General features: G+C 35.6%; 1 protein-coding gene across 2 annotated transcripts; it reads left to right on the top strand.

Moving 5' to 3' along the window:
• Window positions 1–14,804: 14,804 nt before the first annotated feature.
• Window positions 14,805–66,289, top strand: FGF9 (fibroblast growth factor 9). Of its 2 annotated transcripts, none has more exons than XM_053705051.1 (3): window positions 14,805–15,934; window positions 54,512–54,615; window positions 61,741–61,825. In XM_053705051.1, the coding sequence occupies exons 1-3, from the start codon at window positions 15,658–15,660 to the stop codon at window positions 61,783–61,785; spliced, it is 426 nt and encodes a 141-aa protein (XP_053561026.1). In that variant the 5' UTR covers window positions 14,805–15,657; the 3' UTR covers window positions 61,786–61,825. The 2 variants fall into 2 exon arrangements, with proteins under 2 accessions (XP_053561026.1, XP_053561024.1); XM_053705049.1 differs by lacking the exon at window positions 61,741–61,825 and adding an exon at window positions 64,049–66,289 and having other exon boundaries at window positions 14,872–15,934.
• Window positions 66,290–72,089: the final 5,800 nt, after the last annotated feature.

Genomic DNA, 72,089 nt, shown 5'->3' with positions numbered 1-72,089 from the left:
CTGTGTGGAATTGGAAGGAGATGCAAATAAAGCAGGCAGCTTTTACTTGATGTGGATGCTCTCGAATTATTCTTCTAAACAAATAATCAGCATAGACTTGCCCAACTCATTTTGTGTACATTATTGAGTTTGTACTTCTGCCAATCCCTTCACTGGCTTCCTTTTGCCTCTAGGCTCAAACACAAAATTCTCACTCTGACATACAAAGCCCTCAACTGCACTGCTCCCCCCTATATCTCAGACCTTGTCTCCAGATACTCTCCCTCCCATCCCCTTCGCTCTGCTCATGACCTCCTACTCTCCTCCTCTCTGGTTACCTCATCACACTCCCGTTTACAGGACTTCTCCAGACTGGCTCCCACATTGTGGAACTCTCTGCCTCGTTCCACAAGACTCTCCCATAGTTTTGAAAGCTTCAAGCGCTTCCTAAAGACTCTACTGTTCAGGGATGCATACAACCTATGCTAACCTTACTTTATACCAGTTCCACTCATCCATTGCTATCCCCTGGGCCTGAACCCCCTTAGCATGTAAGCCTAAGAGTCCAGCTCTTTGTAGATCACCTTCTTAAGAGCTGACTACAACAGTTCAACTCTTGGCAGGGCCCTCTACCAATATGATCCCTATAATTGTTTTGTTGTACTCCCCCTTTGTTTATAGCGTTGCGGAATCTGTTGGCGCTCTACAAATAACAGATAATAATAATAATAATAGACATACCAGGTTTATTCCAATGCAAATGTTCAGACAATTCTTACAGAATAAGCCAAATGAATTAGTAAAGAAACAAATCCTTTGTGTCAGATATTTAAAAATTGTGTGTGTATTTGTATTGCATAGTATTGGTCACAAATAAAATACTTTACAGAGGAGTAAGACTAGAATAAGTGCATACAAAAATAACTGAAGAAACAAAACCTGTGTCAGATATTTAATTATTGTGCATGTATTTGTATTACTTAATATTGGTCACAAATAAAACACTTTACAAAACATTAGAAACAGACCAGAGGTGTATTTTGGCCTAGGCAAACAAGGCACTTGCCTAGGGCAGCAAATTGTAGGGGGGCAGCACTTTTTTGTGGCTATATTTATTAGAAGCTTATTTTTAAAAAATATTATACAGGTATATAATGAGAGCTTTTGCCCAAGGAGCTTACATTCTAGGCTACCCATGAAGCTTACTTTTTAGAGGTAACTCCGAACCCTTTATTTATATACATCTAGATTACAAGTTTTGAGCGCTATAGAGAAATTAATGAACGTAACAAAAGTTACGTTATTTCATTTCCTATAGCGCTGCTATTACAAGTTTTCAAACATACGCCTTTTGCGTGCGATATGGTTGCGTTGAGCTACATACCGCACACAATCAGAGCGCTGCTGAGACGTGCTAATGCACAATTTCCCCATAGACATCAATGGGGAGAGCCGGCCAAAAAAAAACCTAACACCTGTGATCGCGGAAACAAAATTTCCGTAACGCAGCCCCATTGATGTCTATGGGGAAATAAAAAGACAGTTTAAACCTAACACCCTAACATAAACCCTATGTCTAAACACCCCTAATCTGCTGCCCCCAACATCGCCGACGCCTGCCTACAGTTATTAACCCCTAATCTGCCGCTCCCGATAACGCTGTCACTTTACTACATTTATTAACCCCTAAACCGCCAGCCCCTCATATTGCAACAATTTTTATTTCACAGGTAAGTTTGTATTTATTTTAACTAGGTAGACTAGTTAGTAAAGAGTTATTAACTATTTACTAACTACCTAGTTAAAATAAATACAAACTTACCTGTGAAATAAAACCTAACATTACAAAAAATAAAAAACCTATCATTACAAAAAACAAAAACGAAATTATCCAAAAAAATAAAGATTAATCCTATTCTAATACCCTTAAAAAAAACACCCCAAAATAAAAAAAACCTACTCTAGAACAAACTACGAAGGGCCCTTAAAAGGGCATTTTGGGGGACCCTTAAAAGGGCCTTTTGTAGGGCATTGACCTGAAATAAACAGCTCTTTTACTTAAAAAAGAAACACCCCCTATAAATATACATTGCACAAAATAACAAACAAATTATCAAATTTATATAGCCCTATCAAAATAAAAAAGTCCACCCAAAATAAAAAACCCTAACCTACAATAAACTACCAAAGGCCCTTAAAAGGGCCTTTTCTAGGGCATTGCCCTAAAGATATCAGCTCTTTTACCTGTAAAAAAATACAAACACCCCCCAACAGTAAAACCCACCACCCAACAAACCCCCCAAATAAAAAAACTATCTAAAATAACCTAAACTAATCATTGCCCTGAAAAGGGCATTTGTATGGGCATTGCCCTTAAAAGGGCATTTAGCTCTTTTACTACCCAGACCCTAAACTAAAAAAACACACCCAAAAAACCCTTAAAAAAACCTAACAATAACCCCCGACAATCCACTTACAGTTGTTGAAGTCCCGCTTGAAGGATCCATCCAGCTGGCAAAGTTCTCATCCATGCGGCAAGAAGTCTTCATCCAGGCGGCCTCTTCTATCTTCATCCAGCCGGCGAAGTCCTCATCCATGCGGCAAGAAGTCTTCATCCAGGCGGCCTCTTCGATCTTCATCCAGCCAGCATGGAGCGGGTCCATCCTGAAGACATCCGGCGCGGAGCATCCTCTTCATACAGTCTCCGCCGTACACTGAATCTTCAATGCAAGGGACGCGATTCAAGATGGCATCCCTTGCATTCCTATTGGCTGAAAATTTAAAATCAGCCAATAGGAATTAGGGCTGCTAAAATCCTATTGGCTATTCAAATCAGCCAATAAGATTTAAACAGCTTTTATTCTATTGGCTAGTTTGAATTAAAAAGCCCTTTTAAGGGCAATGCCCATTCAAATGCCCTTTTCAGGGCAATGGTTAGCCTAGGTTATTTTAGATAGTTTTTTTTTATTTGGGGGGGTTGGTTGGGTGGTGGGTTTTACCGTTGGGGGGGTGTTTGTTTGTTTTTTTACAGGTAAAAGAGCTGATAGCTTTGGGGCAATGCCCGACAAAAGGCCCTTTTAAGGGCCATTGGTAGTTTATTGTAGGCTAGGTTTTTTTTTATTTTGGGTTGGCTTTTTTTATTTTGATAGGGCTATTAGATTAGGTGTAATTCTTTTTTATTTTTGATAATTTGTTTCTTAGTTTTCTTATTTTTCGTAATTTAGTGTTTTTTTGTAATTTAGTTAGTTTTTATTTATTTAGGATTTATTTATTGGTAGTTTAGTTTTATTTAATTGGTAGTTATTTTAATTTTAGTTTAATAATTATAATAGTTTAATTGTTAGTTTAAATTTTTTTTTTTTATTTGACAGGTAAGTTTTAATTTAATTTAAAGTGAATGTAAATTTTGATGCTAAAGTGCCCGGTTTTTAAAAATTTGATTAAAAACAGGGGCACTTTAAGTAATCAAAATTTACATTTCACTCCTGTTGTGAAAAAAACTTACCTTTTAATCTTGACAGCAGCCCCAGCTTCCCGTCGCAAAGCCTCTTCCTGGGTCTAAAATGAGGAATCCGGCTTCCTCCAATCACGGCGTTGAATTGGACACTGATTCCCCCGGGGGGGAAACCGTGATTAGAGGATGACCGATCCATCATTTCTGACATCAGAAATGGCTTGCGGCGACCAGAGGAAGCTGGAGCTGCTGTCAAGTTTAAAAGGTAAATATTTTTTCACAACAGGAGTGAAATGTAAATTTTGATGAATTAAAGTGCCACTGTTTTTAATCGAATTTTTAAAAACCGGGCACTTTAGCATCAAAATTTACATTCACTTTAAGCTAGGGAAATTGTAATTTTAATATAAAGTTAGGTGGTCGTTAGGTTTAGGGGTTACTAGTTTAAATTAGTTTATTTTGTTGTGGGGGGGGGGGGGTTCGGTTTAGGGGTTAATATTTTATTTTAGTATATTTTGTTGTGGGGGGCTTGCGGTTTAGGGGTTAATAGGTTTATTATAGCGGCAGTGTGGGCGGACGGCAGATTAGGGGTTAATAATATTTATATAGTGTATTTAATGCGGGAGGGCGGCGGTTTAGGGGTTAATAACTTTAGTATAGTGGTGGCGATGTCGGGGAGTGGCGGAATAGGGGTTAATAATTTTTTTTAGTGTTGGCGATGTTGGGAGCAGCAGATTAGGGGTTTATTATAGTGTTTTTGATGTGGGAGGGCCTCGGTTTAGGGGTTAATAGGTAGTTTATGGCTGGGTGTTTAGTGCACTTTGTAGCAGTTTAGTTATAAGTTTTATGTTACAGATTTGTAGAGTAAAACTCATAACTACAAACTCGTAATACCGGCGCTATGGGAATCCCATGAAAAAACGTCATTTTTACGTGTGCGGGACTGACGTTGCATTACAGGCTAAAAACACTTGTAATAGCTGCGGTGCTGTTTTAATGCTGAAAATGCCATGTTTTCAGCGTTACAAGCCGCAACGCAAAACTTGTAATCTAGCTGATAGTTAGCTATTGTCTTTAGTTCTGTTGACTTTCAGCACCTTGGGAAAGCATTGTATCAAGAAATCTGTGTTGGGGTTTATATATATATATATATATATATATATATATATATATATATATATATATATTGCAGCAATAGATAGATGTGTGTGAATATGTGTGTGTGTGTTTGTGTGTTTGTGTGTCTGTGTGTATGTGTATAACTCTGTATATGTTTGTGTGTATGTGTACATGTGTTTGCGTGCGTGTGTGTATATGTATGAAATGCAATGAAAATAAAATTCACATTACTACCTGCCGAAAAAATATTATGGTTAAAAAAGGCCTAAAACCTTGGGGGTGGGCGGGTGTAAAGGGCAGCAGAATTTTGAATGCCTAGGGCAGCACAAAACCTAAATAAGCCACTGAAACAGATATAAAATTATGACACAAAAATAGTCTTTCTGAGGAAAACCAGCTAGGTGTTGAATGCTTCAATATTATCAGAAGGAAAATTAGAAAAGACTCTATTATAACTCACAAACAGTGGTCTTTCCATATTGGAGAATTATGGTATCTGAGGCATTGTCCTGGAAATGTAAAGTCAAATTTTAACATGAAACTAACATGAAGCTCTATGGCATTTTGTGGTGCTATACAAATTAAATGATAGTACTAATGATGAATTTTGCTTAGTTCTCTTGGTATCTTTTGTTAAAGACTAATCCTTAGGAGCGAGCAAATATCTTAAAGGGAATGTAAAGTTTAATGAATGAGTGCCCGGTTTTTAAAAATACTTTTAAAAACAGGGGCACGTTCATTCATTAAATTTTACATTGCTGTGTTTTTTTTAAATACTTACCTTTTCTTTTGCAAACCCGGACCGGGTATCCCCTGCCCGCTTCTCATCACGAGATGGACGCTCTGGGGTGCACGCCATGATTGGAAGAAACTGGTTTTGTCATTGCTGATGTAAGTACAGCGGAGCTGCGGGCAGAGGATCGCCGATCCGGGTTTGCAAAAGAAAAAGGTAAGTGTTTAAAAAAAAAAAAAACGCTGCAATGTAAAGTTTAATGAATGAAAGTGCCCCTGTTTTTAATAGTATTTTTTAAAACCGGGCACTTATTCATTAAACTTTACTTTAATTAATTTAATTTACTTTAAGTCATCTGGCAGCAGTTTTTGCAACAATGTTTTTTATCATTGTTAAACATAGTTCCTAATACTGCTACCATACACTGCTAAAGACACGTGGACATGTCTAAGATCCTATAATCCTACCTAGGTATGCTTTTCAACAAATGATACCAATAGAACAAAGCAAACATGATAGAAGTAAGACGGAAAATAGCATGCTCTATCTGAATCATGGACATTTCATTTTTGCTTTACTTCTGCCCCCTATGCTGGGTTACATACAGCTCAGTTTATTTAAACACAAAACAAATTCAACAGCACACACGCAGCTAAATGCAGGATTTCATCAAATCTCATTCTTCTCACCAGAATGAGATCTACACAATACACATCCTGAATGCATACATAAACAGGCACAAACAGCTTACTAAACTTAACCATAGAAAAGGTTCTAGCTAAGACAGGTAAATGTTACCATGGACAGAATGTATGTAGTAAGACAGCTACACAATGCTGCCATCTACTGGTCAGGAAGACTATACACATGATCTTAATGCATAACAAAAATGTAGGATACTTCCTGACATGCCAAAGTCAGCTTAAAAGGACAATTAAATAGCAGCATGGCTTATTGATATTAGAATTTAAGTGTTGCCTGACCTTGAAACTTACAGTATAGCACCCTGACATACCCAATTCTGAAATATACCCAGCAGTGTAATTTGTATAATTAATAATGTTAATGTCACATAATGTGTAATTGCAGAAGTACATATAAAGTGAAATATTTTCTTTTAATCTTACTTAAAAAATATTTTTTATGCTTTTCTATTAATTTTACACTACAAAATATTTTAAGTTGGCTTCAGAAAAATATGTTTCAAAACACAGAGCATTCGATGGCTACATATTATCAACTGGATTAACATTTTTTATTAAATGCTATATTGGTCGTAGCACTTGAAAAAATACAGTTTTAAATTTATTTTGCCATTTGTTTTCTGAATAGATATATAATTTATATGAAGTATAATTTCATCAAAATGCTTCTAACTTTCATTTAATTTTAATAATCTAACGTTATAAAATATATAATTCCATACATAGAAACTTAATATACTTTAAATGATTTACAGGCTTTTGATCTCCCATTCACATACCCTCCAACATTCTAATAACATAAGCCAGCTGGGGTGGAGTCCAAATGTGTCAGAGGTGTGGTCAAGGAACCTAAGGCTGGACATTTTGGGGCAAGGCAGTAACAGTTTAGGGGTGTGCTATGTACCCATATAATATGACTCACTGTTGTACCCCTAATTTAAAGGAGCCATCTGCCATGAATTTTAAAGGTACTGCTATTTTTACAGGTAATAATTAGTAGTAGAATGTGATGTACACCACTTGTACCTCCAGAAAATGTTATTGTCTAGAACCACTGCTGGGGCAAGGTCAAGTGATCCTGTGGTAGATGGTTTGGGGTAGGGTTTGACCATTTCTGGGCATGGTTTTATTGACACAAAATGGGCCATAAACAGAGAAAGCAGGGAGAGCTCACATCCCAGTCTGAAAGATGGACATAGACTCTTTTCATTTTTAGTGTTTCTAAATTTTGTTTCTGACTTTTGTTGAGATCTTCGTTGAAATTTTACTATTTTACATTTTTCAGATTCCTTTCTGATACTTATACCTGTGGCAAATTTCCTATTGTTAGACGGTGGGGATGATGAACTGCATCATATTGCCTCTTTAACATACCACACAAAATTTCACCCCTGAAAGTTAAGTAGAGTTTTAAATAAAGAACTATAAATAATCTAGATCAAATTACAATTTTTTTTAAGAAATACATTAAATATTTGTGCAATGTGCATTTAAAGAAATCTATTTCATTTGATGTAAATACCTTAAAGGGATAAGAAACCCAAAACATTTATTTTGCGATTCAGACAGAGCTTACAATTTAAAAATAGTTTCCAATGTTCTTCTTATAATATTTACTTTGTTATTATCATTTATTTGTTGAAGAGATACCTAGGTAGGTTTACAGGTAGCAGTGCACTAATGGGAGATATTTTGTGATTGGTGGCTGCACACATATGCATCTTGTAATTTGCTCAACAAATGTGCTCAGCTAGATCCCAGCAGGACATTGCTGCTCTGGAGCTAACTTTATTTTTCCCTTCAATCTTTTTACAGGTTTGTAATATATAGTTATACTATATGTAACCAATAGTGCAATAATAAAATGCTCTAACATATTAGAACATTTTTTTGTACGTTTATGTCCTTTTAACAGATAAAAATCTTTTGCAAAAAAACAATGGCGCAAAGTAAAGTAAAATGCATTTTACATTTTAGAGATCGTCTGTATTACAGTGCAGTAAACTGGATTTTATGTTGCCCTTTACTATTATGCATAAGCATCAAGTAGACCCAAGACCCTCCGTACATAGCACTAGGTGATGATTTTGTATCCAAGGACATTCACTGCACTAGTTAAATTAGGACACTGGAGAACACCCCCACTGCTGAGCATTGATATAGCACACTTGACATTTCTTTCCTCATCCCACACAAATATTCAGGAATTTTCTACTGAACTGGGTCATCACACACTGACCACCCCTAAATTCTAATGTTAACAAAAATATTACCAAAAACAGAGGAGGGACAAAAATGACTGCTTTATTGTAGTACACTTAGCATTATACTTCCCATGGAAGTGAGGCACTGCAGATCTTCCTATTTTATAAATATAATTTATTCATTAGCTGGGTCACGTAGGGTTGCCAGGACATTCCAGTATTTTAGCAGACTGTCCAGTAAAATCTTCACAAAAATACTGGACACTTAAATGTCCAGTTTTTTTAAAGTCTGTGGGTTTTTGTTAAATGTAAAAAGCCTCAATGCTTTATAAATATGGAGCAGAAAGTTATATGTGAGAGTCAAGAAGGTCAAATTACTACTGTGTATGTGTGGTGCAGCAGCTGTAGAGTTTAAATGATTGATTTGTATATTACTGGCAACCATAGGGTAAAATGACTGTCTAATTGTGAAAAATAATACATGGTTGGATCAAGCGGGGGGCTTTTGTGGATGAGCATTGTGTGACCGCAGCTACCATTGTCCTCAGTCCGATAGAAATTGTCCAGTATTTTTGTGGTGAACTCTAGGCAATGTCAAAACAGGGTTTCTAATTAGACAATGTAGACATCATCCCAGGGTTCTATAGCTGCCTGGCTGATCATGTTATACAAAATAATCTCTAATTTTGCTCCTACAACCTGCTGCATTCAGCTGTCCAGTAAGTCAATAAAAGCATATACAGTACTTGGGGATTTATGACCCTTTCTACAACACATATGTTTCTAATGGGTGTTCATGCTTATGTAAGTCACAAGAGGGTAATAATACACCACAGTCCTTAGTAACTAGTGCCTATGTGTATTTTATAAATTGTACATCTAGGTCTGGGAACTGCTAGAAATATGGGAAATAATTTCACTAAACACTACACACAGCCAACAAGAAAATGAACAGAACTCACTGGGTGAACATGTAGTCTCCATAATACACTACACATGCTCTTAGAGGATAAATTATAACTAATCTGGAAATGCCGGGAAAAGCCTGGAGCCCCCAGGTACAATTATACTGTATAGTTGGGATTGTACTGCTAACCATTTGTACACTTTCACAGAAATGGACATATTAGTAAAATAACAAAGTGCTATACGGCTTTAGAGCATTTTATTGCACTAATGTTTGCCCAACTTTTGGGATTAAAGACATAGCTAAAGCCTTGGGAGCCTCAATACATTGCCGCTGGTGAGTAGGACACACACAGTAAGCAAGTCAGGCATGAAATGTTGCCAATATAATGGCCCATGCCCTCCTCAGGACTGCTTGGCAGCTGCAAAAGGTTAACTGTCTGTTTAACTCTTTTGGGGGGAGGGTTAAACACAGGTTACAGGTGAACATTATTGCAAGTAGCATGTTTTTTTTTTTTGTTTTGTTACTTTGCTAAACTGGTATATTGTCCCATAACACTTAAAGGAACATTAAAGCTATTATTTTTATATGCATTCAACAAACACCTAATCACTACATCATATAAGATCTGCGTTATTATTATACTTTATTTATGAAGCGCCATCATATTCCGCAGCGCTGTCCATGCATACAGTTCATTTACATAAAACAATAATATAAAACTTCTAAGAGACAAGACAAAATTTACAAACATATACAGGAGGAATTGAGGGCCCTATTCCCGTGGGAACTTACAATCTAGTAGGGTAGGAGATTGAGAAACAGGAGGTGAGGACTGCAAGATTGAGAAAGATGTTAATGCAGAGTTAGATGAGGGAAATATTGTTAGGTAAGAGAGATATTATTGAGTTGGGTGGTAGGCTTCTCTGAACAGAAAAGTCTTCAGAGAGCATTTAAAGGAAGAAAGATTAGGGCAAAGCCTGACAGCACGAGGGAGAGTGTTCCAGAGGGTAGGTGCTGCACGACAGAAGTCCTGCAGTCTAGCTTGAGAAGAGGTGATAGTCACAGATGCAAGGAGCAGGTCATTGTTAAATCTTAGTGGGCGGGCTGGAGTATACTTGTTGATTAGAGAGGAGAGGTAGAGGGGAGCGGTGTTGGTGAGCGCTTTTTATGCAAGGGTGAGAATTTTGAATTTAATTCTGCTGTGAATGGGGAGCCAATGAAGGGACTCGCAGAGAGGTGCAGCAGATACAGAACGACGGGAAAGGTGGATCAGCCTGGATCTGCATACTAAATAATTTAAAAGCCCAGGAGTGTATCCCATTATAATATTTTTTATCTTATCTCTACTGCTGGGGCCAGTTAGCTACCAGTACTGATTAAGCAGAATATAGAATGTTGTACAATCAGGGTTCTAGATTCTAATGACTGCACTCGAACCTCACAGTGGCAGAAAAAATACAACATTTTCAGAGTTAAATTACAGGAAAGTAGACAAAATAAATAATAGAATAAAAGTACATTGCATATGTTTTTTTTTTTTTCTTAAAATGCACAATTAAACATTTTGGGCCAGATTTCAAGTGGAGCGTTATTTAATGTTCCCTCTTAAGAATTAACTGCGCTAGAAGTAAGCTTTTTGTGCGCATCGGGTTGCGCTCGTATTACTATTTGAAAGAAAACGGTTTTCACTCGTGCACTAACCAGACGAGCGTAAAAAGCCAAACTTACAATATCAAACACGCGATAATGTATTCCGCCATAGAAGTCAAAGGACAAAAAAAAGTGGGGGGAAAAGTAATACCCTACTCGCACGCAAACCTGATCGCATATTCTCAAGTGCGCTAGCCCGACATGAAAATATGAATATTTCATGTTCTTCACATTGAAAAATATATTCTATTTATTCATAAATACATATTTCTATATATATCTGATGTTTTGTGGTACAATATATATCTATACCTATATATATATATATATATATATATTTATATATGATTATATATAGGTATAGATATACTGTACACAGATATATATACTGTATATATATATATATATATATATATATCTATTTAAAAATACATAGAACACATTATGCCATGTGCAGAACATTGGAATGGGAAATATTTACAGTACATACACAGTTAAACACTTTATTAAATATGAATATTGCATAAATATGTTTTTGCATGTTTTCATCTACTTAACTGCAAATGGCTCCAATGCACATATACACATACACACACAAATATATATATATACACACACACACATAAATACATACATAAATACATCTGTACACACATATTAACAAATATATACATTATATACATTCATATACATATTAAGACATGTATATGTATGTATCTTTATGTTGAAGCCCTTTGCCTTTGTTGATCTAACACCTGAGACCTTAAATCTTTGAACCCTTTTTTGTGCAATATTTTGTTGAATACATTTTATGATATGGTGCTATTATGAGTGTAAGTGTACTTTGTAATGTATTCTTGATGTGTTTTGTCGCACCTTTTTGTTTCGTGAGGCAGTTAACCAGATCTCTGAGGACGCGCTAACCAGTTGCGCGTTAACTTGAATTACGCTGAAGGGATCGCGTTTACTTTCAACATGTAACATGAACGAAAAACCCTCCATGTGCCAACACCCGTGATAAACCCCTTTTCGTTTGAGCGTAACTGTTAGCGCTCCACTTGTTATCTAGCCCTTTATCAGAAATTATATTTTGATCTTAACCTTTAAATTCTTATATCAATTCCTAAGGTATAGGTGGTACAAAAAAAGAGTAAACAATTATAGTATACCTGGTATTTAACCCCATCTGATTACTTCACCCTCTCTGCCTGTATTATTTTATATATAGATGACCAAACAAGTTGTATTTGCTCATTAACTGTTATTAAGAATGGTATTTAAGGGAAAACTCTGGATATTTGATTTTGAAAGTATGTTACTAAATCATAGCTAAACAAATGGGTTATCTACCCCTTGAATAACATTAGAGGACTATATTATACTGTATTTAACTAACTGTCTTCTGGCCAGTGGCGCCCCCTAGACAAATATGCTTACAATGACCCTGAATAATAAAAAAATATATTTCTCTTCAGCCTTGAACCTTTATGCTGATTAATGATTTGCTTTGAACTTTCTTACGTCAGTAAATGAGACATACATCATCCTAAAACTATTAACCAATAACACTTATTTATGTGACTGCAAATAAAAGTTTATTGGGATAACATTATAATGTGATATTATTATTTTTTTCCTACTATATAAATATAAAGAGAATTTAATTGTATTTTGATCTGCTTTTTCTAGCATGTTTTTCATCATACAGGAACTAAAATACCTGACATGTAATTTGTAATTATATTTAATCAGTAACTGTCAAATGTGGTATTGGGACAGACTAGCAGGTAAAAGAATTTGACCTGGGTTTGGGATTGTTACATAGAATTGGTGCTGAAGTAGATGTATAAAAAAAAGAAACCATTTATAAAAAAAGTAGCACTGTTAGTTATGTGAAGAATATATATATTGCTATTGTTATGTTCTTAAAGAGTATAGCTTTAATATAAGACTTTCATATATTTAATATGTTTCAGCTTTTTGCTTATGTGCAGTACATACAGTATGGCTCATACTTAGTTTAACCCCTTGTGTGCAATACATTGTATGAGCCAGGCATTTTGAAATACTAAACAAATGTGAGTAACGCTGTTCTGTTTAGAAGGACAATTAACATCCAGTGTGTGTTACAGAATTTTGTGGTGCTATACAAATACATGATCTATAAAATTATTAAAACAAAACAGCATCTTGTTTATTGCAATTGCCTTTCAATAGCCAAACTTCACTAACTGTGTACCTTATTTGGAGAAGCCAATCAGGTTTTGTGTTGTTCATATTGTTAGTATAAAGTGAATGTTTTGCAGTCTGTTATCAGTTAAATCAAATGAGGAAAATATATGAAGCAGGGTTAGCCTTGTGAAATCAGAAGGGTTCAGTTCCACCTATGAGAATGATAGAATCTACAATGTTCAGAGTTTAATATTACATGTAAAGCATTCAAAATAGTGAAAGTATACTGCAATGTTGTTTTAATAGGCATGTTTATTAAATTCCCAATGCGTCTACTGTCTCTTTAAGTATATATATATATATATATATATATATATATATATATATATATATATATATATATATATAAAATATATATATATATATACACATACATACATACATGCAGGGCTTGAAATTTCCAGTGGTCCAGTGTCCCAGACTATTTAGAAACTGCAGTGGATGACTTAGAAATATAGCTTTTTCCTATCTTTAACATTGAGTGGACTACTAACTTTTTCCCTCTGGGCTAGTTGCTTTTAGTAGCTAGTGAAGATATTTTCCCACCCCTGTGTGTGTGTGTATATATATATATATATATATACATATATATATATATATATATATATATATATATATATATATATATATATATATATATATATATATATATATGTGTGTGTGTGTGTGTGTGTGTGTATATATATATATGTGTGTGTGTGTGTGTGTGTGTATATATATATATGTGTGTGTGTGTGTGTGTGTATATATATATATGTGTGTGTGTGTGTGTGTGTGTATATATATATATGTGTGTGTGTGTGTGTGTGTATATATATATGTGTGTGTGTGTGTGTGTATATATATATGTGTGTGTGTGTGTATGTGTTTATATATGTGTGTGTGTGTGTGTATATATATGTGTGTGTGTGTGTGTGTGTGTGTGTGTGTATATATATATATGTGTGTGTGTGTGTGTGTGTGTATATATATATATATGTGTGTGTGTGTGTGTGTGTGTGTGTATATATATATGTGTGTGTGTGTGTGTGTATATATATATGTGTGTGTGTGTGTGTGTGTTTGTGTACACAAACACACACACATATAGTGTGTATCAGCTATTTTTTGGAATGCTTTGAATAAATGCTGTCTTGCTTTAGATGTGGAGCAACTTTTTAGGTTTTAGAAGTTTGGAAAAATACTTTTTAAAGTTCTCATTAAATAGTAAAACTTCCATATTACAAATTGGAGCTCATTCAATGGGAATTAACCAAATATACCCTTTCTTGGGGGTACATTATATTACAGTTGTATGATAAACACAGGTTTATAAAAGTCCTCACAGACTATAAATGATGAATTTTGCTTAAAAAAATATAGTAAGATTTTAAATTTCAATAGAGTATATACGTTTATTACAACATATATTTTTTTAATGGTGTATTTATATAAAATAAATTCATACCGTAAAAGTTAATATTAAACCAATAGAAAAATATTGCATAACTTTGCAACTGCAAACCTTAGTTACTTTTATTTAAAAAGCAATGCATGGCAGTGTACACAGTGAGCATTGTAAAATCGTAAACTAGAGTTCTGTTCCTTCATTTCCTCGTGTGCTATGCTGACCCCTAATAATGTTTAATCTGCCTAGGTGTGTCAGAGGCGCCTGTCACTTTATTACAGCCGCAGTGTGTGTCACTGTGTGGGGCAGCAGCAGCATCCTGGGAGTCCAGCACTGAGGCAGCACACGCTCTGCTATCCGCATGCAGTGCCGCAGAGCAGAGACATGAGAAAAAGGCAGCAGTAGCAGTGTGTGGCATGCTGCGTGTAGCCAGCGGGCTGTAGGACCCAGGAGGACGCGGCTTGGCAGGCAGCGAGGCTACCTTAAACCCAGCCCAATGCCTGCTGCTGCGCCACTCTGCGAGCTGGATGGAGAGCCTCAGTCAGGAGCCGCAGCCTCAGAGCTGGAGTGCTACATTTCCAAGGCAGCAGCCCTGCTCACCACAAACACCTGTTCCCAGCCTGCCAAGCAGCACACAAGCACTTGCACCTTCCTGACCGCCTGGACTCACCACCTCTGCATTCACCTCTTGCCAATGCTGGAATAAGAGATCTGCACCTGAAAAGTTTCATTTTGTATTTATTATTCTCTTTGCTCAGTGATCTTATTGCATCCCCTCTTGCAGGATTCATGCTGATGTATGCAGTCTGTTATAGAGTAAAAACAGCGCATGCCTTTCTGGAGACAGAATCCATAAATTCTGACGTAGCTTGTGCATCTTAAAAAAAATCCACTCAACGCCTGGGTATTTAAGTTGCTATGAGCATTGTGATCTTAAACCAAATGGAGAAACTATGGATTTTTTCCCTGACTGCTATTGGATGGTCTAAAGACCTCATAGACTGCTGAGGGACGGGGATATGTGTGTATTGATAAATATGCCAGTGTGTGAGCATAAAGTGGTGCTTTCTTAGACTAACAGAGGTTTGACCTTGAACCTGCAGCACTAGAGCCACAATATTACTTTTATTGATGCACTGAATGGATTGAAGAAAAGAACATTTCCTCCTCCCTCCTGTGTAAGTGATCTAGGGTAAGAAGGATATACCTGACCTGCTATATCCCAGGATTTAGAACCATCATTGCATATTTATTGACCAACTGCACAAGGCAGAGAACCTTCTTGATGGCTCCCTTGGGTGAAGTTGGGAACTATTTTGGTATGCAGGATGCAGTGTCTTTTGGGAATGTACCCGTTTTACCAGTGGATAACCCTGTCTTGTTAAGTGACCACCTGAGTCAGTCTGAAACAGGGGGGCTGCCTAGGGGATCTGCAGTCACTGACTTGGAACATTTAAAAGGCATCCTCAGAAGGAGGCAGCTTTACTGCAGGACTGGGTTTCATTTAGAAATCTTCCCTAATGGTACTATCCATGGAACCAGGCAAGATCATAACAGATTTGGTAGGTATTGTCATATTCATTCTAAAATAAATACTATTCTATCAATTTAATTCAGTAGTTGTGTGTTATAAATACTACAAACAGACAAGGATGGGGAAAACAGTTATGACAGCATCCCTAGTAAACTTGGATGTTAGTAAAATAATTGGAATTAGGGTGGTCCCAAGTTTTGTAATGGCACTAAGGGGGCAAGTTTTGTATCTTTTTAATACAATCAGTGCTTATGTTGCATTAAAGAAAACAAAAACCTTAGTTTAGTTTTTATGGCATGGTTCTTTCATTAACATAACCAGTATTAAATTTAGAGATAATATTCTGTACAGTAATAGGCCAGTGCGTTCACTTTTACCGCCAGTTGAACTTGGTGGATATTGATCTGTTTTAGGAAGATAAATTAACACTTCTATTTTAGAAAGGTGTGGTTTAGTGTGAGAATATGGAGACAAAAATGTGTGCCATTTGTTTTTCAAAATCCGACTCCAAATTCCTGTGTGATTACATTTAGAATAAAGGTCCCATCTGTTTTATGGATGGATAATAAAAACATAGACACATAACTATATTTAAATAGCATGCCATGTATATCATTTCTATAGGGTGCTATTTGTGACTCAGCATTAAGAGCTGGAGACTGGAGGGCGCATGGCATTCCTTCTGCCTTTAACCCTTTGAAAGCTGTTGCCCAGAAAAAGAAAAAAAAAACTATTTCTGCATTGCTTCTTATGTATGTCACCCCTGGGAGATATTACAGAGGAAATTATGTTCTCTTGTGCAATTATGATCATTTATGGTGCAAGATTTTATATATGAGTTAACATTTTTAACATTACATAATATTTAATTGGTCCTAAAAAAATGTATTATTATTATTTGTTACTATTTGTATAGTGGCAACAGATTCCAATAATTTTTTGTTTAAATTGCAGTTTAATGCAATTGAACAGAAATTCTGAGAACAACACGTGCATGTGTGAATTATTTACATGCCAGTACAGTAGAAGTTTCTTAACAAAAAATAAAATAAATCAAAAGAATAAACTTTAACATCTTTTTTTTTTTAAAGAAATACTTAATTATCAGTAAAAACAAACAAACATCAACTTTACAACCAACCTTTTCTCATCAATTTGACTATGGGATTAAATCATATAGCAATGAAACACTGGCGCTTAAAGTATTTAAATAACATTCCATAAATTCAGATGCAAATTAAAATAAAAGTTATTAGCTAAGAGGGTGCCACTCACAGCTGAAGTGAACACAGTGGTATATTAGTACAAAAAATTATGTAAATATTAGTGTACGGAAGTTCAGCGAGATATGATTGTATAAGAAAGCATGTTACTCTTTAAAGACAGCACATAGATCTGATTGTGAGGCAGGGTGCTAAGTGCCTTATAAATGCACTGTACAAGCAAGGATTTGCAATAGGCAGCTGTTGTTATGCTGTTATTATTTACAATATATTATATATATATATGTATGTGTGTGTGACATTAGAGCATACAGTCTAATAGAGCTCCGTAGAAATGCCCTAATAAAGTGTATACTAGCAAAACTATTATTAGTAATAAAGTGCATCAAAAGGGTACCATAAAGTGCATTAATACGGTAAGGGTATAGTGTGTGCATCTCTCCCAAAGGGTGTCACTTGCCTTAACAAGCAGCACTGAGGTGTGGTGTAGATTTACTTTACCTTGGGGAGCAAAGGCTCCATTGAAACCTGCTGAGCTGTGAGCTCTAGCTGCATGCTAAACTCTGCTGTGGGTAATGTTACCTTGGAGCATATGTGACATTTCTGTGTGTCTAGCTCCGGTTGAGGGACAAGTTACAATGTAGTTTAAAGGAGCATTTCTGTTTGTTTAGCTCCGGAGTAAGGAACACTTTAGCTCGGAAGCAAAGGTGTCTGTTGATCTCTAATTCAGAGAGAGTTTACATCAGGGGCACATATGGCATTGCTGTCTACACATTGCATCTGGGGCATAGGTGACACCGCTGCCTGCTAAGCTCTGATACTGAAGTGAACATATAGCATCCTTGCCTGCAGGGAAGGGCATGTGGCACCACTGACTGCTAAGCTCCATTGTTGGGGAGAGTATGTGGCACTGTTGCCTATTGAGATCTGGTGTAGGGGAGGGTATATGGCACTGCTGTCTATTGAGCCCTGGTGTAGGATAGGTTATATGGCACTGCTGCCTGCTAAGCTCCAGTGTAGGGTAGGGTTCATGGCACTGCTGCCTGCTAAGCTCCAGTGTAGGGTAGGGTTTGTGGCACTGCTGCCTGCTAAGCTCCAGTGTAGGGTAGGGTTTGGGGCACTGCTGCCTGCTGAGCTTCATTGTGGGTGAGTGCACATGGCACTGCTGTCTGCTGAGCTCCAGTGTAGGTGAGGGTTTGTGGCACTTCTGCTTGTTGAACTCAACTGATCTCGGATGTAGGGGAAGGTATGTGGCACTGCTGCCTGCTGAGCTATGGTGTAGGGGAGGGTATGTGGCACAGCTGACTGCTGATCTCCAGTCTAGGTGAGAGAATGTGGCACTGCTGCCTTCTGATCTCCGGTGTAGGGGAGGGTATATGGCACTGCTGCCTGCTGATCTCCGGTGTAGGGTAGGGTATGTGGCACAGCTGTCTGCTGATCTCCGGTGTAGGGTATGTGGCACTGCTGTCTTCTGAGCTATGGGGAGGGAAAGGCATGTGATACTGCTGCCTGCTGAGCTCTGGGGTAGGAGAGGATATGTGGCACTGCTGCCTGCTAAACTATGGGGTAGGAGAGGATATGTGGCACTGCTGAGCTATGGGGTAGGGTATGTGGCACTGCTGTCTTCTGAGCTGTGGTGTAGGGGAAGGCATGTGGCACTGCTGCCTGCTAAACTATGGGGTAGGATAGGATATGTGGCACTGCTGAGCTATGGGGTAGGGTATGTGGCACTGCTGTCTGCTAAGCTATGGGGTAGGTTATGCAGCACTACTGCCTGCTGAGCTCGGGTGCAGATGCACATTATCTGCTCCAGCCGGTGCTTATCTCCGATCCTGCTCAGTGCACACATCCATCAGGTGTCTGACTCCTACTACGGTGGCCGCACAATACTCTGCTTGTCAGCCTCTCTCTGCAGGGACTGCAGCATCAATGGGCGCCACCATGGGGTGGTCCCTGACCTAGCCGGCTTGCACTAACACATGGGACAGGGAGGAGTGGGTACATTCTAAACAAATTGCAGAAATCAATCGCTATGGACTGTGAGGTATTGCTTCGATTTTACTAATCATTTAAAAATAACACCCGTTTTACAATTATTGCTTTTTGTACAAGTAATAACATTTAACAGTACTGCACTTTCTCTCATTGCACCTGCAGTATTCAGTGAGCTGCATTGCCTGCCCTTTGTAGGGATTACATAATAACACACAGTCTGCAGTATGAAAAGTTTGCTTTTTGGCAGTTAAGCAAATAAATGTGTTTGCCTGATGAAGGGTAATAGAGAAATTTCAAGCAGCATTGCAATTATAGATGATAATGTTATTATTTTGAATACTCATGAAATATGTCCTTGAATTTATTGTCCACATAATAACAAATAGTTAATATTGCTTTTTAACAGTTAATGTCTGTCCCACTGTATATTAACCCTATTGCTGTTAGAGAGTTCTGCAGGGCTTTTTTTCTGGCAAAGGGTTAACGGCTTTTGTGATCTGTTTATTTTGCCAAATCTTTCGGTTAATTTATTTTAAGTAATTTTCGCTGTGAAAAACCCTAATAACAAATATTATCTAGATGAGCCACTCATTTTTGTACAAACTTGTATAGACTGGATACATTTTCATAAGACAAAGCAAAGGTTTATTTTACTGCTGAATTTATGATTTGCAACAGCTATTATTTAATCATCCGTCTAAAGCAAAACATTTTTTTCAATTCATTTTAAATTTACGTTTTCTCCAATATCTTTTTAATTGTACTTATTGTATAATATTTGTTCATTCATTTTTGTTATTGCAGAAGAGTACTGAAGTTTTTCATAAGGCTGTCATAATCTGATAAAAGATAAATGATGCCATGTAATATGCTCCTGTCCTTTAGTTTAGGACATGAAGACAGAGAAGTCATTGTAAATTCTGTATATATCGGAGGCGTGCCCTTACATCAGCACAAGTACTGCATGCACAGCATTAAAAACCAAGAGCATGCAGAAAGACAGAGGCAAGAGGTGACCTCCCTGTCCTTAGTATGGCACAAAAAATATCTGCAGCATTTTATATATTAAAAAAAGATTGATTTATTTGTATCAGCTCTGCAATGCATAGTATAGTGATAACAGATATGAGTATTTCCTGTCTGCCCAGCTGCCATACTTCCAACTACTGCAGCATGTTGCAGTATAACTTGCAGTGATTCAGTAGATCTTGCCAAAGCTGCCATTTTGATTTTGTGTTGCCCAACTCTCTTGCTCAGTAACCCACCTCAAAGCCAAGAAAATGCTGTGCCCTTAGCAGCATAAAACATAGAGAGGGAGAAGCAATTGTGTTGACCCCTTGACTTCAGGAGAGGGCTGTAACATATTATAAGGTCATGCAATGCAGCTTCCATGGCAGCCATGGGGTTAAAAGTTGTAATTTATTTGTAAATAGTTTTCTCCCTATTTTACAATACCTGTCCGGCAATGAGCTGCTTTATACAACCACAAGCAGACATAGCAGCATAAGCGTTTCTATATATACATTTATATAGCTTTTGCCTTATGTACCTTGATATTTATAGTATACTTTATAACAGATTTGAAGTAACCAACTCCATCATTTATAAACCAACATTTGCAGTGGAAACAGTGAACAAGTATCAAACACACTTGCATATTACTGTGCAGAACTTTTTTTATTTTTTTATTCAAACCATTTATTTTTCAACAGTTTTCACTAACACTTTTTATTGTGAGCCCATGGACAATCAAACAGAAAGTGTATGAGATTGCATTACAAAAACAAACAAACACCTGGTAAAAGAATACGTAAAAATGAACCTGTACCTAAAAATATTAACCCCCTTTTATTGGCACTTAAACTAGCTAGAAATGTGCTAAATATGAATTATGTTGTGTTTGTCATTGTTTATTATTAGGAGTGTTGCCAGAAATTAAAATTATATCTCTATCTATCTATCTATCTATCTATCTATCTACCTATCTATCATGTATTAACAAATTACTTAATCTACCTTTTTTGTTCCAGAATATATATATATATATATATATATATATATATATATATATATATATATATATATATATATATATTTTATATATATAATTAATCTAACTTTTTTTATTTGTTTTCTGCAATTTGTAGATCATAATTAACGGGGTTTGGTTGAAATTGCTTTCCTGTAGTTGGGTCCCTTCCCGCATATATCCTCATAGTGCTTGCATAGATACAGAGATACAGAATTTGTACATTTCTTTTTTGAAAACCATAGGAAACAAATGTCCCAGTCAATGAAGGTGCAAGGAGATTCTCTATTGTTAAATAGCCTAATCCCCAGTTATGTTTCCTGTGAAGCAGTCTTTCATATTCAAGCAATGACATGCAACTGCATTTTGTAAGTTTCATGTTTAGACCATTGTAGCCCATTGTCGGCATTTCAAGTGCCAGACAAAGTTTAATAGAAACTTAAAATTAATAGAAACTTAAAATGTGTCTTGGATAGAAACCCAGAAGGGAATATCATGTTTTTACATTTAATTCCACCATTATTATGATTATTATTAATAATAATAATAATAAGACGACATACATGTGTAATGTACAAACACAATGCACATGGTTTATACAGGGTATAATACATACATATCACATAGGTATTTTATTATGTAGTATATCTACAGGGCAATAGAGTAAATACATTTGCAAGCATACTCTGGTATAATGACTGAAAATGAAGACAAAAGTGCAGATTTTGTCTTTAAATTAGGTATCAGAATGATGCAAACACAGATTATGTATGCTGTCAGGTTCTATATTACGTTTCATTGCTCATGTTATGTCTACAGAGCAACATATCTGGACAGCTCCATCGTACAAAAGGAGGTTTACCCACTAACTAACTACATTTCTTGCTGATATGCAACAGCAGGATAAAAGTAATGTTTATGTTTGTCTGTAGATAGACAATTTAAAAGCCCAAAACTATACAAAGCAAAAAAGTGTCTACTTGGCATGGAGCAGCAGTAAATTACATTGTCTGCGTTTAATACTAAACTGAAACAAGACAGTGTGTGCAGTTTTTGAATTCATGTTGATTATGAGTTCAGCTAGTAATGGTGTGCAGTTCAATACGATTCCTTGTGTTGTGTGGTCACTATGGCTGGCTGTCTCCAGTAATGTATTTAAGGATTGTGTAGCATTGGTGACTCACAGGATGTTGTGGTGCCACTATTTGCTTATTATTATTTCCCATAAAGAACATGCTGATGCTGCATTTATGTAGATATGCTGTATCAAAACTTTAACCTGTTAGTTTCCAGAGATGGGTGCCATTCTTTCTACCTAATGCGTTGCTGTCCTCTTTAGAAACCAAAGTATTAAAGGGGCATACAAAACAATAGCATGCTGGGTCTCAACAGCTCTGGTATGCTGTTGAAACGTACTTTGCAACCTAAAGTGTGCTAACTTCAAGCTTACATGGGTGCTGATTGGTGTATATACAGGGTGACTAGGGTGCCTGTCAATCAAGCTAGCACACAAGAGACTACTTATCAGTCAACAGCTAATTACTATCTGATAAACATTTGGGAGAGATTTAGAGGTCAATGTTATAAAATGCGTTGCAGTGTGTGCTCCAATAGTTTTTTGGGGCTGTAAACCCTTTCTAGACTGTTAAGGGGAACTTTCACAATAATTGTTTCATGGTTCAATATATTATAGTAATTCTATTTTAAGAAAGGTGATGCGTCTAGATAATAAGTGAATGAGAAAGAAGACCAGGGTGGACTTAAAGTTAAGTGTAAGGAGAGAAAGGAAGGTAATTTTAACAAGGAGAGCAAGGGAAATCCTGGGATCAGAGTGGAAGAGGCTGGATAGTTTCTTGGGTGTAAAATGAGTCACCTTTGGTTATAATTCTTTAGAACAGTAGCTGTTTTTTTATGTTTCTTTAATGATGAGAATGTGAAATTTGTATTACTCATCATTTTATTTTGTGTTGGTACTTTAAAAGTGGTTGCAGTTTTTTTTTTCTCTTGATAATTAACTTCTGCACAAACACACACACACACACACACACACACACACACACACACACACACACACACACACACACACACATATATATCCCTATGGAGATATAGAAAAATACAGTTTATATTTATAACTTATGAGCGTCCTCTGGCACAAGTCAGAGCAGAAGTTGTAAGATTTTTTTCAATATAAATGCATATTTTTAAGCCCTATGTAGTTTATTTTATTCTGGGTATGTGTAGTATAATCTGAAGTTTTCCAGATTCAAATGAAAACACATAGGTAAAAATCAATTTTCCTTACATTATGCTTTAGTCAAATAGTCCTAGAAAAAAAGGCATTTCCATTTAAAAGCATTGTGCGAATAATGGTAATTAAATTTGATGACTTAAATAAATATATTTAAAAAAAAAATCTGCCTCTGGTGCAGCTTTTTAAAAATGTAATTGTTTTAGTATTGTTATTTCTAAAAGGGACGATACATTAAAAATTAAATGTTAAATATTCCTTTATTACTGTTATACAATTTACTTCATTCTCTTGGTTTCCCTTGCTGAAGACTTCTCCTAGGCAGGCTCAGAAGCAGCAATGCACTTCTGGGACCTAGCCGAACACATTTGGGTGTGTCAGTGACAAGAGGCCTATATGTGCAACCACCAATCATCAGCTAGCTAGCAGTAGTGCATTGCTACTGCTATGTAAATATGCTTGTTAACAAAGGATACAAATAGAACAAAGCAAATGTGACAACAGAAGCCAATTGAAAAGTTGTTTAACAGTGCATGCTCTGTTTAAATCATAGAAGTTGAATTTTGATTTATCTGTCCCTTTAATCAGTGGTTTAAATCATAGAAGTTGAATTTTGATGTATCTGTCCCTTTAATCAGTGGTACCACAATCCTAATTAAATGTATGCTGTGTATTTACAACTTTAACAAAAGTTTTCAACACTGTTTATAGCAATGTTATTCTCTATTGCAAGCACTGCTCCTGTGGCCCTACCAATGTTTAACCTTCAACTAAGGATAACAAAAGAATGAAGCAAGTTTGTTGTAATAAGTCAATTGGAAAGTCATTTATAATTGGATGCTCTGTCTGAATCATGATAGTTTATTTTTTACTTTACTGTCCCTTAAACAAAAAGTTGAGCGTATATGATCATTGTGATAATAATTTATTTGCAATACGTACAGTACGTTAGAGTTGGAATATAAACACTTTTAATATTTTCTTTATTTATTAGTTGACCTCTCATGAACTATGATTTTATGTTAAAACTAGCAGAAAATTTGGTTATTTCTATTTTAACTTAAAATGCAACCTTTATTGCAATGTGTGGGTTTTTTGAGTGGGTTAGATTCACTCCATACTGTATGCGATCTTCAGTCGCATACAAAACATTCTTAGGTTGTCCCTCAGGCCTCAGAGGTTATTGAATAAGATAAGAAATGTGCCTAATTTTAATGAACTAAAAGGGACAATAAACTCAAAATTGAACCATAAGGGGCCATATACAAGTGGCTCGCTAACAGTTATGCGCAAGGGATAAGGGGTTTATCGTGGGTGGGTGTGCGCGCATCAGGTTTTTCGCTTATATTAAAAGTGGAAAGTAAGCACGATCGCTTTAGCGTAATTGAAGTTAACGCACGTCAGGTTACTGCATTCTCAGAACTCAGGTTAACTCATCAAAATACATGACAAATTATAGTTACACTCATAATAACATCATCTAATAAAAATATTCACAAAAATATTGCACAAAAAAGTTATAAGGGCTGAAAGATGTGAGATCTCAGGTGTTAGGAAAAAAAAAGCAGGGCTTTAACATGCAAACATATACATGGCTAAAAATGGATATGTAATGTATGTATATAAATGTGTATGTCTATACATATATACACATATAAACTCATAAATACATATGTACACATATATAGACATATGTATATGCATTGGATCCCTTTGCAGTTAAGTAGATGAAAACAAGTAAATAGCTATTCCTACATATATACAGTATCTATACCTATATATAATCATGTGTGTAATTATGTATAGATATATATTGTACCAGTGAAAACATCAGATTTATGTATAAACATGTATTTATGAATAAATAGACTATATTCTGATATGTGAACATTTGAAGTTCAGCTTCTTACGCTCGTGTTAGCCTGCGAGCGATAACTTTTTACTTTCAACTCATAATACGAGCGCAATCCGACGTGCTCAAAACCCTTACTTACAGGGCAGTTAACACAGAAGCCTTAAATAGCTCTCTGCCTGTAATCTGGCCCAAGGTAAAAAAAATGTTTTGCCATGTACTAACACTTTTTTTACTGCCCCAAATAGAGGCTACAGTGGAGCCTGTAACTACATAGTGGTTGCTTAATCAGTACAGGAAGTCATTTATACAAAGTGACAGTTTTAAATATTTTGAAAACATTTATTTTGTATGTGTTTTTCAATTTAGTGCTTAATTCTTAGCTATAGGGGCCCATTTATCAAGCTCCGGATGGAGCTTGAGGGCCCGTGTTTCTGGCGAGCCTGCAGACTTGCCAGAAACAGCAGTTATGAAGCAGCGGTCTAAAGACAACTGCTCCATAACCTGTCCGCCTGCTCTGAGCAGGCGGACAGACATTGCCGCAATTCAACCTGATCGAGTACGATCGGATTGATTGACACCCCCCTGCTTTGGCCACGAATCTGCAGGGGGCAGCGTTGCACCAGCAGCTCACAAGAGGTCTGGCAGATCTGATCCGCGCTGTCGGATCAGGTCCGTTAGACCTTTGATAAATATACCCCATAGTATGCATATGTAAAAATACTTTCATTTTCACTTTATTATATGGTATACATGGGGATTATAAATTGTTTAAGAAACCTTTGCAATTTCATTTCATTATTTATTTTGTTTCCTTTTCCTGTAATTTTTTTCTGAAAAGTAAATGCTTTCCAATTCCTTGTAAAAGAGTTAACATAGCTATATTGCACACAATTATAAGTTGCTCACTCTATTGACCCATTTATAACTGTTCCTAATTGGTCTCAGCAGAGAAGGAAACCTATATTACAACAGTGCCTTTTATGGACATCAAAATGATGCGCTTTTTTTAAAAACAAATAATATAACTTTAAAAAAATGTTAAAAAAGGGAATTTAAAGGGACATTCTGCTCAAAATTTAAATGCACATAAATGAAAAATGACATCTTTGAATAGAAACATATTTGCAAAATATATATATATGTTTTGGCAAAAATGCTTCTAGTAAAAGTTATCACTATTTTAGCATTAACATTAGCTATTCTCAGTGCACCAGCATTTGAAATTCTACAGCTGCTCAGAGTGCCAGTGGGGCTTGTATCATGTCAGCAATTAACAAATTGAGTCATTACCAGATAATACAAGCACCTTAGGCTCTCTGAGTATGTGCTGTGTTTAAAATGCGGGTGCACCGTGCATACTTAAATACACCTTTGAAAGAGCTATAGCTTTTATTAGAACAATTTTTGCTAATAAATGCATCCATGAGGATTCTAATTTTGGCTGGAATGTCCCTTTAAGTATGTGTGTGAGAGAGAGGTAGGGGTGGAGGATGTGCTTTTATCTTGTCTGTTTCTGTACAACAGGTATTTTGCCCAGATTATAGGATTTATTCTGTTGATCACACATTTGTCCTGTATATGTTCTAGTGTATCACCTGGCCTGTAAAGCCTGTCTTCTGATAGGTCTACAGAGCTCTTTAAAGATTTACGGTAACAAGTGCAAACCTGTTGTGAAACTCCTCCTTTTGGCTCAGCAGTCCAAACTTTTGTTGATTTCAAGCTGTCTAAGTATTCCGTGCCACTAAATGAAAACAAAAAACAGTGTTTTTGCAAGAAAAAAAAAAAAAAAAAAGAAATAACAAAAATGTCAGACTATAATGGAATAATACACTGGATTACCTTTATGTAATCTTCACCTACAGGGTATAAATTCCTTTCTCATTATGGCCATAGGGTTGGGATTATGTGACAGTCTGATTTTGCCCTTAGGAGCAGTTATATGTAAAACACAGATCAGGTACTGTATTGCTTTGTCCATCACCTAATTAAAATGATGATAACATTTTTCTTTTATCCTTTGCTGTATTCAAAGCTTAGACCTAGTGTTTATTATTTTGCAGTATAGGAATTTATGATATCAATTATTAAATGTAAATTGATGTTTTCTATTTTCAGGTTAACATAACCCTTTAGCTGGAGGGAAACTGGCTGATAAATCATAGTCTGTCCTACAACAAAGGGGTTAAGATACATTTTTGTGCCAATTACTCAGATGTCTGAATAAGATCAAATAGTGCAGTGTCTAATTTTTACAGCAGTGATCAAAACCTAACTTCGGAGATAACAATCACTTCTAAGGTGGGTGCCAGAAGGTTTTCTTTTGCTTGGAAGATTACTAAAGCTATACGGCAGGTGCAAGCAGAAAGGTCTATGGGTCTATAAGTTTAGAGCAGTCCATCTTGTCGTTTGATCTATAATGGTTTCCACGTGAATTAAAAAATGTAGTTGTAACACTGGGACTCAGTCATAAACCGTAGCCAAATACTACACGAGAAAGAAAAAAATGATCTTTTCAGCTGCAAGACATTTTACATTGTTGTGGGTTTTTTTTTTTAAGGGGCATAAAATTACAAAAATAAAATTATTTAAAGGGACAGTAAAGTCATAATTAGACATTCATGATTTAGACAGAGCATACAATTTTAAACAGCTTTCCAATTAACTTCTATTATTTAATTTGCTTTCCTCTCTTGTTATCCTTTGCTGAAAGGTTTATCTAGGTAAGCTCAGGAGCAGCAAAGAACCTAGGTACTAGCTGCTAATTGGTGGCTGTGTATATATATATTGATATTGGCTCACCCATGTGTTCAGTTAGAAACCAGTAGTGCATTGCTGCTCCTTCAACAAATGATACAAAGCGAACAAAACAAATTTGATAATAGAAGTAAACTGGAAAGTTGTTAAAAATGGTATGTTCTACCTAAATAACGAAAGAGAACATTTTTGGGTTTCATGTACCTTTAATGTGTTATATGCAAGCATGGTGGAGCCATGAATGTTTCATGCCCCTTTGAGTTTTTTTTTGGCTTTGACAATTCCTAAGTGGACATTGAGAAGACCATCCATGTAATCAAAGCTACAGGTAAAAGTATTTGAATCTTTCCTATTGAATTAATATTTTTCTTCAGTTATAAAAATGGTAAATCCTGTGTGTATGTATTATACAGCTCTGGCAAAAAATTAAGAGACCCCTGCAAAATGATCAGTTTTACTATTTATTTTTATGTGTTTATAGAATAAAACAAAAATGTTCATTTTACTCAAACTACTGACAACATTCCTTACAAATTCCAAATAAAAGTATTGTCATTTATAGCATTTATTATTTTATATACTGTATATCACTATTGTGGTCATCACTATCCTTTTGCAATAGGACGTGCTAGTAGTATCTTAGAAGTAATTGGAATAAAAATATATATATTGACCACTCCAAAAGAGTTGAAAAAAGCAACTCAATGCCCAGGATGACCACCAACTCATTCAAATGTCACTCAACAACCATAGGATGACATCAAATGACCTACAAAAAGAATGGCAAATGGCAGCTGCGGTGAAGTGCACTGCAAGGATGGTTCGAAACAAGCTCCTAGGGGCAGGGCCAAAGTCGTGCAAAGCTAGAAAAAAACCCTTCATCAATGAGAAGCAAAGAGGCTGAGGTTTGCAAAAGACAATAATGATTGGACCGTAGAGAACTGGAGTAAGGTTATCTTCTCTGGCGAGTCCATTTTTCCGCTTTGCCCAACACATGATCGTCTAATGGTTAGACGGAGGTCTGAAAACAATGCATCATTTGCTATTTTGACCAGATGTCATTGTCTTCAAGTAAATGCTCTTAATAACAATATTTTTATTTGGAATTTGGGAGAAATGTTGTTAGTATGCTTATAGAATAAAACAAACATTTTCATTTTCCAGAGCTGTATATGTGGATATATATTATATATTTATGTGTATATGTATTATATATTTATGCGTATATGTGTATATATATATATATATATATATATATATTGTGTGTATAGTTAAAGTTTAGTATCTTTAAACAGTTTTGCCTTCGAGAGGCTAAATGCTATTGGTGTGCTTGGCAGATACTGGGTGCTAGGGCATCATTTGTACCTTGAACATTGTTCCTGCAGCCTGGTTAAATGACCTGGCATTGTGGCTGGTGATAAGTGAAACGGGTAGCAGATATTTAGTGAGCCTCATTTGTACATTATAAACTATCACATTTACTCATCTATAACCAAATTAATCAGGTAGGTTGCTGAAAACAAATTGGCAAGAAGCAACCAAAATGAACTTGTTCCTCTTTTCGGTCACTGGTTCAATGATGTGGTCTTAGAGGTTAAGTGTATTTGTTTCTTGGTCGGTTTGTGACATTTGTGCAAACATAAACATTGCAGTTTCAACTGAATATATATAATGTTATCTAAATTAAGACAACTTGTAACATTTTAAACTAAAATCACAGTAAGTCAAATGTGACCCCCCCTTTTGAATTGGCTGGATACTCCAGTTTTAAAAGTTCATTGCATAATTCCAAAACTGTGATCTTTAAAAGTCATATGAAAGGTACTGTAGTGTATATAAATGTGGCAAAGAGAAAAGGCTCTAATATCTTTATAGCATTTTATTATTACACTGTTGCCTGCATATATGTGTTTAACCCCTGCACTTCAGAGCAGCAATTCACTATTGAGACCTAGCTGAACATTTCTGGTGAGCCAAGACAAGAGGCTATGTGTGTAGCCATAAACCACCACCTAGCTCTCAGTAGTGCATTTCTTCTCCTCGTATCTAGGTATGCTTTTTAAACAAAGGAGGCCAATAGAACAAAGTACATTTTATAATAGAAGTGAATTAGAAAGTCTCTTACAATCGCATGCTCTATCTGAACCACAAACATTTAATTTGAACTTTTATGTCCCTTTAACCTCTTAAGGATGTTTTATGCCGTCCTGAAAACACTGTGCCTTAACAATGGCATGAAACGCCTGTGGCCCCCCTGCTCCCCCCCCCAGTAAAACTTACATGCTTAGATCCAACACAGGAACTTGCCTGGCAATGCAGGTAGTTCCGCAGGAGCCAATCAGCATTGTTGGAGTCATGTGATCGCATTGCCTGTCTGCATTTCCCTCTACCTATCTCTTTCCTCAATGTTATCTGGGGCGAGAGAGCTGAAGAGAGGTCACTTCTGCAAAGTGTCCCAGACAATTATATACATCTCTAGTAAAAATAAAAAAAATAAAACTTTTAAAGAATTTTTTGTAACCAGTAAAAATAAATGTACCAATAAATAAATGTAACCCTTTCAGTGCTGTAGAGATCAATGTCTCAAATTTTCATTTATTAAGACTGAAATCGGCAAGCCCTAGAATTGACCCTGTAACTTCCCAAAACCCCATAAAACCTGTGCATAGGGGTATTGCTGTATTCGTGGGACATTGCAGCATACAAATATGGGTGTTTTATTGCAGTAAAACCTATCAGGACTATGATAATCACAATAAAATGTGTGTGCGTGTTTGGCAAAAATAGCATTTCTTAATTTCTCACACTTAAATTTTAATTCATTTTAAATTATAGTTCATATATAAATATTTTATTTCAAAAGAAAGCCCTATTTGTCCTCTAAACAATGATATATAATAAGTGTGAAAGAGGTAAATTGTGGTTGAACTAACATAAAGCTCAAATTCTTTACAGTCAGAACTTGGACAGTTTCCTCTGTCCTTAAAGGGACATAAAACCCCAAACTTTTCTTTAATTATTCAGATAGAGAATACAATTTTTAAAAAAGTATTCAAATTTCTTCCATTACTTCTATCAAATTTGCTTTGTTCTCATTATTCTACCTAGGTAGGTAGTGTGCACATGCCTGTCACACTACATGATAATGTAGAACATTGTTGCAAAACTGCTGCCATGTAGTGCTGCAAACGCATGCACGCTCCTGTACTTACATCCCTGTTTTTCAACAAAGGATAACAAGAAAACAAAAAAATGTGATAATAGAAGACAATTGGAATGTTGTTTAAAGGGGTATGCTCTATCTGAACAATGGACGCTACTGTGAGAATATACATAGGTAGCAATAGCGAGGTGAGTAGTAATGTCTCTTTACATAGTACATCAGAGTGTCAGACAGTAGCTATTCATGCAGAAAATAAAATGTAATTCAGTATCATATAGCGAACAAAGTGGGAGGTAGCAAGTTATCAGTTTCTCTTGTACATCTGATAACATAGAAACAGTTAGTGTTTATCCCTGACAGAGAGAGCAGAGGTGGAATCACTCACCTGATACTAACTAGATTAATATATCATTCCTTGCAGTAAATTCACACCTCTAGTGTCACGGCATCAAGTTTTTAAAATCACAAATAGCAGTGCTCAGTCCCTGATCAACGGTTAGATTCCCTTACAAGATAGAACCTTCAGGTAATCATATCAGAACAATAGATAAGATATTCAAGTGTGAAATACAAAACTAATATGGCCGGGAGATAAATCAGAGGGTGATTGGGATAAGATATTAGATTTTTCCTCATTTCACTGCTATGTCATTAACTAATTCAATGCCAGGGAGGGCCGCAACACAGTAATTAGCTGGGCATAAAAATCTGATCTCGTAGAAAAAAGTAACAAAAGGGAGCGAAAGGTTGAAAGGACATGAAGCTCAACAATTTTATTTCATGATTCAGACAGAGAATAACATTTTAAATAGCCTTCCAGTTTACTTCCATTATCTAATTTGTATCATTCTCTTGGTATCCTTTGTTGGAGAAGCAGCAATGCATTACTGGGAGCTAGCCACCAATCAGCAGCTCCTAAGCCTACCTATGTATCCTTTTCACCACACCTTATCGTATGGGCCAGCGGGTGGCTTTTATGACACAATTTAATCTTCGCTGATGCATTATACACCAATGCCAGCTCTCTGAGCAGACATGGTGTATAACTCCTATTGTTTTAGTCACAAAAGCATATGTGCGTATGCTGCTGAAACAGTAATAAATCTTCCTAGAATAGTTTTAGTATGTTGCAAAAATTATTTTATTAAAAATTGAAATGCACCCATGCATGTTTAAATCTTGACCGTTTTATCCCTTTAACTATTAAACCTTTGAGTTTTGGGTGAAAAAAATATGATAATAGTAAAATTTGTAATTTTGAGAAATTATCAGTCTATAACACAGACTGTAGAAATAGTTTTTCAACACAAAACCATAAAGTATTATGTATATGTGCACAGTATATATCCGCACTGTATTGCAAAAAGATCTATATACTAAATACATTTTTTTAAATATTGACATTTGCATTATTTTGCATTCTAGGGAGACACCCAATGAAAAGCCTCTTGAGTATTTTTTATCTTATCTCTTTTGTTGTGTCCAATTAGGGGTATACATATGTGAGCTCCTGCACGCATCAAACAATAACTGCAGAATGTTGGAAGTTCATGGGTCTAGATCTAGCAGGATATGACTTGTCTCTTTGGGGACAGTGGGAGTTACATTTCAGGAAAAACAGGGACATTAAATAATAAATGTGCATTACAAAAGTTAACTATATACATAATTAAGCATTTTATAGAAAATTCATTTTTGAGTTTATTATAGCTTTAAAAGAACAACAGTTACACACCAAGAAAATGATTTTTAATTGTTATTTTAGGCTCTAAACTGCAGTAAGATTTAAAATCCTAAATTACTTAGTTTTAAAATGTATCCATTAGTAGCTGGTGGGGCAAAATATTTGCATTTCCCTGTGGATGTAAAATAATTGTAAAAACATAATCATTACATACACAAGCAATATGAGCCTCCACAAAAGGTTATTAACTCACATTTTATTCATGAGTAGAGATGCTTTACTAATGAAATAATTGTCTCAAAATGTCAAAAGTGCATTGACTCAAAAGGATTTCTTGTACCTGATTCTGATAAAGTACACAATAAACAGCATTCAGTTAAACTGAGTATACTCTTTTATCTCAGAATATTCCAGCTGAGCTGGAGAGCTTTGAAAATGTTATCATAAAACAGATGCATTTGTAATATGGTGAAGTCTTGACTTGTCAAGTTCTATCATTTTGAGTTACCAACTCTGTTTGGAAGCTGAGATATTGCCACAATATATATCAGTTGTGTTTAGGTAATTGTTTTAAAACAATCTATTATAATAATTTACAGTCAGAGGTTTAAAGGGACAGTCTAGTCAAAATGAAACTTTCATGATTCAGATATGGCATTTAATTTTAAACAACATTCCAATTCACTTTTATCATCAAATGTGCTTTGTTCTTTTGGTATTCTTAGTTGAAAGCTAAACCTAGGTAGGTTCATATGCTAATTTCTAAGCCCTTGAAGGCTGCCTCTTATTTCAATGCATTTAACAGTTTTTCACAACTAGAGGGAGTTAGTTCATGTGTAACATATAGATAACGTGCTCATGCCCGTTGAGTTATTCATGAGAGGGCACTGATTGGCTAAAATACATGTTTGTCAAAAGAACTGAAATAAGGGGGCAGTCTGCAGAGGCTTAGATACAAGGTAATCACAGAGGTAAAAAGGATATTAATATAACCGTGTTGGTTATGCAAAACTGGGGAATGGGTAATAAAGGGATTATCTATCTTTTTAAACAATACAAATTCTGCAGTATACTGTCCCTTTAACTGCTTTTCTTATACTGTGTGGAGGATTTCTCCTTACTTCCTTCTGTGTGCTGCTACTTTCCTTTTTCTCTTCATCCTTATGATGATATGATGTCACCAACTAGTGTATGGTAACAACACACGTAACTGCACAGGCAGGGGCTTTGCTATTTATGCTGTAGAACTGCTTGTATTTTCTTCTTTCTGCTGCAAGTTCTGCCCTAGAATTCCTGATCATCTTCCAGGATAATTGATTACTGTGTTCCTGCTAATGCATTGAGGGTAATAAACAAGACCCATTAAATGTACATTTTCCCATTATACAAATGTATTATGACTCTAGACTCCTACTGCAAAGACCTACAGATATTTGTGTAAGTCAGACTAACAGTTTAACATTTAAGGATTAGCATGTTAAAGGAATATGAAACCAATATAAGATTCAGATAGACTCAGATAAATTCAGATAAATTATCATTTTTTTCTTCACTTTCTTGGTATATTTATTTGAATGAGCAGAAATGTAGGCTAAGGAGCCGGCCCATTTTTGGTTCAGAACTTGGGTAGAGCTTGCTGATTGGTGGCAACATTTGCCAAGAGAACAAAGAAAAATTGATAATAGCAGTAAATTAGAAAGTTGCTTAAAATTGCATGAAATCATGAAAGTTTTATTGTTGGGTCATTTGTTTTATGAACATATAACCAAATTACTCAATTGATTCAAAGTTTCATACTATGTAAGAATTCTAAGCCTGTCGGCATCTGCATCGTCATCACTTTTTAAATATAAAATATATTGTACGTATTACACACAGTATTGGCTGTTTAAAAAACTGCCAGAACCAGAGATTAGTTTTTTATTCATTTGTATCAATCCTATTTAAGTAGTAAATGTGAACTTATCTATGTATAGCTGGCAGGGAATTGAAGGGGATTTGTCAATACCAAATGTGACAGGACATGATTAATTTTTAGCACTGCCCAATTAATTTCTGTTATCTAATTTGCTTCATTCTCTTAGTATCCTTTGTTGAAAATCATACCTAGGTAGGCTTAGGAGCAGCAATGCACTACTGAGACCTAGCTGCTGACTGGTGTCTGCACATATATCGCTCCTTCCATTGGCTCACCTGATGTGTTCAGCTAGGTCCCAGCAGTGCCTTTCTGCTCCTTCAACAAAGGATACCAAATGAATGGAGCAAATTTGAGAACAGAAGTAAACTGGATTTTTTTTATCTAAATTGTATGCTCTATCCAAATTATTTTGTGTTTTACATCCATTTAACTTAAATGATCATTAAATACAGTAGATTTGCATAATCAACAAATAAAAAGAATAAAAAGAAAATGCAATAACATATAGGGGTCGATTTATTATGCTGTGAATGCAGCAGTTTCCGTGCGAACCTTCAGGCTCGCCGGAAACATAACTTCTGAATCAGTGGTCATAAGAACGCTGCTCCTTAACTCGTCCGCCACCTCTGAGGCGGTGGACAGAAATCAGCCCGATCGTGTTGATTGACACCGCTGCTAGCAGCCGATTGGCTGTGAATGTACAGGGGCGGTATTGCACAAGCATTTCACGAGAAATGCTTGTGCAATAATAAATGCTACAGCGTATCATGTCCGTCCGACAAATAATAAATCGGCCCCTTAGTCTGAACTTCAAATGAGTAGTAGATTTTTTTTCTGACAAATTTCAGTTATGTCTATTTCCACTCCTCCTGCATCATGTGACAGACATCAACCAATCACAAATGCATATACGTATATTCAATAAATTTGTGCACATGCTCAGTAGGAGCTAGGGACTCGTTAAGTGTAAATATAAAAAGACTGTGCACATTTCGTTAATGAAAGTAAAGTTGTTTAAAATTGCATGCTCTATCTAAATCATGGAAGTTGAATTTTGACGAGTGTCACTTTAAAAGGAACAGGTGCGTTTGCACTCTGCAGCCATAACTTTGTATATGGGAACTACAATACCCATAATGCTGCATCCTATGTAAATGGTTACTTGTGGCTGGATCAGTGTGCTGTGAGTCTACTGCACCACATCAAAAGTAAGTAAAACTTCTTAGATTATGATAGTTGCAATATAGGGGTTACCTTGCTGCTGCAACTCTCTTTAACTCTCTAACTCCATACACTGCTTGGATGCTGGAGAATGTGCCAGGACTGTGCTGCATCTAATTGGCTGCTCTCCTTGCAACCATTTGTGGCGGCATTACAGGCAGCATGCTGATCATACTTATTCAGTTGGTTGAAATAAACTCTTAGTAATATATGTCCATTTTCATAGTTTACATTGGTCTATTGGTGAGTTGCAAGAATGAATAACTGTACATAGCAAAGCTAACTATAGTCAGTAAAATAATAGAAAATGGGGATGTTTATAGGCTAAATAAATATTTCTTCTAATTTAGCTAGTAAAATTAAGAGTCTAAATGTTTGGCAGATCCTATGACTGCAAAACAATCTCAAGGAACCATCATTCCTTGACAGGAAATACCTAAACTAAATTCCTCTCCGGAGCTATATAATCTCTTCACTACACCCTAATACTTTTTTTCCCAAGACCGAGCAGTGACAGCTGCTGCTTGAAGTTTTCCCCATACATCACTTTCCAAAGAGAGAGAGAGAGCTTTTTGTAGCCATTTTTTTAAGATTTCCCCAAAATTAAACACACTATTTGAGCAAAAGTGGTTATATAAAAATTGCAGAGATGATGTTACAAAATAGTTAAAGGGATACTTTAAAACTACATGCTCTATCTGAATTATGAAAGAAAAAATTTGAGTTTAGTATCCCTTTAATCTGTACCTGTTTCTCACACACATTCTGAATAAGAAAAGTCCATTGACTTCTATGGGGGAATATAGTAAGGTGCACACAATATTCTAACTTCGGCATTTTACGTCCGTCAGGTTAATGCGCATGTGAAAACTTTTTACTTTAAACTTTTAATATGAGCGCTACCCGACATGCACAAAAAACATATTTCTAGCAGAGTTAACGTACGAGCAGGAGCATTAAATACCGCTCCACTTGTCAAGGCCCTAAATATGCAGGATTGATATGAAATTAACCAATTTGTGAGTAAATGGGTTCACTGGGGATTAACCCCCTAACGACCAAGGACATGTCAGGCACGTCCTACAAAAAAGTACCCCCAAGGACGTGCCTGACACGTCCTCTTGGGTTTGAAGCTCTGGAAGTGATCATGATCGCTTCCAGCAGCTTCCAGGGTATTGAAGTGATGCCTCGATATTGAGGCATCACTGCAATACCCTTTTTTACCCACCGATGCAGAGAGAGCCACTCTGTGGCCCTCTCTGCATCGGCCTGCGATGGTGCCGATTGTTGGTGGGAGGGAGCTGTAGCAGGGAGGCGGGTGGGTGGCCCATCCAGGCCCATGGCTTTTATTTTAGTACTGGCAGACTTTCTGCCAGTACTTAAGATGGCGGTGACAATTGTGAGGTGGGTAAGGGAAAAAAGCTGTTTGAGGGGGGTCAGGGAGGCATCAGGGGGTTGGATGTGTCAGGTGGGAGGCTGATCTCTACACTAAAACTAAAATGAACCTTTACAAGCTACCTAATTAATCCCTTAACTGCTGGGCATAATACAAGTGTGGTGCTCAGTGGCATTTAGCGGCCTTCTAATTACCAAAAAGCAATGCCAAAGCCATATATATCTGCTATTTCTGAACAAAGGGGATCCCAGAGAAGCATTTACAACTATTTGTGCCATGATTGCACTAACTGTTTGTAGATAATTTCTGTGAGAATAAAGCTAAAATTGTGAAAAAGTGAATAATTTTTTTTATTGGATCGCATTTGGCGGTGAAATGGTGGCATGAAATATACCAAAATGGGCCTAGATCAATACTTTGGGTTGTCTACACAACTACTCTAAAGCTAAAAGCAACCCTACAAGCTCACTACAAGCTACCTAATTAACCCCTTCAGTGCTGGGCATAATACAAGTGTAGTGCGCAGCAGCATTTAGCGGCCTTCTAATTACCGTAAAGCAATGTCAAAGCTATATATGTCTGCTATTTCTGAACAAAGGGGATCCTAGAGAAGCATTTACAGCATTTGTGCCATAATTGCACAAGCTGTTTGTAAATAATTTCAGTGAGAAACCTAAAGTTTGTGAAAAAGTGGACTTTTTTTTTTATTTGATCGCATTTGGCGGGGAAATGGTGGCATGAAATTTACCAAAATGGGCCTAGATCAATACTTTTGGTTGTCCACTAAAAAATATATATATATACATGTGAATGGTTATGCAGGGATTCCTGACAGATATCAGTGTTCCAATGTAACTATCTCAAATGTTGAAGAAGAAAAAATGGTTTGGAAATAGCAAAGTGCTACTTGTACTTATTGCCCTATAACTTGCAAAGAACATGTAAACATTGGGTATTTCTAAACTCAGGACAAAATTTAGAAACTATTTAGCATGTTTTTTTTGGTGGTTGTAGATGTGTAACAGATTTTGGGGGTCAAAATTAGGAAAAGTGTGTTTTTTCCCCATTTTTTCATCATATTTTATCATTTTTTTATAGTAAATTATAAGATATGATGAAAATAATGGTATCTTTAGAAAGTCCATTTAATGGCGAGAAAAATTATATATAATATGTGTGGGTACAGTAAATGAGTAAGAGGAAAATTACAGCTGAAGACAAACACAGCAGAAATGTAAAAATAGCCCTGGTCCCAAACGGTCAACAAATGGAAAAGTGCTCTGGTCACTAAGGGGTTAAAAGAAAGATAGAACATGCAGACCATATGATATATTATTAATATTTACTAAGTGAATACAAAGAATTTGTTAAACCACATTTTAACAAAGAGTGCAAATTGTTTGACTAGCAGCAGAGGTCTGGATTTATTTTAATGTGTCTTTAAACAGTGATACATTTCTGCCTCTTTGCTCATTTCCCATAGATACGGTCAAAACATATTTGGAAAAACCCTCTCAAATTCCTTTCAACTATATCCAAAGCTAGTCTGATTAAAATATGTTATTAAATGTGTCTTTAATGTACAAATGAATTAAAACGATTACAGGGGTATCCCACTAGTGGCTTGGCTTTCTAGTCATTTCAGTATTAAAGGGACACAAAGGAGCTATAAAAATGTGCTGGAGTACAGATAAAGGTGCATTGTACTGTACCTGTGGGAGTGTATTGAATAGATTACAAATAGCTCCTTTATCTTTATTTTGTAATTTGAAATAGTTGTTTTTAAATGTTAAACACACCACCTACAATATAAATATGAATACTTTTGTATTATCTAATGAAAAGCTTTGTAAACACTAAAAGGTAGCAGCCCAGTATGTGATGGGAGTTACAGATCTTAAAATGATAATTTTGAATTGCTGTCTATAAGGGCCTCATGATAAAAAAAAAAAAAAACTTGCTGGAATGAAGGATAATCACACAAAATGTGCGGGAATTTTTATTTTTTTTTATATTGTAATGTAGAGTTATCTTCTTCACATAAAGAACGCTAAATAGCAACATAAACATGTCTCAGCATGTGTGTATAGAGAAATAGATTAGATAAGGATGTCTGTTTTCTTCAAGCTCAGGTTGTGGTTTCAATTTGAGAAAAATAAACTATTTCTTATAAAAACAAACATAAAGGAGTATTTTTACTTTTACATTTTATACTGTATGAATATTAAGAGGGAAACCAATTTAACAGTTTAATGTCCCTTTAAAGTCAGCTCCGGAATGGCAATACACTGCCGATTCTGAGCTAAACACAGCCCATAATTGCTGGCTATGCATATATGCGTCCCCTGATTGGCTCAGTACCCATATTTACCTCTGACCAGTAGTGTATTCATCTTATTAAAATCCATTGGTCCAACAGGAACAGTGATATAAACATCTGACACACTCATAATAATTATTTACATAAAAACACCAATGGCCAGTATGATAATTTGTGCCAGTTTAAAGGGACCCTTTTTACACACACACACACACACACACACACACACACACACACACACACACACACACACACACACACACACACACATATATATATAAACAAATAATAATAAAAAAAATTGTCACAGAATAACATGTAGATGTATTTTTTAAAGATTCATTAGCTGTTTAAACATTGACAAAATAAGTGTACAGTTTTATTGTCTATAAAACAATGGGAGCTGCCATGTTGTAACTTAGGTTACCTTCTCTGCTGTGGCCAATTAGGGACAATTATAAATAGGTCACTAGAGGGTGCAGCCAATTGCTGTGTGGAATAGAACAGTGTTCTGCACTTCCATTGCTAACAGGAACTGAAAAGATCACAATTACAGAATGAAATTACAGGAAAAAGGGACAAAATAAATAATTAAAATATATTGCAGAGTATTTTTTATATATATACAATTTATCATTTTATATTACGTTCTCAAAGTTTTTAATGTTCCTTTAAGGTTTACTGACTGTAGCATTTAAATATGCATTTTTTTTAAATAAATTAACATACTATGTAAGTAGGATTTGAAATGCATTAACACCTTGCTTTTTGCATTTATTTTTCAATAGCCAAATTCTGCCCTCACTTGCCATATTAGAACTGAAGAAGACCACGCTTTGTTAGCAAGATATCCAATGTTTTTCATCTTTATCAGATCAATCCTGCTGAGGCCAACTAGGGAAAGATAGGTAGCAGATGTAGCCTTGGGAAGTCTAGTTTGCACTTCCACTTTGTAGAGATAAACAAACCACAATTTTCAGATGAAAATTACAGGAAAATGGGGCAAAATAAATAATGAAAGTATATTACATTTTTTTTTCCTTGTAGAGTTACAAAATCTCAAAATATTTCATTGTCTTTTGAACAATTGTTTTTCCTCAAAATGATGTACCATTGTTTATTAGTATTTTTAACATAAATTCTGCCATAGGCATTTCAACTAGAATAGAATGTTTCTAATTGACTTTAGTTTGTTCATAAAGCGATCAAGGTCATTGCTCAATGGCTGTTTGTCTAAACAGTTAATTTGTGTGGAAGTCACTTCTGTTGGTGAAATGATGGGTAAATCCCACGTCATAAATAATTAAAATGAAATCGCACTTCTTTCAGTTTTATGCCAAAAGAAATGAATCTTTAAAGATACCTTAATACTGAGGTGATGTATATTGTTAGATATCTAATAAATAGTTTAACATTTCTGAAAAGCATTTTGAAATGAAATTGTAATGAATTGTAAAAATGAAATTGTTTATATAAAGTAAAATATAAATTATTATGTTAATCCTAAACATTTCGCAACATGATAGAGCAAAAATCTAAATTAATTATATATTTCATTTATAGGATTAAACATATAGGGCTCCATGTACGAAGCAGCGAGCCTGCTTCCCGCAATAAAAGAAGCAGCGGTCATTAGACCGCGGCTTCTTACACCCTACGCCACCTCTGAGGTAGCGAAGGAAAATCACTGAGAGCTAGCTTGGTCGTTCTCGGTGAATGACAGCCCCTTTAGTCGCGCGATTGGTCGCGTGAATGAAGGCGCGGGCATTACACATTCCGATGAGTGTGTAATGATACATACGGACAAGCGGATCAACAGATCCGCTGCCCGTGTGTAGCAAAGGCGGGCGGATAGCTTCACGAGTTAAGAAGCTGTCCGCCCGCCGCTTAGTACATGGAGCCCATATTATTTAGTGTTGGCACTAAATGATTTTAAGGAAAAAAATAGAACAATAAAATTACTCAAGCTGGCTATAAATATTTTAAATATTCTTCCAGTCCTTGATTTAAGAAAATGTAACAGGAATTTTGTTCTAACATATATGAAAGGTGCAAATGCTGATTTATTTTGGCGTATACTTTCTGCAAGTATGTTTTGTAGTAGAATGAGGTATGTTTTGTCACAATTTGGAGTTATTACTATATTTTTGGCAATATCCATGATGCACTTTGAACACAGAACAAAATTGATGATAAAGTATTTTTCACAAAATGGAAATTGTTCCAAAAAAACAGAAGTCACTACAACATGCACACTTTTAATGTGTTCATTGTGCCAAGGGGCTTGTCTGAAACTCCAATACGCAGGTGCACATGGCTGCAAAATGCATCTGAGATGCTTAGCGACACTTTTACTGAAGTGCTGAAGGAAAAACGAAAGTGACAGAGTTGTTGAAAAATAACATTTTGAAGTTTTTTTTTTAACATGAGCAATGCAAAGCAGAAAACAGCTCCACTTTATGTTGCTTGCCGTATGGAATCCATTATTTCTAAGGCTTTTTTGAGAGCAGTGTGTGGTCCTCAGGCAGCACGAATTGAGAAACAAAAGGACAACAGGAGGCGAAGGAAAGGCCAGAAAATCAGTTACATGTGAAACTGTGTGTTAAATGTACAAAGAATTTCATAAGGAGAGTCCTGTGTTTCATGTTTAAATGCCCACACCAGTGTTTATTTAATGGTCCAATACTACTTACTTAGCATGTGTTGTAGTTGCCATAAAATGATACTATTCCTCAATGTTTAATGTTAAACAAGGTTTTTGAATAGTTGGTTTGTTAATGATTAGATATTATGGGAAATGCAAAACACACATCTTTTGTTTTGGGCTAATTCGGCTTAATGAAGCAAAGATAAATCTCTATAATTGTAACCTGGCAAGAATAAATAAGTCTTAAAAAAAAACCTGTATTAAAACATAATGTAAACATTTTTATAATCATTATTACTACCTTGTTTTTTTTTTTTTTTTTTTTTCGTACCTTAACTGGATTTACAGCCAGAATAACAGAGGCGCATGGTTAAATTGTGAACATAAATTTGCAATCATCATAAAAATGACCATTCTGAAGGGACTTTATACAGTACATTGCAAATAATCTGCATACAACATAAATGTTTTGAAAGCATTTTAAAACTAATATTGTCTGCAGATTGTGTGCAATATTTTACATTCAGACACACCACTTGAAAAGCATTTTGTGTTATCTATCTTATCTCCTCTGCTGTGGGCCAATTAGTGACAGATTCTAAGATCCTATTAGTCACTGTGCTGTATGTAGGAGGGTCAGGCTTCTGAATTCCAGTGAATACACTCCGCTCTGTCTGCAGCAGTGGGAAAACTATAGTTTCCAGATTTAAATGATAAGAAAACCAGACCAAATACATAATGGAAGTGTATTGTAAATGTGTTTTCATGCATTATTAAAACTGTTATGGGGAATTACATTTTTCGTTTTAATGACTCTAACTTATTTTATACTTTGTACCATAGAAGTAATGTAATACAGTATACTATTAATATGACAACACACATTCATAAAGCCATTGCCTTGATTAAACCCCCCCCCAAAAAAAAAAAAACATTCTTCCATGTTCAGAACAAGCAGAGAATGTATCCTAAATCAGCTCTCTTATCATACTGAGGGCAGTGGCTACACTGATAATTTGTAAGTGCTAATTTTGCAAGAAAACAAGTAAGTTGTTTGCAGTTTTTATAAATCTGTTTCTTTTTATGTTTGCTTTGAATTAATATAGATTTATTTATTTTACCAAAGGAACACTGTATAATATCCATTTAACTCCTACAGCTTCTAAGTAGAACATGGCCAGTGAGTCAGTCAGAAGTGACAGTTACACAAGACCCTTCAATCACCTGTTGTGTTCTGATTAGCAGCTCCTGAGCAGCGCTTTACTTATGCATTTCACCTCTTAGGGCCTAATGATAAAAAAACTTGCTGGCTTGGAGAGCAATCTTTGGGGGCTTTTTTGAGCATTATATTGTAATGTATGTGTGTCTCCTTCATATATAGAACCCTGCATAAGGTTAAGTTTAAGCTAACTTTTCTCATCACATTTGCTTTGTTCACTTGATAGCCTTTGTTGAAGAGAAAAGCTAGGTAGGCTGATAGGAGCCCAGAAGCATGCACGTGTCTTTAGCAGTCTATGGCAGCAGTGTTTGTAACTATGTATAACATTTCTATAAACAATGTTGCAAACACTGCAGCAAGATTGCTAGATGCATATGCACTTTCCTTACAGTCTACAATAGAATTGTTATTGTTTTAATAGATAGATAATCCCTTTATTACCCATTCCCCAGTTTTGCATAACTAACACAGTTATATTAATATACTTTTTACCTCTGTGATAGGAATACCTTGTATCTAAGAACCTTTTTCCAGCCCCCTGATCACATGACTGTGACTGTTTATTATCTATTGTCTTGCATTTAGCATTGTGTTGTGCTAAATCTTAAATAACCCCCTGTGCCTGAACACAGTGTTATCTATATGGCCCACATGAACTATCAAGTATTTTGTTGTGAAAAGCAATTTAAAAAGCATGTGATAAGAGGCAGCCCTCAAGGGCTTAGAAATTAGCATATGAGCCTAGCTTAGTTTCAACTAAGAATACCAAGAGAACAAAGCAAATTTGATAATAAAAGTAAATTAGAAAGTTGATTAAAATTACAAGTCCTATCTGAATAATGAAAGTTTAATTTCAACTAAACTGTCCCTTTAAGATTACTCAGGATGGGGGGCGGAGTCCGCAGCACACGAGAATGGTCGCATAATCCTGTTGCTCTGGTCCTGACTATATTATAAACAACCTTATATGATGCCTATAACAGAGCCAAACCTTGAGATATCGCTTGAATATATCCCGGACTCCTACCTAGCAACTGGTGAAGTCTAAATTTAACTACAGGTGCTACAATCTAAAGTTAGGATCGGAGGCCTATCCCGATACTGCACAAGCGGCGGCCATCTTCCCACCCTCGTGGCTGCAAGATTGCACAAATTCATCAGGACTCCCAATTCATATTAAGGACTGTAGCCTTAAATTAGACCCCCCGGCAGGTACCTCCTGTGGACCTGTCGTTAGTAGCAGTGCTATCTCATCAGTCACTGCAATTAAGCCTATACTCACTTGCATGACCTAAGATATCGCTATCTAGCACCACGTTTTACCTTATTCGCCTGCTACTGGTTAACACCTATACCTGCCATGGAAAGCGCGCACCAGATTCTGCATGAATTGGGAAGACTCCTACCAACTGGCATTTACTGAAGCTCTGAGCGCAGCCTTTAACCCTGTAAATAAAAATGTATCCTCAACAGAGACAGTTCCAAGTTCGGCTGAAAAAAGTAACAGCAGCGGAGATGTTAAGGGGCCCCATCATCTACTGCACACTGTTGATCTCTCTATGAAGTTGGCTGGAGATTCAGTGAATTACAAGACTGATCGGCTTACAGAGGAACTTTTGATGATAACAGCTTCTGCGGAGTGCCTACACGGAGGAAAGCCAAGACGTATTGGTCCTAGGGCAACTCTGGAGCAGATCGGACCTTTTTCTACCTACCGTCAGATGAGAGGTCAAAGCGCTTTACTTACAGATCCGGGATCAGAGATAACTCTTCAGGGAATCCCTTCTTGGCGGGTCCAATATTGCCTCTTGCCCACGTCTTGGTATGAGAATTACTGGGCAGATGATGTAAAAACGGTTCCGGTTCCCTGCATTCATTCCCCCTAAATGTTCACTTCCATCCGGACATGGTATCACTGGGGAACTCTCACAGAGACACAGATACCCTTGCTGTTACATGGCTGGGTATACTTGATCTACAACGACTGCAATCGTACTGGAGTTGGCTGAAACCAACATAAGGAACTGTACATATGGCTCTCCAGACTTTCCAAGTACCTACGTTATACCAAAGGCGCTCTCTCTGTTAAGTTTGTATATTATATAATGCTGAGCTTACCTTTTAATATGTATAATGAAGCTTTGTTGGGCCATTGTTTATTATTATGGACATCCCCTTACCTAGTTATTTTCCAAGTTATTTCTGTAATGAGAACCTGACCATATTGACATATCTTATTATTAACATGCTGAAAGTAGATGATGGCTAGTGTACTTTATATTCTCTGTGGTGTCTTTAAGTAACAATATCTTACATGGGCAGGGGTTGCTTTGCCATCTGCGGCCGAGATGGTGGAGTTTACTGCTTCTGTATTACTGTAGCCTTCCACATAAAGTAAAGCATACTGTTGAAATATTAGAATGCTGACCAGTGACATGGGAACTTGTGGTCTAATGTTGATCAGGACCCTCATAGTGGGGTTCAGGTTTACATGGTACTTTTATCCACTGTTAAGTTTATAGTTTTTATTTAATAATAGGCGTGATTGCCATATATACACCCTCAATATATGTCTTGTTAATTATATTACTTCTTGCATTGTTTGTGTGCCTAACATTATGTTTTATATACCGCCCTTGACTGGATGGTCTTCAAGCCTTTATAAAACCACTATTTGGTCATCACATTTATTATAGTTGGGTTACCCTTCATGGTATGTTCATTTCTTACTATAATTGTTACCCCATATAAAGACCAATATACTGATATGCCCAGTAGGCATGAGCAGCTTTAGTTTTACTAATAGCGGAGGTAAATGCTTTAGCTTCAAAAGACCAGTTAAGCGTGTTACTACAGCTCTTGTTAAACACATTAAAAAAAAAAAAAAGGGGTTTGTCATCGAGACCCAAAAGTGGTCTCCCTATATGGTAATAACCTCCTAAACTTTGAATATCTATAGATGAGGTCCAAAAGTGGCCTCCTGTGTCATTTTGGAGGTTTGTCTATCGTTAGGCATTTATTTCATGTATGCTCTTTTTAGATTTTTCTTTCTGGAATATATATTTTATACCTTAAATTTTGTATCATAACTGTATCAATATTATTATGTTTTAGTGTTTCAAGATCTTTGTATGCATTGCTACAAACCTAAATAAAAAAGATAAATAAAAAAAATAGATTACTCAGGATACCAAGAGAACTAAGCAAAATCGGTAACAGAAGTATATTGGAAAGTTGTGTAAAATGTCATGTTCTATCCAATCTATTTAAGTTTAATTTTGACTTTACTGTCCTTTTACGGAGTGTAACACAATTGCTTAGAATTAAGTGCTTTTCACAAAATGATAGTTACTGAAGCTGTTTTTGTTCAATGTATAAGTTTTATCATTCTTAGTTGAAGAACAGTGTATTGAACACCAGGTAGCCAGCTGTGTACTCACCCTTCTCTTTTTGTTGCTATAGCATCACTAAATGTCAGCTCAGGTTACCACCAATAAGATATGGAGGGATCTGCAGTTTAGGATTGGAACAACCTCAAGTAGGGAGATATAAAATTCTTGTGATAGAAACTCAAATAACTAATTCCCCAATAACATGTTTAATTATGCATATTACAAAAATACCTTTGCAATGTACTTACATTTAAAATGTTGTATTTTCAACTGCCCCACAGAGGCTAGAGTCCAAATCCATGACCCTGCAAGATGCAGTGATTGCTTGATATGTACCTAACTGGCACAGCAAAGAGGGCACAATAAGCATTCTCAAGAGGCTTTAAAAGGGGTATGCAAATGCAAATTTAACTAACACTATTTTTCAAATAAGTATTTAAAGGAACAGTCTAGTCAAAATGTCATTTTCAGGTAGGATATGCAATTTTTAACAACTTTCCAATTTTTATAATCAATTAGTTTTTTCTCTTGGTATTCTTTGTTGAATGCTAAACCTAGGTAGGCTCATGCTAATTTCTAAGCCCTTGAAAGTTGCCACATGTGTGCCATATATCTCTTTCTATATATTTATATATAACATTGTGCTCACTCCCATGGAGTTATTTATGAGTCAGCACTGATTGGCTAAAATGCAAGTTTATCAAAAGAACTGAGATAAGAGGGCAGTCTGCAGAAGTTTAGATGCAAGGTAAACACAGAGGTAAAAAAGTGTATTACTATAACTGTATTGATTATGCAAAACTGGGGATTGGGTAATACAGGGATTAGACAATAACAATTGTTCCTTTAATAATGCTAATCATTTGCAAATAAAATATGCTTAATGTCCCCTTATGGTTTTATTGAAAAACAATTGCTATTTTTAGATATAATTTACTACTTTTACTGGAGCATTAAATACAGAGTAAAGTGACATTTATATTTGTTCTTTGGGATTTGTTATTATCAGGCTCTAGAGCTGCACACAAACTTGCATTTCCTTTTTCTTTCTATGTCCCTTTAAATAGTATTTATGACCTATTGTAACATTTTTGATTGCTACTCTTTCATTAAAATCATATAACATTTTCAGTTTGTTCACTATTTAAAGTAAAACAAAATGTACCCATATATTATGAAAGAAACGTAGTTACATTATTATTTTTTATGAGAAAATAGTTGTATATATGGAAACTAGCTGAAATGTATGTTTTTATGCATCTAATTCTGATTGGCTGATATGGACAACTCCCATAGCTGAATTGGTGAATAGCGAAAAACCTCTAAAATCTCAACTGACATTACATGAAAAGCAGTTTAGACAGAGAGAAAAGTATGAAAACATTTACAGCCCGAGATAACTGCAGTTTTCAAACATTGCTAAGTAAACAAAACAATGCTAAGAGACAGTAAACATGGCCTGAATAATGCATAGATCAGTGATCAATGTATGGAATCCATTTCATCCTTGCGCTGTTTCAGCTACACATGATTCTTTCTCCCTAAGGATTTAACCTGTGGTTTATTAGATTTATGCAGTTCATGGCTGTTATTGATTAGAGTATGGTCTATTTTGTAAGAGATTCAAAATTAATTGTGTAAAAATCCATGTAAGTGCTTTTTTATTTGGCCCTAGAGACTGTGTACCCTGTAATATTAAAGTGAGTTATTTTACTGTAATATGGGAATGCAATATGCAACAATTACGGGACACATATTTTCGTCCTTAAATAAAGGGGAAACATAAAGCAAAACTGAAAGAAACAATAAAAAATTGTGATGATTTAATAAGTTTTTTTCTGTTATATTTGGGTGTTTTATTTCAATTATATCTGAATTTTGACCCTATAATGGTCTCTAAACCACAGATTTATAGACTGGTATAGTTTTCTTACAGACTTTTTTGGTCTGGTTCATTTTCTTTACTGAAAACACTAATATTGTTGGATGTTACTGATTTTCAAAAAGTACCAATTAATATGCTTAATTAATACCCTCTTGTTATATAGCAAGTGTCCAGTGTTATAAAGCTTCTGAATTGAGCACAAATAAACATGTATCAAGTGTGTGTATCTATACTATAATCGTGTTTGTAATGCGTCCATCGCCGTCGGCAGTTGCGCACGCATCATCAAAGGAATGTTGACAGAGCGAGGACCGCCGCCAAGGACCGCCGATGCCGCCACATATGACCACTGCAGAGGATCGTCACATCTGGGAAGACCGCTCTGGACCTCCGCTCTGCACCACCTTCGCTGTGGATGAAGATGATGGACCCGTCTGGAAGAAAACCTTCTCCGCCGGACTTCTGAAACCATGAGTACCTATTTGTGGCTTTAGTGTTATTTTTTTTTTTTTTGGGGGGGGGGTTGTTTTTTTAAATTAGGTTTTTTTGGGGCAATTTCAAAAGAGCTGAATGCCCTTTTAAGGGCAGTGAAAAAGAGCTGATTGGCCTTTTATAGGCAATGCCCATACAAATGACCCTTTAGGGGCAATGGGCAGTTTAGGTTTATTAGTTTTAGGTTTTTTTATTTTGGGGGGTCTGGTTGGTTGGGGGTTTTACTTTTAGGGGGGGCTTTGTTTATTTTTAATGTAAAATAGCTGATTTCTTTAGGACAATGCCCTACAAAAAGCCTTTTTAAGGGCTATTGATTGGTAGTTTAGTATTACATTTGGAGGTGTTTTTATTTTGGGGGGGATTTTTTATTTTTATAGGGGTATTAGTTTAGGTTTAATTTTATTAGATAGCTTTTTTTTTGTATTTTTACTTTTTTATTTTTCGTAGCTTGGGGGTTGCATTTTTAACAATTAGACTGCCCTCTGGGCATGCTTTTTAACTAGTGTGTGTATATATAAAAAAATAAAGCAAAAATGGAAAGGTTAGTCACCGCATCTGGCCAAGATGCGGTGACTAACCTTTCCATTTTTGCTTTTAAATCTTAGCTGAGAGCTTGTAAGTGAGTGCTGGGTTTTCTCTGTGTGTTGTATTAATTTGTTTTGTAATTTTCCCTATGGTTCTTGCACCCAGACCTGTCTGGGGTTAACTGCTTGTGGCTCTGGGGACAGCACAGCTTCCTGTGAGTGCCAGTGGCACCCAGGGCTGAGCATGTTGCAGGGTCATGGGATGTGTACCCGGTCCGGTATGAGAGTGCAGTTCCCTTCCGTGTTTTGTATATGTCTAGGGTGGTTACATATTCCTGTGCACCCTTCCCTTGTTTTCAGTTTGTTTGGATTTGAAAGCTTGCATTGTGTGGCTGTTTTAGGGTCTCAGGTATTGGAAAGGACCTTGACGTGGTACCTGAGCTTGTCCCATTTGGCCAGATGCGGTGACTAACCTTTCCATTTTTGCTTTTAAATCTTAGCTGAGAGCTTGTAAGTGAGTGCTGGGTTTTCTCTGTGTGTTGTATTAATTTGTTTTGTAATTTTCCCTATGGTTCTTGCACCCAGACCTGTCTGGGGTTAACTGCTTGTGGCTCTGGGGACAGCACAGCTTCCTGTGAGTGCCAGTGGCACCCAGGGCTGAGCATGTTGCAGGGTCATGGGATGTGTACCCGGTCCGGTATGAGAGTGCAGTTCCCTTCCGTGTTTTGTATATATATATATATATATATATATATATATATATATATATGTGTATATATATATATATATATATATATATATATATATATGTATATATATATGTATATATGCAATACACACACATATACACATACATACACGCACACACATACACATACACCCTTTGAAAAACTCCCTGACTGTTGGTTCTTATTTACTTTCTTTCCTGTGGCCAATTAGGAAGAGATTTAAAAGTCCTCATGCAGCATATGAACCAATCAATGTGCATTATGTAGGAATTTTAAAGAGGGAGTGGAAAAGCAGATTTAAATGACAGGAAAACAGGCAAAATAATGAAATTACACTGTAAAGTTGTAAAATTATGCATAAATTAACAATGTATGGGGAATTAAATTTCAGCGCTTGTGTAAGAATAGAGATAGGTTAGATTAAGAGGGGTATAATAGTGCACTAGGGTAAGATATATCAATCTACTCACTAAGAGAAACAATCCTATTGTTTCTAAAGGTGTAGATACTAGAGAAATAGGAAATAAGTGAGAGAGCTTCAAAAGCTGAAGATAATCTGGGTGTTAGAAAAAAAAAGGCTTAATCGGTCTTTAAATGTTCCTTATTAGCTATTTCTGTGCAGCCTCTGCATAGTACTAATCATGATGTTAGTAAATAAGAGGCAAAGCCATCTTTTTATTTTTCATATATTATAAAGTGTGTAAACACAATATGCTTTGGCGTCCCATTAAAAGACTGTGCATAGACTGCCCTTCTCTTGCTGAAATCTCAGCCTAGGTGCACAGATGTGTCTTCGGTGCTTAGATAAAATGTGCGAATCACATGAATCATTCATGAGCGAACAGAAAGGAAGAACGAAGTGGTGACAATAGGGATCTCTGAACGGTTTCATATTTGGATTTTTAAAAATTGCTTTTAGTTAATAAGGTCAGCTTGTGTCAGAACATTTGTCGCTCATTTCGCACCTAATGCGTTTTGCGTGTGTACATTTTATCACACACATGTAGCAATCTTTGGAGTACATTACCTGCTGCAGGCTACTAATTATTTTGTTCCTGAGGCATTGTAATACTGCAACGTAGAGCTGTCAATGTTAGTTATGCACCGTATCCTTTTTGCTTCTGCTCTGTTAAATCTTTATGTCATAGTGCTTCTCTGTGAAGTCGCTATCGTATTAGCAAGTGTTAAAGTAACCCATTGGTTGCCAGAAAGGGCATCAAAGCATTGCTACTTAATGTTTCGCAGCCTTCTCTAGCAGTGAAAGGGTTATTAAAAATGTAGTCACAACATGATTGGCTCAGGAACATAGTTCTGTTTGCTAAGTGCTGTGTAAGTGAGTAGCGCTATAACAAACAAAAAACACATGCATACAAAATATTTATCGTTTAACCGCAAAAATATATGTGTTTTACATTTGTTAATGCATGCCACCAAAGTTATGTGCACGTGTATGTATATATATATATATATATATATTTATATTTAAAAATATAATACATTTATATAATAATTATAACATAAACACATATATATGTCTTCGTGTGTGTGTGTGCATGTATATATACACTAAAATACATCAATATCAGTCTATCTATATATCTATCCATCCATCTAGCTATCTATATGCTAAATATTAAAAATATTTAAAACATCACAGAGCTTAGCTATATACGTCATCTTTTCAGTCTTGTATTTATATAGTGCATGCTTTGAGCAGCAAAGGTCTTCTGATTTATTGTGATTTTTTTATTATAATTATTATTCTCGTGTGTTTCTTTTTTTTAATTTTTACTTACATTTATAAATTCTGCTAATTGTATTAAATCTGATTTTTTTTATTTATGTATTAAAAGAAAATGTTAAACTTGAGGTGGATTCTATATATATTTTTTTAAAGTGACTTTGACCCTCATATTATCAAATATCAATACACCTGAGCGGCATTAAAGATATGTATGAGAGTTAATACTCAGCACATAAAGGATTTGATCATCATATCCGTATATTCATTTTCAGTGGAAATATATTGTGCATTTACTGCTCTTTTTGCATTCCAGCAGTTACAGGAACATTCAATTATTTTAATGTATTATGTGCCAGTTCAGCTGTAACTAGAATTAAATATAGAATCCTTTGTACTGCACAATCACACTATTAAATTAAGCAGCATAGCTGGGGGGGGGGGGGGGTTGTCTTGTTTGGATATTGTCTTTTTTTCTGTGACACTTTTCTGCAGTGCCTCATTCTCTTGCATTTACTGAGGCTTTTGACTCTTCTATGCTTTAATTAAACAGACTGAGGTTATTGTTTTGTGAGTGCTCAGCTGATCAAATCATTGGCTGTTAAATACAGTAAATTGTTGGCAAATATAAGTGTGAAACCTATCAAGGGCAGCTGTCCTATATGTGTTATGATATGTTAAATATTTAAATGGACATGAATGCAATTTAGTGGGAGTTGTTCTTTTTACTGTAGTCAATGAGCAATTCAGTCAACTTCCTAATATTTTCATTATCAATTCAAACAGCTTGAATATTTTTGAATAATTTAATTTTTAATAGTGTTTGAATTGTTACTCTTGTATATAATAATTAAAAAAAACATTTTGAAGTTAATGTTCCTTTAAAATGGAAAATGCATGTTCCCAGTTTTTAATACTTTAGTGCTCACAAAGCTTCCAAACTAAATACATGGATGACCTCTTATAGTAGAATAAATTATAAAATCTAAAATAAGTAAAAGTAAAATCAAACTTGCCTATTTCTTAATATATAATATGGGACTGGTAAGAATTATGTCTGTTTATCTATCTATCTATCTATCAGCTATCTATCTATCCTTCTATCATCCATCGCAGTCTGTCTATTTAATTTAATTTTCTATAACTGTTGATAATTCCATCATTACCGCTACACCGCATGCCCGATGTCTTGGGGTCACACTTGACTCAGACATTTCCTTCACTCCTCACATTCAGTCCTTGGCTAAAGCCTGCCGCTTCCACCTTAAAAACATCTCTAAAATTAGACATTTCCTTACACAAGACACAACTAAGATTTTAATCCACTCTCTCATCCTTTCCCGCCTCGACTACTGCAACTCCATCCTCTCTGGTCTTCCTAGCTGCCGCCTAGCTCCTTTACAATCCATAATGAATGCCTCTGCCAGGCTCATCTTCCTTACACGTCGCTCTTCATCTGCTGCACCTCTCTGCCAATCCCTTCACTGGCTTCCTCTTGCCTCCAAGATTAAACACAAAATCCTCACTCTGACAAACAAAGCCCTCAACTGCACTGCTCCCCCCTACATTTCAGACCTTGTCTCCAGATACTCTCCCTCCCGTCCCCTTTGCTCTGCTCATGATGATCTACTCTCCTCCTCTCTTGTTACTTCCTCACATTCCCGTTTACAGGACTTCTTCAGACTGGCTCCCATCTTGTTGAACTCCCTGCCTCGCTCCACAAGACTCTCCTCTAGTTTTAATAGCTTCAAGCACTCCCTAAAGACTCTACTATTCAGGGATGCATACAACCTACACTAACCTTTCCTACCTCTATTGCTTGCCCCTTCAACCCCTTAGAATGTAAGCCTATGAGCCCAGCTCGCCTTCATAAGAGCCGACTACAACAGTGCAACTCTCAGCAGGGCCCTCTACCCATTTGATCGCTATAAATGTTATCCTGTATACCGACTATGTTTATAGCACTGTGGAATCTATTGGCGCTCTACAAATATTTGATAATAATAATAATAATAATTTATATTTATTTCATCTTTTGAATTGTTTTTGTCTGAGGGTTTTACTTTGGGATTGGCCGTTTTCATACTTTTAAGTCATAATATGTATTTTGATATCACAAAATATCTATTCCACACAATAAATGATTACAGCTTTTATTTTGCTTCTAGGAATTCTAGAATTTATCAGTATAGCAGTGGGGCTCGTCAGCATCCGGGGAGTTGACAGTGGACTCTACCTTGGAATGAATGAAAAGGGGGAGCTGTATGGGTCGGTAAGTTCCAAAAATTATAGTTTTTTTTTTCTTTTTAACAGATAGACACTTCTTTTATAACATTAATCTAGAAAACAGAGTGTTTGTGATGTCATTATTGCACGAATGTGGCCACAGAAGTTTTGCCTCTGTAGGAATCTTGCAAGTGACTTTTACTGCTTCTGGGGGGCAGGTAGCAAACTCCTTGTAACCCTTAGGATGCCATGCTGAGTGCTCTCTGGCATCCAGGGGGATATCCTGAACCCTAACTTTACCTGAGATCAATATGTTTAACCACAATATTCTTGCAATTGGAAATCATAGGTGGCAAGCCCTTGACAGCCCTTGACAGCCCTTGACAGCGTTCATCTTCATAATCTTGGAGACAGATACCAAATATTTTTTTTTCATCATCTCAGTTAATTTTTATGGTGATACTATGTTTCACATACTCAGTCTTGCCTTTTCTTGCATGCCATTACATACATTACATAAATAAGTACAATACAATAAAGAAATATTATTCCTACAACAATTTACATTAGTGCTAAAATACACCCCCCCCCCAAAAAAAAAAAAAAAAAGCATTATATCAAAGCAAGGGCACTAAGGGGTTGAATATATAATATAATCCAATTTTTTTTTTGCTGCAGAGAGCTACTGGTACTGAGCAGACTTTGCCTATTTATTTAAAGGGACAGTAGTAATTAAAAGACATTTCAGCTGTGTTGCTGTAGAATAACATATTATCTAAGTCTAAACATTTTTAAAACAATGTAATATCCTTTTTGCTGAAATTGTTTATCGATAACAAAACTACACCTACCATTTGCCTCATTTGAAGCAGCCAATCTGGGCTTGAGTCTGCAGACAACAAGGCTAGCCACAGTCATAATGTTAGTATAAAGGGAATAGCTTTGCAGTTGTTATCAGCTAAAGCCAATTAAAGGAAAGATATGTACTGAGGTTAGCCTGGAGAAGTCAGCAGGGTGCATTTTAAATTCTGAGAATTAGAAAACTCTCAATTTTCAGAGCTAAATTACATGAAAAGGGGACAACATTAAAGTTATGGAAATACTTATGGTTTCAAAAATGCTAGGATTTATCATTACTAAAAATAAATAGGACTTTCAGTCATCACTTTATAAAAAAGATTAAAAAAGCGTGCTAAACATACCCTTTCTGTGCTGTGACCTTCTCGCTAATCTCAACGGCTCTGGCCGCCCATGGCACGGGCTCTGAGGTGATGTTTGCACCTCTAAACCAATAGCCGTACTAGCATACAGAACCGTGCCATATGACTAGCATGGCTATTGGTTTAGTGGTGGAAACGTCACCTCATTGAAAAATAGAACACTGGGTTTAGCGAGGAGGCACAGAAAGGGCAAGTTTAGCGCCTTTTTTTATAAAGTGATGACTGAAAGTCCTATTTATTTTTACTGATGGTAAATCATAGTGTTTTTGAAACACCAGGATTTACCATCACTTTAATAATAAAAATATATTGCAAAGTTGTTTCATTACGCATAACTAAACATTTTATATACAAATTTCAAGGTGTTTGTCCCTTTAACCCCGGGGGGGGCACATAAAGTTCCACAGTGAGCAGTGAAAAAAATACATACACTAACAAATTAGAGCATGTAATCTTTCCAAGACAATGGGGTAGATTTAACAAGGGCCGAATGGCCCTTGTTCCCGCACGAGCCTTGAGGCTGATGAACTGCTTGTGCAATGATAAATGCCGACAGCATATGCTGTTGGCATTCAGCGATGTCTGTCGGACATGATACGCTACCTAGTGTATTCGTTTATCTGAATCCTTTTATATTTTTATAGCTTAATGTATTTACACTTTGTAAACTCAATACTTTTTCCAATAGTTGTAATAATATAATAAAAATAGTTAATCATTTCTTTATGTGCTTATATACAACACTTTTTAAGGTGGCAAATAGAATAAAGGGCAGCAAATGTTATTTGTTCTATAAACCATTTTCTAGACGTATCCTCTTAAAGATTTCCATACAGATGAAAAGGATTTTCCTTCAGCTGAGTTATATTACAATTAGTCATTACTGTTTTCTGAAGCCAGAATATTAGGCCAAACCTTAGATTTGATTCCCTTGTTTTATTTTACGTTACACAGCAGTATCATTTTTTGAAGCCATTTTGGACTAAGATGTGAAGAACATTAAGTTATCTACATATGATTTCCATAAAATAATGATATCGTAATCTTTATATACCATGAGACTTGAATTATAGAAATTACTTCTAATTGCACACAAATGTAAAAATAGAAAAATGGCATTTTTTGGAAAAACAAATACCTGCTCATGCAACGCAGGATACAGTAAAGGTCAACTCTTAGATATATGGGTAAAAAACCTCCCAAAAAAAGTGAATGGAGTTTATCTAAACATTGCATTTTACATGCTAGAGCCATCATTTATATTCTGAACGTACGTGCTATAAACTGTAAGCTCTTTGGAACAGAACCTTTCTCCTGTTGTGTTTTCTTTGTATAGTTATTTATATGTATTTTTACCATTAACCAGTGCCATTATGTACGTCTACCCATCTACCCAGGGCTATGAAAATTGTAAGAGCTTTAGAAATAAATGGTATTAATAATTAGTTTTTTTGTCTGTATCGTTAAGCTATTTTAAAAGATTCCTTTTGTTATCAAGTTTAGAAATATGAGAGCGGATTTATTACTTTATTGGTCCCAGAAAGACCCTAAAAGCTTATGGAAATGATTAAGTGTTTTAGTCATATAAATTCTGGCATTAAAGTAAAATGATAACTTTTTATGATATACAATTATATTATAATAATAATAGCATTGACTATATGTTACTTGATTTTTTAAGCAACAGAAAATGTTAATAGGAATAGAGATCGTTTTAGGTAAATCAGCACTGGGTTGCTTCATTGTCCGTTTAACCAGTGAGCGCATGCAGAAATTTAAAGCAGATTGAAAAGAAAATGATGATCTGAAAAATTGAGGGGGCAGAAGAGGTTTTTACTGCTTGATGAGTTAATGTGTGATAGATGTTCAAAAGTCAGATGTGTCCTCTTTAAGAATTGTAGCTCCCAAGAATACACAGTATTGTAAGGAGTCAACCATAAATCAAAGCTGTCAGTCTCCTGCTGCTGTGTCCCCTCAATACAAATCCCCATTCATGTGTCTGCCGGTGTCCTAAGGGTTAGACAGCTTTAGGCCTGGTCAGAAAGGGAAACAGCACTTGCATAATAAAGTAACCTGAGGGGATTGAAAACAAAGTGAGGAAGGCTATCACCCCACAAGACAGAACAGAGCATTTAAGACATAAGGATCAGACATAACCTATCTGTCAGGGCACACTGTGAGGGATCACACAGGCTTGTAGAAAAGGATTTGCAAACATAGCACTCATCATTGCTGTTGCTGTTCAATAGACGTCACTTAAATCCACTATTTTTAAGGGAAACAAAATTGCCATCATTTAACTGCTATAGAGTTGGGTTGAAAAAATAATAAAAATAATCGAGTAATTTAACTACAGAGTCAGGTGCTGGAATATAGTAGTGTCATATATATATATAATTCAATTGGATTTGACAAAAAGCTAGAGTTAACCTGATGACTGTTGGTCATTATGTTGTTAAACTGATGATATGATATATCACTCTAATGTGACATTCTCTCATGTTGTCTTGCTGATATTAATTACACTCAAACTGTGTCCAGCTAATTAATCAGTGAGAATTGTTAGCTGTAGAGCGCCACATGTACATTGTCTGAAACGTTCTTGTTGTTTGAGTCTTCAAACAGATGTTAACTTTATCGCTCTGTCTGTTTAGCTCATTTTCTCTTGATATTTTAATATAGATCTCATATAGTTATAGATTATTTAAATAGAATTCATGCATAATGTTATGATTTTGAATTAATTTGTGTTATCGTTTGTTTTTGAGAAATCATCAACAAATAAATATTGTAACACAATGTATAAGCGTATAGCCTTTAAAATATTAGATAATCACTGGGTTCATCTCCTCAGGCATACATTGACCCATTGTCATATACTTATCTTTCTATTGACTTCACAAGCCTAACCTATCTGTTCCTAATGGCCTCAGCGGAGGTGATCAGATAACATCAGAACCATGTTTTGTTAAAAAAAAAAAAAAAAAGCCTGTGGCAAACCATGCCTAATTCAGTAAGAAGGACATATTGGTTTCTCCATAAGGCTAGTGGTGGGTGGTTTGGCTGTTGAAAACAATTGCAACAGTAACATGTTAATGTACTGAGAAAGTTTTCACACTTGACTCATATATTAATGTATTGCACTACAGAGTTTCCTTATAATTACATGGTGTTTTATGCCCCTTTAAGGCAATGCTAACTAATTAAAACTATGTGGCACTATTTTGAAGCTGTGCTTCCCCTCTTGGCAAGCTTATATTTAGCAACTGATCCAGAACTGATCTAGCCACCCACAGGTTTTTTTTTGTTGTTGTACATTTTTAAGAATCCTGCTTCAAAATGAAGCCGGTGCATTTTTGAGGTATGATCTTTAACCCATTTGCTGCCAGAAAAGACTGTAAAGCAGTGTGTTTTATACCTGTTGGGTAAGAGGATTTGTTCAGTGCCTTATAATGCATGATATTTTGAAACTTTAATATTTCCCTAAGCAAAAGGCAAGAAGGAACTAATGAAAGGGTCAAGTAACTATGTTTCTAGGACCTTTGTAACACAGAATGAGTCCTCATTTCACCCTAGCTCTATACAATAGGTTTAGACAATGCCAAATATTTCACCAATTATGTTATCTCCCTCTTATGTTGCAGTAATACACGTTTTAAACAATCAGGTATTATAGCTATAGTCACATATGTATTTATTAATCTTTTAACATTGTATTTGTAGGGACATCTTTTTTACTACTTTACATTTTTATATATACGTAAAGTATATATCAGCCGTTAAACTCTGTGTTAGAAAATTCATGTTTTTAAAACTTTTAAAAATGTAACTTTCTTTCGTAAGATGAGGAGAGTCCATAGGTGTCCATAACATGTGAGATATATTTCCTGCCACTAGGAGGAAATAACTCCCACATGTTATGGACACATATGGACTCTCCCCATCCCGAAAGAAAGAAATTTATCGGTAAGTATAAATTTTTTTTTTTTGCAATATATACATTGTTTGCAGCTTTGGGACATACCCCTTGAAAGCCCCCTGAGTATTGTTTCTTTTATCTCATTTGCTTTAGCCAATGAGGGACAAATGCAAATAAGCTTATGCACTGATCAAGCAATCACTGCATAGAATGTTATAGTGAAGTAGATATTGAGTTGAATGTCCTTTTATTTAATAACCTGAAGAATATTATGAGAGAGTATTTTGAGATTCTATGTGCTTGATCTGACATTGTAAAACATAATTAAACGGCGTGAAACGAGAAAGATAAACCATTTAAAGTTCTTTGTCAACAATTAAAAGATTGATTTCCTGAAAACTTGGAGGAAAAAAGCAGTTTGTTGTTTACATTTTTTCACTTTTAGTTGAGCACTGACCCCAGTAATTCCAAATATCTCTGCTCTATTCCAAAATATTAACAATGAGTTTATTGTGCCTAAAGCTACAAAATTAAAAGTTCCATTGTGTTGGCCAGAAAAAAAAATGACTTGTCACCAAAAAATTACTGAAATAATTATATTTGATTTCTGAATAATGTACAAGATCTGGATTAGAAAAAAACAAACAAAAAAGAAATAAAACAAAACAACAACAAAAAAAGAGTGTTACATTTAAAAAACATATTTAGTATATACATAAAAGAACATCTAGATTATATTTTAATTATGCTGAAAGGTATTTTTTATTGTTTTGAAATGCGGTTGAAACTTTCCCAGAGGATATTTAAAGTCAGGTCACTGAACACTCTTTTTGACACAACAATCTCCTATGTTTATATAATGCAATGAGATTTATAATCGGGATTTTTAGTCCGTGAAGAAAAAAAATATAATTTTATTTCCCTTCATAGCACCGTACATGTCATTCCAATTTAAAATATTCCTCTAGTGATATTAAATAATGCATTTTACCATTATGCAGATGAATAATTAAAAATATGAAATAACCCACTGACATATTAAAAAGCCTCTTGAGCTGTCACCATTCAAGAAGCCATGTTGCATATTATGAATTAAGAGTTGAAGAATTCAGATTTTCTAGCATATTATAATGTCTAGTGATCATGTACTTCGTATCATAGACTGCATATGTATGATTGAAAAGCATTTTAAACCTTTTAAATAAAATACTGTTTGTGGTAGTGTATATTTATAGGACAAAATAATTATTTAAAATATATATATATATTTCTGTATTCCACATGCCTAAAATAAACATTAATACCATAGCAAAATGCTTGCATACCTCCAAAATGTCCAGCATCTAGTACGGTTGTCACATGTTGGTGAAGTATCGCCACATTCCTGTTCGCAGCCCTTAAGTGTCCCAATTTTAAGGGACTGATTGAGCCCTTCCAGGACAGGCCTGATTTTTTCCTGTAACCCCACCTCTTCATATGTCACCTTGTCCCAAAATACAGGTGACCCGTTGCCCACAAGCTTTTAACCGGCCACATTCAGGAAATCATCTGGCATATGTTGGGAGGTATATGTATGCAGCATTGCTACCTTCTTTGTATATTACACTCACTATAGACACATTAATGGGAAGTCTGCCAATGCAGTACCGCCTGTCCCATAGGTACACAAGAACATACGTACGCTATGGCTGCTGTACGATATAGACTAGTATTCTTGACTTTCTATAGACTAGTATTCTTGACTTTCTATAGACTAGTATTCTTGACTTTCTATAGACTAGTATTCTTGACTTTCTATAGACTAGTATTCTTGACTTTGGGGAAGGTGGCACAGCATCAGATTGGCTTTTTTGCCTGAGGTTCCTGGAAAAAAGTAAAGGGGCGGCTATCTATCCTTTTATTTGGCCATGAAAGGGACTCTAAAACGGGTTAAGGTATTGCTTTAGTATGGAAAGCCTTGCAATTATATTTCAGGCTTGTTGCTGTAAATACTTTTTATATACATTTTTATTAATTTTTGTTTCTCTTCTAGTTAACTAAGCAAGGAGAAAGCTGTGTACATGTGTATTTGCCCTAATAACACCAGTTATCAGCGCCGCGAGTCAGTTAAGTCCGAGATTGTGCGCTATACAAGTATCCATTATTATATTATTATTATATGATTGCACATAGGCCTGGTGATGTCATGTGACATAGCTGACACCATGCATGATAACAACTGTCTCTCCCCTAGCAAAGCAAACATGCACAATAGAAGTGCACTTGCTCACAGCTTACCCCAGTATTGGTATGCATTCCACTCAGCTGGTATTTTACAGACATGGCTAGTATTTTTAAGGTTCAAGTCAGAGTTAAAAATAAAGATTAAATGTCGAAGTAAAAGGTGCTATCATGGTCAAGCTTCTTCTAAGTGTAATTAAGTATTGGAAGCAGAACATGAGCATTTTTGATAAATAGAAATAGGGTTAAACTCATTCAGGAATAATGTGAAAATATTGGTCAAATTCATATTTGAACATGTAGAATGTGGAAACACAATTTGTTAAAATCACTGTTATGTCCTTTTTTAAATATTCTAGACCAAACAGCAGCTTAATAATGTCAAATGATAATGATTTTGACACATGCTCGTAGCTTGAGGTCCCCAAAAGAATTGAAATGTCTGATTTAGATATATTAGCATAACAAGGTACAAATAAGTGAATGGTAAAACATGTGCATGACTTGATGTGAAAATGGAAAGATTTTTCTTTATATATTTCCAGGATTCCAGCCTAAAATTCAATAACCTAATAAATGCAGCACCTATTTTTCAATGGTTGTTTCTAAATACACTCTATACTATTGTTTCCCAAATGTTTTCTGGCCACCACCTCTTTGGTTCCATAAACTCACCATCAGCGCCCCCTTAAACTTACATGATAAAAATTGTATTCAGAATAGCAGTGCTTTACCCTAGTGAAGATATCAAACCAATAACATTTAAACAAGAAATAATTCATTTGTTAAATTTTAAATTAAACTTCTTTGTTTAATTAAACATGTCGAACATTAATCTTGTGATACCAACTTTTTAATGTCTGTTAATGTGCAAGAGTCTTATACACCACATTTTAGAATTTTGTTTTATTTTAGGCATCTGGGGTAAAGTGCAGAAAATTGAGATCATCACACTTTGAGGGGCCCACCACTATCCTCTTTCAATCCTTGCCTATTAGCGCACCCAATGGTAATGCCAGTGCCCCCCTTGTTAATCCCACTCCCCCCAGGGGGCAGTACTGTCTAGTTTGGGAACAACTGCTCTGAACAGTACTCATTGCTCAGCTAATCGCTTCTCTTCTACAATCATCTCCTCCTATATCTGCTGGCTGTACTGCACCTAATGGAAGACTCCCATCCTAGAATTCTCAAGCTATCCATCAAACCTTATGTTTTGAAGCGATCTCTGGATTTTTTTTCAGAAAAGCTGCCACTTAGTTCCCAAATACAAAGTATACTCCCCTATTGAAAACAACAATTAAAAATGGATTGTTTTTTAGTAATTTCTGTTTTCAGTAACCTTTGCCTTATGATCAAGCCATCCACCGCACAATTCCCTATCTAAAACTTTCAGTCTGATGACAATTGCTACCTTGATTTTATTTTTTTATTTTTACAAGAGCAGGACCTTTAATTCATTCTGCATCCTAAGTTGCATTTTGACACTTTTATGACACTGCAGACACTGCTGGTGCACAGTAAATGAATTTATTTGCCTTTCTGTCTGTTTAATTTACTGGCTATACTCATTATGAGTTTGGACTGGGGATATCACAGTCAGCTTGCTACATGACCAATAATATGTCTTTTTTTAAAATGGATATGGAAGTTAAAATGATAATTTCATGATCCACATAGAACATATATTTAAAAAAAAGTATTCCAAATTTACTTCTATTATCAATAGTACATTTGCTCTTGGGGAAACTTTACTTGTTTTCATGAGAACCTACTGAGGTAGACCTAAGAGTGTACACTTGAGTCACTTTCTATAAACATAACATTGTTACAAACATTTTTGCAAAGACTACCGCCATATTGTGTTCAAGACCTCGGTAATGCTGTTATGGAGCCATTAAGCATACAAAGATAAAGAAGTACATTTGATAATAGAAGTTATTTATTATTATTTTTTTCTAATTGTACCATCTGAATCATGAGAAGTTTATTTGTGACTTTCACGTCCCTTTAAGAGTGACCTGTAGATTGCTTTCAATTGTCAGTGGAAAATTATTATTTAGTCCAGTTTTTATGTGTACAGTGCATTTAGTAATTTTTTTTTATTATTATTTTTCTTGCAGGAAAAATTAACACAAGAGTGTGTATTCAGAGAGCAATTTGAAGAAAACTGGTACAACACGTATTCATCTAACCTCTATAAAAATGTGGACACTGGACGTCGATATTATGTAGCATTGAATAAAGATGGGACCGCCAGAGATGGAACCAGGACTAGACGGCATCATAAATTTACTCATTTTTTACCTAGACCGGTGGACCCTGAAAAAGTACCTGAACTTTATAAAGATATTCTAAGCCAAAGTTGACAAAGACAGTTCCTTCACTCGAGCCCTTAAAAAGTAACCACTATAACAGGTTTTCACGCGGTGGGTTCTTCTTGATTAGCTGTGTCATCACATCAGCTCCACTGTTGCCAAACTTTGTCGCATGCATTATGTATGATGGAGATTTGGATGGGACATGCTGATTCTGTTCTGCACTTAAAGGTTTGACCTCCTGGAGGAAAGGCCGTGCCCACTCGCTTGATTTATTACAGAGCAGAGAGCAAGCAAACAAAAAAATAAAGAGAGTGAAGCAAAAGCAAAGTGGAATGAGGCCTGATGCATGCTGGGAAATAGACATGCTTTTAAATTTTTGATCAGTTTTAACTTCATCCTATATCAGCATAGCTGCCATATTTCGGTTCATCTGGATTTTTGGCTAAAGGCCTGCTCAAGTGTACGCATTTACAAAGGCATGGATGGGTGCAGATTTACTTAATTGACTTTTCAGTTAATTGCTCATAAGGGTGTCATCCCACTGAGCGTAAAATCAAAGACCTCTTAGTAGAGAAAGAGAAAAAAATACAAAAAACAAAAAAATACAATTTAAAAAAGCAAAACAAAAAAAAAAATTAAATTTATTTATAGAAATTCCAAAGGCAACATTATATTTATTTTATATATTTATTTATTATATAGAGTTTATTTTTAATGAAATATGTACAGGCCAGATAGGCATTTTCGAAGCTTTAGGCTCTGTAAGCATTAAATGTTAAAGGCCATTATAAACCTGTGGTAAATTCATGCAAGTTTATTATTAAGGTGCATGGATTAAAAAAAAAAATCAAAAACTTTTGTGACTCTAAAGGTTATAATCGTTGTTTTTTTGTGCCCATTACTTTATGAAATTATAAAAAAACCATTTAAGATATTAAGAGGCTTATTCAAAAGCAACAGATCTTGTGTTGATCACAATGTGGATAAGATTGTGTTAGATTTGGTGTGATCAGATCTCTGAGTTTACTGAAAAAGCCATTAATATCTCCAAAAAGATATTTGCCTATTTGTGACAAAACAGCTCTGGGTTGTAGTATCCAACTATAGTTTGTATTGGGCATCAAGGCCTTTTGAGCCTGCACCTCTAGCTGTTTTACAATCCATAGTCCCTTATGTTCTGGGGGTTTTAATATCAGCCCTCACATATTCACGTCCATGACTACATAATCAATAGATTAACCCATACATGATTTGAAACGAAAGCAGGGCTTTCAGGTACTATGCTGTTACCTTTAAAGGTTTCTATCCAATAAGTGACTTATAGTACCCCTCTATCAGAACTTGTCTGCTGTTCAAAGACACCTACATTTTATTGTATATGCCTATATATGCTACCTGTTTAAACATATAACAGACCAACTAGTAAGTTAATCCTTTTTATTTGTGAAATTCCAAGGTGCACAATATAAGTAAAAAGGACAGAGCATTAACATTTTAGGTGCCTTTTTTTCCCTACAACTGACAAAATGGCTATGGAACAAGCAGACGTAATTCAGCAACAGTTACTCCCATGAGTCTCACTAATTTGTAACCAGTTTGGGCAATAGAAATATGGTGTCAGTGAAAGGGCAAAAGCCATGGCTGGTATTAAAAGATAATACCCAGGTAAACACATTAACTCTTGTATGTAACCTTCTTTATTGTGCACTGACTATCCTAACCAGAATATTCAGTTTCCTAGGGGTCATTGTAACATCTGTTATGGAAATTGCTTTCTGCGTAAACTGTCATAATACATTAGCACCCTTTTTTTAAATAACTTGCAAACTGAACCTAATAAATCTTTATGAATAATGACAAGGGGGAAAGTATTATACCATTTTTCCCTTCCATTTCTGGTTTTGTGTTTCCAGAATTGTCTACACATGACAAATTATGGCCCCTTTAGGGGGCATGGTTCAACTGTGTGGTGAATTAAAACAAAATACATATTGTAATATTTTTTAAGCAATAAGCATAGAAATAAATATTTATTTAAAAGTGTTCTGAAATGTGTAATTGGACATTGGGTTACATTCTCACATCAAATGGACAACATATCATTTGTTTTCATCCTTAGAGCAAAAGAAAATGGTTATCTATTGGAGTATACACTGAAATGCATTTGTATGCCACATCTGAGTAAACACTCACATTATTATCATCATTTGTCAGATTATGAAGCAAAACATTCTCACCATATATGCAATATATGAAAGGTATATGTTCTTAAACAGATATATGTTTGGGCTACAAATAATGCACGTTAGTGAATCACATGCATGTATGTTTGTGTGTATGTCTGTATGTTCAATGTAAAAAATGCTTGTTTAGGTTCTCAATCAAATCCTTAAAAACATGGAAACCCCATGTTAAATCCACCTCTAAGGGCTAGATTACGAGTGGAGGGGTATATTGCACGTGTCAAAAGTAGCGCTTGTATTACAAGTTGAAATTAAATGTGTTTGCTTAAGTGCAATTGAGTTAAAAAAGCATGCAACGGCTTTAACATAGAGATACATGTATACACACACACACACACATATATATATATATATATATATATATATATATATATGTGTGTGTTTATATGAGTGTACATATGTATTTAAATATGTATGTGTTTTACTGTACATACTTAACATTCCAATGTTCTTCACTTACAATATAATGTCCTTTTTATTGTAAATACATATTTCTATATATATCTATACCTGTATGTTCATCTATTTTTATAGATATATAGGTATAGATATGTATTTTACATGAACAGTATCAGATATATATTGAAGTATTTATATAGTATAAAAAGTACATTATTTTCCATGTGAAGAACATAGGAATGTAAAATATGCGTTTTGTGATTTAAATTTAAATGCGGTCGGGTTAGTGCACATAAAAACGTAGTAATCTTAAGGCGAGTTATTGAAATATTACATATAAAATAATAAAAATGTTTAAAAATGATTAAAGATACTGTAAAATATAGATATATTCTATGGATTATTTAGAATATTTTACAGTATCTTTAATAATTTTAATATTTCAATAACGTGCCTTAAAAATACAAAGTTTTCATGTGCGCTAACCCAAACGAGTTTAAATCTAAATGCAAAAAACAGATACGCAAAACATATTTTACATTCCTATTTCATAAAAATGAATGTACTTTTTATTATTAAATATAAATATATATCTCCGATACTGTTCATGTAAAATACATATCTATACCTATATATCTATAGGAATAGATATATAGGTGTATATATAGAAATATTTATGTATGAATAAATAGAACATATTTTGCTATGTGAAGAAAATTGGAATGTGAAATATTAATGTTTCATGTCAGGGTAGCAATCTTGCAGTTGGGTTAGCGCGTGAGTATAGGTCAAGGTTTTTTACGTTTTTAATTTTCCATTGACTTCTAGGGGAGAAGAAGTTAACGTGATCGCACTATTTTTTATGCGCGCAAACCTTTTAGCTTGTAATAAAAGCCTCCATCTAGCGGAGTTAAAGTGCAAGTGGGAGCGCTAATTTGTGCTCCACACGTAATCTAGTCCGAAATAGGATATTATGTTATAGAATTATGTGGAGTGAGGGATTTTAATTTTGAAATTCACATGTTTTTTTAACATTTGGTTGCCTAAATGAATTACTAACACCTGAAAAATTGTTTAACAATGGGTCGAACCTAAAGGGATATGAAACCCAAAAGTTGTCCTTTGTGATTCAGAAAGACCATACCATTTTAGAAAAGTTCCCAATTTACTTCTACTATCAAATTTGCTTTGTTCCCACAGTGCTGCAATCTAGTGTTCTTGCAAATGGATAACATTCTGGAAAAACTGCTGCCATATATTGCTCCGGACACATGCACGCTCCTGAGCTTATGTCCCTACTTTTCAACAAAAGATACTAAGAGAACAGGGAAACATGATAATAGAAGTAAATTACTATCTGAAGCATGAAATACAATTTCATGTCCCTTTAAACTATATTAAACTGCACTACAACATATCTTTTCAAAGGTGCAAAACTTACAATTATTCCAGTTATCACAAAAATGCAAAGAAGCATGGAAACTCTGACAATAATAATAATAATTCCCTAGTTTTATATTAAACATTTATGGCAAATAGAAATGCCCTTGACTACTTTAGTGCAAAGTTTTGTTGTGTGATGAATGTACTGCAGCCAAGTGGTTAAGGGCACTTTTATTTGTTACTGATGTTTCCAAATAGTTCAGAAAACTCAAACCATGAATTTATACAAACTACACAAACACTTTACATGACCTGTATGTTTTGCATATTTATATATGAGCTCTAATACATGAGTATGAAACAAAAATATGAAATACCATGAGTGTGATTTGAACCTGTGAATGTCAACATAAAAATCAGGGGCCCGATCTGATATGCAGCGTTGCCCACAAAAGCCGGCAACGCCGGTTTTTGCGTGCTTTTGGTATCCTATATACAGCGCCGCATCTAAATGCGGCACGTATATTTCACCCGTCGCTCGCAATTTTTACTCCCATAGGCTAACATGGGACCCGTCTTAAGCCGGTATCCAATCCAATATCCAGCGCAAGGCCTTACTTGGCGAAAATGGAGAAATCTTACTCCATTTTCACCTCGCCAGAAAATGCAGCTGTAGCAGGCCTTGCGCTGAGTATGGGAGCACCGTAACTCCCTAAAATGCCTGCAGAAAAAAAACAACCTAACACATGCGCAATGTCTATCTACCTGTCAACTGCAATCCCCCACTGCAATAACTAATAAAGTGTATTAACCCCTAAACCACCATAGCCCGCACCGCAATAAACCTATTATATTATTAACCCCTAAACAGCCATATCCCATACCACAATAAACCTATTCTATTATTAACCCCTAAACCGCCATAGCCCACATAGCGTATTAAATCTATTAACCCCTAATCTGCCGTCGCCAATGTCGCCACCACTATAAAAAAGTTATTACCCCCTAAACCTAAGTCTAACCCTAACACCCCCCCCTAACTTAATTATTATTTAAATAAATCTAAATAATATTACTATTATTAACTAACGTATTCCTATTTAAAACTAAATACTTACCTATAAAATAACCCTAAGATAGCTACAATATAATTAATAATTACATTGTAGCTATTTTAGGATTTATTTTTATTTTACAGGCAACTTTGTATTTATTTTAACTAGGTACAATAGCTATTAAATAGTTAATAACTATTTAATAGCTACCTAGTTAAAATAATTACAAAATTACCTGTAAAATAAATCCTAACCTAAGTTACAAATACACCTAACACTACACTATCAATAAATAAATTAAATTAATTAACTACAATTAGCTAAAATTAAATACAATTAAATTAAATAAACTATAGTACAAAAAAAACAAAACACTAAATTACAGAAAATAAAAAAATTACAAGAAGTTTAAACTAATTACACCTAATCTAAGCCCCCTAATAAAATAAAAAAGCTCCCCAAAATAATAAAATGCCCTACCCTATACTAAATTACAAATAGCCCTTAAAAGGGCCTTTTGCGGGGCATTGCCCCAAAGTAATCAGCTCTTTTACCTGTAAAAAAAAGACAATACCCCCAACATTACAACCCACCACCCACACACCCCTACTCTAAAACCCACCCAATCCCCCCTTAATAAAACCTAACACTACCCCCTTGAAGATCACTCTACCTTGAGCCGTCTTCACCCAGCCGGTCACAAGTGGTCATCCGATCCGGCCAGAAGTCTTTATCCGATCGGGCAGAAGAGGACATCCAGACCAGCAGAAGTTTTCATCCTATCCGGGCAGAAAAGGACATCTGGACTGGCAGAAGGCTTAATCCAAGCGGCATCTTCTGTCTTCTTCCATCCGACGAGGAGCGGCTCCATCTTGAAGACATCCGGCGCGGAGCATCCTTCCAGCACGATGACTACTCGACGAATGACGGTTCCTTTAAATGACGTCATCCAAGATGGCGTCCCTCGAATTCCGATTGGCTGATAGGATTCTATCAGCCAATCGGAATTAAGGTAGGAAAAATCCGATTGGTTGATTTAATCAGCCAATCGGATTGAAGTTCAATCCGATTGGTTGATTGGATCAGCCAATAGAATGCGAGGGACGCCATCTTGGATGACGTCATTTAAAGGAACCGTCATTCGTCGTTAGTCCGTCGTGCTGGAAGGATGATCCGTGCCGGATGTCTTCAAGATGGAGTCGCTCCTCGTCGGATGGAAGAAGATAGAAGATGCCGCTTGGATGAAGCCTGCCGGTCCGGATGTCCTCTTCTGCCCTGATAGGATGAAGACTTCTGCCGGTCTGGATGTCCTCTTCTGCCCCATCGGATGAAGACTTCTGCCTGGATCGGATGACCACTTGTACCCGGCTGGGTGAAGACGCCTCAAGGTAGGGTGATCTTCAAGGGGGTAGTGTTAGGTTTTATTAAGGGGGGATTGGGTGGGTTTTAGAGTAGGTGTATGTGGGTGGTGGGTTGTAATGTTGGGGGGGTATTGTCTTTTTTTTTTACAGGTAAAAGAGCTGATTACTTTGGTGCAATGCCCCGCAAAAGGCCCTTTTAAGGGCTATTTGTAATTTAGTATAGGGTAGGGCATTTTATTATTTTGGGGGGCTTTTTTTATTTTATTAGGGGGCTTAGATTAGGTGTAATTAGTTTAAACGTCTTGTAATTTTTTTATTTTCTGTAATTTAGTGGGTTTTTTTGTACTATAGTTTTTTTAATTTAATTGTATTTAATTTTAGCTAATTGTAGTTAATTAATTTAATTTATTTATTGATAGTGTAGTGTTAGGTGTATTTGTAACTTAGGTTAGGATTTATTTTACAGGTAATTTTGTAATTATTTTAACTAGGTAGCTATTAAATAGTTATTAACTATTTAATAGCTATTGTACCTAGTTAAAATAAATACAAAGTTACCTGTAAAATAAAAATAAATCCTAAAATAGCTACAATGTAATTATTAATTATATTGTAGCTATCTTAGGGTTTATTTTATAGGTAAGTATTTAGTTTTAAATAGGAATAATTTAGTTAATAATAGTAATATTATTTAGATTCATTTAAATAATAATTAAGTTGGGGGTGTTAGGGTTAGACTTAGGTTTAGGGGTTAATAACTTTATTATAGTGGTGGGGATGTTGGCAGCGGCAGATTAGGGGTTAATAGATTTAATAGGCTATGTGGGCTACGGCGGTTTAGGGGTTAATACTAGGATAGGTTTATTGCGGTGTGGGCTATGGCGCTTTAGGGGTTAATAATTAGGCTTATTGCGTTGTGGGGCGTTGTCGGTCTAGGGGTTAATACATTTATTATTAGGAGTGAGAGGGGGGATTGCGGATATAGGGGTATACGTGTCGGGCTTATTTTTTGGAGGCAGGTTAGACAGTTACGGGAGATTTAACATTTTAGTTAGTTTTCTTAGGCGCCGGCAGTTTCTAAAGTGATGTAAGTCACTGGCGACTCCAGAAATTTGTAGTTACGCTCATTTCTGGACATCGCTAGTTTATCCGACTTACGGCACTTTAGGAACTGCTGGCGGGGTATATGTAATACCCCGATGTGCGAGGTGAAATTACGGGCACCGCGGGTTCCCTCGCTTGCGCTGAAAACTACGCCGTATATCGGATCGCGCCCCAGGTGAGAACTTGACAACTTCAACATACCAATCCTGTTACCAAGGCTTTAGGTAAGGTTGTTTTTAACAGTTTTAATGCAATTTATCTGTCTGCCTAATTTAAAAGAACAGTCTGCACCAGAATT

The sequence above is a fragment of the Bombina bombina genome, chromosome 3 (genome assembly GCF_027579735.1).
Source record: "Bombina bombina isolate aBomBom1 chromosome 3, aBomBom1.pri, whole genome shotgun sequence".
NCBI classification, from domain to species: Eukaryota; Metazoa; Chordata; class Amphibia; order Anura; family Bombinatoridae; genus Bombina; species Bombina bombina.
The sequence above is the reverse complement of the archived record's forward strand: the minus strand, read 5'-3'. Positions and strand labels throughout refer to the sequence as shown.

What these genes read in the sequence shown, in the direction of transcription:
- FGF9 (XM_053705049.1), top strand. Translation starts at nt 15,658, where the DNA reads ATGGCTCCCTTGGGTGAAGTTGGGAACTATTTTGGTATGCAGGATGCA. An exon ending in GCAAGATCATAACAGATTTG is followed by an intron (nt 15,935 to 54,511) that starts GTAGGTATTGTC and finishes TTTTGCTTCTAG; the next exon opens with GAATTCTAGAATTTATCAGT. An exon ending in AGGGGGAGCTGTATGGGTCG is followed by an intron (nt 54,616 to 64,048) that starts GTAAGTTCCAAA and finishes TTTTTCTTGCAG; the next exon opens with GAAAAATTAACACAAGAGTG.